This window comes from Hyperoodon ampullatus (assembly GCF_949752795.1).
Source record: "Hyperoodon ampullatus genome assembly, chromosome: 10".
Lineage (NCBI taxonomy): Eukaryota > Metazoa > Chordata > Mammalia > Artiodactyla > Ziphiidae > Hyperoodon > Hyperoodon ampullatus.
Window position 1 is genome coordinate 37,289,853 of NC_136923.1, and position 69,169 is coordinate 37,359,021.

At 50.5% G+C, this 69,169-nt stretch overlaps 5 protein-coding genes across 5 annotated transcripts in view; 3 read left to right on the forward strand and 2 right to left on the reverse strand.

Annotated features, from left to right (window-relative positions):
* Window positions 1-9,675: 9,675 nt before the first annotated feature.
* On the forward strand, window positions 9,676-27,023 carry WDR82 (WD repeat domain 82; the record flags this gene model as incomplete). Its single annotated transcript, XM_079713330.1, has 9 exons — window positions 9,676-9,836; window positions 13,896-13,993; window positions 16,756-16,822; window positions 23,350-23,449; window positions 23,858-23,974; window positions 24,217-24,372; window positions 25,190-25,259; window positions 25,812-25,954; window positions 26,952-27,023. The coding sequence occupies 9 exons, from the start codon at window positions 9,676-9,678 to the stop codon at window positions 26,979-26,981; spliced, it is 942 nt and encodes a 313-aa protein (XP_079569456.1). The 3' UTR covers window positions 26,982-27,023.
* A 4,726-nt stretch (window positions 27,024-31,749) lies between these two features.
* Window positions 31,750-36,508, reverse strand: PPM1M (protein phosphatase, Mg2+/Mn2+ dependent 1M). Its single transcript, XM_079712761.1, has 10 exons — window positions 36,265-36,508; window positions 35,447-35,570; window positions 35,040-35,294; window positions 34,473-34,585; window positions 34,021-34,105; window positions 33,813-33,931; window positions 33,585-33,648; window positions 33,250-33,357; window positions 32,989-33,137; window positions 31,750-32,641 (listed from the first exon to the last, which is right to left on the reverse strand). Exons 1-10 carry the CDS (start codon window positions 36,486-36,488, stop codon window positions 32,497-32,499), a joined length of 1,386 nt encoding a protein of 461 aa, XP_079568887.1. The 5' UTR covers window positions 36,489-36,508; the 3' UTR covers window positions 31,750-32,496.
* A 9,353-nt stretch (window positions 36,509-45,861) lies between these two features.
* On the forward strand, window positions 45,862-55,423 carry TWF2 (twinfilin actin binding protein 2). The gene is made up of 9 exons (XM_079713855.1): window positions 45,862-45,943; window positions 49,656-49,733; window positions 51,992-52,170; window positions 52,586-52,681; window positions 52,915-53,019; window positions 53,168-53,293; window positions 53,985-54,135; window positions 54,252-54,373; window positions 54,816-55,423. The coding sequence occupies exons 1-9, from the start codon at window positions 45,919-45,921 to the stop codon at window positions 54,981-54,983; spliced, it is 1,050 nt and encodes a 349-aa protein (XP_079569981.1). The 5' UTR covers window positions 45,862-45,918; the 3' UTR covers window positions 54,984-55,423.
* A 2,601-nt stretch (window positions 55,424-58,024) lies between these two features.
* TLR9 (toll like receptor 9) lies at window positions 58,025-62,975 on the forward strand (the record flags this gene model as incomplete). The annotated part of the gene is given in 4 exon segments (XM_079712588.1): window positions 58,025-58,057; window positions 58,770-58,892; window positions 58,894-58,908; window positions 59,832-62,975. Coding segments are annotated over 4 exon segments (3,219 nt in total). The 3' UTR covers window positions 62,880-62,975.
* A 5,528-nt stretch (window positions 62,976-68,503) lies between these two features.
* The window catches only part of ALAS1 (5'-aminolevulinate synthase 1), a 14,043-nt gene continuing 13,377 nt past the window's right edge, over window positions 68,504-69,169 (reverse strand). The window contains exon 10 of the mRNA XM_079712717.1: window positions 68,504-68,805. Coding sequence (XP_079568843.1) covers window positions 68,645-68,805 — 161 coding nt within the window. The 3' untranslated portion in view covers window positions 68,504-68,644. The remainder of the gene's footprint in view (window positions 68,806-69,169) is intronic.

Here is a 69,169-nt window from a genome sequence, read left to right on the forward strand (position 1 = left end):
GTCCGTGCGCAGCAATGAAGACCTAACACAGCCAAAAATAAGTTAATTAATAAATTATTTTTTTAATTAAAAAAATTTAATCCTTATAAGCATATATTAATTCCATCATCAGAAGGAAAAAAACAGAAACCAAAAAAGCCAAGAAACCAATAAAAAATAGAAAATATGGGCTTCCCTGGTGGCACAGTGGTTGAGAGTCCGCCTGCCGATGCAGGAGACACGGGTTCGTGCCCCGGTCCGGGAGGATCCCACATGCCGCGGAGCGGCTGGGCCTGTGAGCCATGGCCGCTGAGCCTGCGCGTCCGGAGCCTGTGCTCTGCAACGGGAGAGGCCACAACAGTGAAAGGCCCGTGAACTGCCAAAAAAATATATATATAGAAAATATGTTTCAATAAATAAAAACTTGCTGAGGATGCCTATAACTCCACAGAAGAGGTTTTTGTAATTTCCGTTTGATGTAAAATGTTACCTCTGCTCATGGCCACCGTTTATTTCCTCTTGGTGGTAAGTGAAATGAAGCATTCATTTAGCAAGTCAAGCAATTTGTGAGGTAAGAAGTGGTTACATGTGAACTGGCAATTGAAACATGCTATGCAAAATTACCAAGGATTGGGATTGTGTTCCAACATTCTGTTTTCCCACTTCGGCAATTAAGCTCACACACACACAGCCTTCCCAAAGAAGAGAGACTCACCTGACTCTGGTTACTGTGAGGGCTTGTGTAAAAAGTTGAGGGGGTAGCAGAAAACCACCCCAAAATGTGCTACTTTCACATGTGGATTGTTTTGAGTTGAAGGCAATTAAGACCCAGCAGACTGAAGAAAAGCTTTTTACCTCTCTCTTAACTGCCTAAGAGAATTTAGATAGGGAACCTGTACCAGAAAGAGAGAGAGAATTTTTTATATCAGAAAGACTTACCTGTGTGACATGACAAGCTTTTGTTTACCAGACATTTGCTCTTCTCATCTTCCTGTGAATTGTCTTCCTCCCCTTTGAAGCCCCACACCACTTCCCCCTTCTCCTTAGCTCAGGATGGTATATATTATGCCTCAATTACCTGACTGCCTTTGAGTCTGTCTTTGTGGGGCTGCTGTACATACTTACGTAATTGAATGTGATACTTACTCTGTCTTATGTCAATGTAATTAGACCAGTCGATGAACCTAGAAGGGAGGAAGGGAACATTTTTCCTCCCAAACAAACTTATTCAAGCTCCAGGGAAGCCCCACTGGGCATTCTAACTCAGAAATTTATCTCAAAGAATTGGAATTTGTATGGAGTCCTCAGTTTTGGAAAGAAAATATATTGTTTAGGTCACTTTAAACTGCAGCATGAAATGTAGAAATTTAACAAATGGTTCAATCTCGATTCTATTATGGTAATCATTTCACATTTTTGTATAAGTGTATCACATCATCCTGTTGTACATCTTAAACTTGACACAATGTTATGTCAATTATCTCAATAAAGCTGGAAAAAAAAGAAAACAAAAACCCTATCCAACTAGCTTAAACAATAAGGAAAAATTGTTATTTCAATAACAAGTGATCTCAAGGTAGAATGGCTGTACAGTTAGCTGTATAGATCACAAGGACCCTGTGTTAGTTTCCTAGGGCTGTCATAACAAAGTCACACAAACTGGGTGGCTTAAAACAATGGAATTGGGGGCTTCCCTGGTGGCGTGGTGGTTGAGAATCTGCCTGCCGATGCAGAGGACACAGGTTCGTGCCCCGGGCCGGGAGGATACCACATGCCGTGGAGTGGCTGGGCCCGTGAGCCATGGCCGCTGAGCCTGCGCGTCCAGAACCTGTGCTCCGCAACGGGAGAGGCCACAACAGTGAGAGGCCCGCGTACTGCCAAAAAAAAAAAAAAAAAACAATGGAATTTTATTGTCTCACAGTTCTGGAGGCTAGTAGCCCAAAATCAAGTTGTCAGCAGGGCCATACTCCCTCTGAAACCTGTAGGATAGACTCCAATCTCTGCTTCCATTGTTACATGGCCATCTTCTTTGTGTCTCTCATCCTACAAGAACACCAGTCATACTGGATTTAGGAACCACACTACTCCAGTATGACCTTAACTGATTATATCTGCAACAACCCTATTTTCAAATATGGTCACATTCTGGGGTACTGGGGGTAAGGACTTCAATATATCTTTTAGGGGGGACACAATTCAACTCATAACGTTCTCTGTCCATCTTTCTGCTCTGCCATTCTCAACCTGTTGCTACCTTTAGGCTGCTCTCTCCATGGTCCAGCCTGGCTATAGCACTCCCAGGCATCACAACCAGCACAACAGTGTCTTTCAGATGAAGAGGGAGCATCTTTTCCTATTACCTCTTTTAGAAGCAAAGAAATCTTTCCAAGACCCCTCCCCCAGCAGACTTGCTCTCATGTCTCATTAGCAAAAATTTCATCATATGTGCATGCCTGACACCATCACTGGGAAGAGGAACAAGACCACTCATCGTGATTGACTTGGACCAGCAGTTCTCAAATTTGAACCTGTATCAGCATCACCTGGAGAGCTTGTTATAACACATTGCTGGGCCCTATCCCCAGAGCTTCTGCGTCAGTAGGTCTAGCGTGAGGTCTGAGAATCTGAATTTTTTAAACATTTTATTGAATTATAGTTGATTTACAATGTTGTGTTAATTTCTGTTGTACAGCAAAGTGATTCAGATATGTGTGTGTGCGTATAAACTACTTTTTAATATTCTTTTCCATTATGGTTTATCACAGGATATTGAATATCGAGAATTTGAATTTTTGATGATTGGAACTCTTCAGGTGAGACTGATGCTGCTGGTCCTGGGACCACAATTTGAGAACCAGTGGTTTAGACTAATCAGGTTTTATCTCAGAGGTCTGGGCTTAACTCTTGGGAAAAGCATTGCCACTCAGAGAAGGGAGGATATCTTGGACAAAATCAGGATTCATCAGAAAGGAACAAGAGAAGAAAACTGTTGGTTAGGCAACCAGTAGTGTCTGCCATACAGTGGCCAAAGAACAGGCAGAAAGAGAGTAGGAGTGTGTCTAGACAGGCGGGAAGAAAGTCAGAATGGAATGATATCAAGGGAAGCATGGAGAAAAGATTCAGGGAGAGAATGATCAAGACTGTTAATGACATAGATAGGGTCAGGAAGGAAAGCACTGAAAAGTGACCACTGTATTGGACAACCAGAAGATCTTTATTGATCTTAGCAAGGGCAATTTTATTTTTTTAGATGGCACATGAGAACAATTATACAAAATACGAAGTTATTTATATATCATTATCTGCCACTGATGCCAAGTGCTAGAGCTAATTCCTAGCATTAGGATTGGTTTTCCTGGAATCCAGGTAGCTAGGTGACTGTTAAGAGGAGGCAATGGGGTTTTGATTTATTGCTGAACAGTAAAGTTTACTGAGACAGAACCCAGTGTTCTGAGCTCAAGTTCAAACACAGCCACATCCTGAGACCTAAGTTACAGACAGACAAGAGGTCATGATTATGGGACAAATGTTTGCATATCCTCATCTATTTGCTGGTCCACACGTCTCCACATATGTTCAGATATGGATATACTTACCCAATCAATTCCCACCTCTTCCTCTCTATCTCGGCACATTTACTGTCTAGCTTTGTAAGCAACTGTCTGCAGGAAGCAACTCTGTGCAGGAAGCAGCTCTTTGCAGGAGCCTTTTTGTCTTGTCACTTTAGCAAAACTATATTTTAACTAACCTTTACACCAGGTGCCCCCCATGCTTAACTAGCCTCCAGCCCAACCACACCTTTTAAGTCTTTTGATCACACAATGCCTTGCCTAATCTATTGACTCTTTTCTTAGATTAAAGAAGTAGAAATGGGGCTTCCCTGGTGGCGCAGTGGTTGAGAACCTGCCTGCCAATGCAGGGGACACGGGTTCGAGCCCTGGTCTGGGAAGATCCCACATGCCGTGGAGCAACTAGGCCCATAAGCCACAACTACTGAGCCTGTGCGTCTGGAGCCTGTGGTCCCAAGAAGAAAGGCCGCGATAGTGAGAGGCCTGCGCACCGCGATGAAGAGTGGACCCTGCTTGCCGCAACTAGAGAAAGCCCTTGCACAGAAACGAAGACCCAACACAGCCAAAAATAAATAAATAAAAATTTTTTAAAAATAGAAAAAAGAAGTAGAAATGAAGAATAATGAACAGATAACTAGATCTTTTCCCCAGCCTTCCCTTCAGTAATCCTGCAAGCAAACTACATGAACAAGGTAGCATCTAAAAGGGGACTTCCCTGGCAGTCCAGTGGTTAAGACTCCACACTTCCACTTCAGGGGGCACGGGTTTGATCCCCGGTCTGGGATTTAAGACCTCTGGTCAGGAAACTAAGATCCCACATCCACATGGCACAGCCAAAAAAAAAAAAAAAAAAAACAAAGATAGCATCTAAAGGAAGATCATGGGGAGTCTGCACACAGTGGAAAGTGACAAAGAATCTGACCCCCTACCTTAATGATGAACTGAGATTATTTCCCATTTTTCTCTTTAAAAACTTTCATGGCCTAGGGACTTCCCTGGTGGCGCAGTGGTTAAGAATCTGCCTGCCAATCCAGGGGACATGGGTTCGAGCCCTGGTCCAGGAAGATCCCACATGCCTTGGAGCAACTAAGCCCATGCGCCACAACTACTGAGCCTACGCTCTAGAGCCCGCGAGCCACAGCTACTGAGTCCGTGTGCCACAACTACTGAAGCCCGCGTGCCTAGAGCCCATGCTCTGCAACAAGAGAAGCCACCACAATGAGAAGCCCGAGCACTGCAACCAAGAGCAGACTCCGCTTGCCACAGCTAGAGAAAGCCCGTGCGCAGCAATGAGGACCCAATGCAGCCAAATAAATAAATAAATAATAAATTTAAAAAAAAAAGAAAACCTTTATAAAAAAAAGAAGAACTTTCATGGCTTAGCAGAATCTTTGGAGTTGGTTCTGGGACACAGGTCCACCTTCTCCCCAGGTTGCCAGCCTCCTGAATAAAGCAACATTTCCCTTTCCAACCAACTCTAGTCTCTCGAGTACTGGCTTTTGAGCAGTGAGCAGCCAAACCTGAGTTTGGTAACAGCTTCACATATATACATAATTATCTATAGACAAGTCCAGGTTCTGCCACTTGCTGCTGGAATACCTCTCTTGGTCTCCATTTTTGCCTCTCATAGAGTCGTTATGAGGCTCAAGTGAGATCATGTGTATAAATAAAAATGTGTATGTATATAAGATAATTGTTATTACAGCTAGACATCCTTTACTTTCTCCACACATAATGTTGCCAGGTAGCGATTGATTCCCAAGTGTTCGGATGAGTACAATTTTTAAGATATATTTACACTGCATGATTCCAACTAGATGACATTCTGGAAAAGGCAAAACTATGGAGACAGTAAAAAGATCAGTGTTTGCCAGGGTTTGGGAGTGGGGGAGGGATGAACAGGCAGAGCACAGAGGTTCTTTAGGGATGTGAAACTACTCTGTTTACCATGATAATGGATACATGTCATTATACATTTATCCAAACCCATAAAACCAATAGTGAACCATAATGCAAACTATGGATTTAAGGTGATTATGATGCGTCAGTGTAGGTTCAGCCATTGTAACAAATGTACCACTCTGGTGAGGAATGCTGATAATAGATGAGGCTGTGCATGTGTGGGGGCAGTGGGTATACAGAAATCTCTGTACCTTCCTTTTCATTTCACTGTGAACCTACAACTGCTCTAAAAACACTGTCTTTTTTAAAAAGAGAGAGAGAGAAAATGGAAAAAAAATAAATGGGCCAATTAAATACCTTGAATCCTTTGGCTAAATTCATTTGTTCAATTAACAGTATATATTGAGTCAGACCTTGGCTGGGCTCTGGATAAAATGGGAAGCAAAATTACTTTCTGAACACATAATGGAATAGTAGATAGCCATTCAAAATGATTGTGTAGTTCTGTATTTATTGATCTGGAAGATGTTCATTGTATTCTATGACAAGGGTAGGTTATAAATAATATATTATGAACCCAATAAAAATATATTTCAGGGGAAAAAGTCTGAAAAGTTCTACATCAAAACAAATGTAACAGTAGCTACACCTGCACGCTATGTTTTTTAAATTATTTGTATTTTTTAGTTTTCTGCAATGGATGTGTATTTGCTTATGTGGGAAACTATGTATAGAAGTAAATGAAATAATGATTAAAAGGAAAGGAAATAGGGCTTCCCTGGTGGCACAGTGGTTAAGAATCTGCCTGCCAATGCAGGGGACACGGGTTCGAGCCCTGGTCCGGGAAGATCCCACATGCTGCGGAGCAACTAAGCCCGTGCACCACAACGACTGAGCCTGTGCTCTAGGGCCCGCGAGCCACAACTACTGAAGCCCGTGCACCTAAAGGCTGTGCTCCGCAACAACAGATGCCACCGCAATAAGCCTGTGCACCGCACTGAAGAGTAGGCCCTGCTGGCCGCCCACGCGCAGCAACAAAGACACGATGCGGCCAAAAATAAATAAAATAAATAAATTTTTTTAAAAAAGGAAAGGAAATATAAAAAATTAAGGCTGATGCTCTTTTAGGCAATCTGATTCACTTCTGACTGCAGTTGTCCCCTCTGTCCACCCCCCACTGGAGCCAGGCTTTCTGGGTCACTATTTATTTATTTGGCTGCGTCGGGTCTTAGTTGTGGCACGCAGGATCTTCGTTGCAGCATGTAGGATCTCTCGTTGTGGCATGCGTGCTTCTCTCTAGTTGTGGCATGCGGAATCCACAGCGTGCAGGCTCAGTAGCCCCGTGGCATGTGGGATCTTAGTTCACTGACCAGGGATCAAACCCGCGTCCCCTGCATTGGAAGGCGGATTCTTAACCACTGGACCACCAAGGAAGTCCCTCTGGGTCACTTTTTAAAGTCCAGCCTGTAAGGCACTGTTGGATTGGAAGCCAGGAGAGCCCCACTGTAACAGGCAGTGAGCCAGGCTAGGAATGTGAAACAGTGAGAATGTGAAACAGGCTGAGCCATTTCAGGGTGCTCTTAAAATATGAAAAAATGACTTTTTCCATTCCAAAAATAATTCAGGAAGTCAAGTCTTGGGAGGAAGCTTCAGTCTAACAGTGAAATCTGGGAAAGGTACAGGAAGTACACAACTTGAAAGATCTATTGCAAAGATTCCTTTTGCCTTACAACATTCAGCGACTATGGCTGTTTCTGTGATTATTTTTATAGATTAAGAGGGCCCAAAAAATAGTATCTCACTGGGTACATTCATCTTCCCAACCATTCTAAGACATGGCACCAGATCTGCCTTTGTTGCCATCGAACCATTCAAAGCAGACTCTACATTAGCCTTTCTAGCCTGTGAAATAAAAAAAGCAGGAATTGCAGGGAAGTTTGTGCTCTGGGGGGCACAGAGGACTTTTCTTCCACTGCTTTGCAATTTGGAAAGTTGCCATGCATTCGGGTTCCACTCAAACAAGCTTTTTCCAGACCCCAGAACAAATTGTAGCCAGAAGCTCTGCTCTTTGTCAGGAGGCAATTGCAGCCCAGACTTAGCCAGGATCTTGCCCTCTACTCTCGGAGAACAGGTTCACTTTATGTGTAGGGATCCTGGTTCTTCTTTTACCTGGGGACGGGACATAGCCCCTGGTTCTTTCCAGAAAGCCCCCAACTGTCCTGAGGTTTCTGGTTTTTTTGTTTGTTTGTTTTGTTTTGTTTCTTAATAAATTTATTTTATTTATTTATTTTTGTCTGCATTTGGTCTTCGTTGCTGCGCGTGGGCTTTCTCTAGCTGCGGCGAGTGGGGAGCTACTCTTCGTTGTGGTGCGCGGGCTTCTCACTGCAGTGGCTTCTCTTGTTGCAGAGCACAGGCTCTAGGCACATGGGCTTCAGTTGTTGTGGTGTGTGGGCTCAGTAGTTGTGGCACACGGGCTCAGTAGTTGTGGCACATGGGCTTAGTTGCTCCGAGGCATGTAGGATCTTCCCGGACCAGGGCTCAAACCCATGTCCCCTGCATTGGCAGGAGGATTCTTAACCACTGTGCCACCAGGGAAGCCCGAGGTTTCTGTTTTGCTTTCACCATTGTCCAGGTTATATCTGATCTCTGGATATCACTTCTTCCTAGTATCAGTGATTGAAATGTTTCAGTCTTTCCTCTTCCCCTTTCCTTCTCTTTAGCCACTGTAGTTTAGTGAAGCAAAATAAATAGGCCTCTGTCTCCATTGTTGGAGACCCAGGCAATTAAACTTTTGAGGGGCTGCACACAAGTTAGAGATCTATGAACCCTCATAGGAAGTTAAAGCCAAGGCGCATGGTACCTATTTTGTGATCAGATATTGTTTTCCTTTGTTAGAGATCAACTTTCCTTCCTTTTAAGGCAAAGAATTCCTTATGGGAACCATCACAACAATCCCGATGACTACAAAGATGATAATGCAACTGTTCTATATCTTGAATGTGGTGGTTCCACAACTGTATGGGGATTTTAAAACTCATAAAACTATCTCTGAAAAAGGCCGATTTTTACTGTGCATAAATTATACCTCAATGGAGAACACCAACAACAATCTGGTTTAAGTAACATGCAAAAATGTGTAGGATACAATGCTAAAGCAGCATCTACAGCTTATGTTGATATATGAATAAGGAGGAGGATATCAAGGAGAATTTAAAACTGTGCTTTGTTGAATAAGGAGATAATTTTCCCTTTCAAAAATTTACTTGTAATTGATGTTATGAGTTTTTTGAGCTGTAAATACGTTTTAAAACTTAAAGATGAGTGTTTATAAAATGTGTGGAGCTGAACACTTAAAATTAGTTCATTTTATGCACTTTATATAACAATTACAAAGTTTTTAAAGAAGGCTTAAAGAAAAGTTGCGGGTGGTGGTCACAAGAGTGTACATCCAAATGAAAAAAAATTCATCCTCTTAAAATTTATGCTGTCTACCGTATAGTACACCTTAATTTAAAAAATACATAAATTTAAGTCTTCTGGCGATGTGGTGGACACGCGGTCAAAGCCCGACGGCGATGACTCATACCCAGAACAGGCCTCCTGGAGCGCAGCCCACCCCCGCAGTACCTGCTCTCGCTCTGCCTGCGGCCGGGGCGCCTGCAGGGGGCGCCCGCGTCTCTCGGGGGAGTTGCGACCCCGTACAAAGACCCGCGGCTCCCGGGAACCCGGGGCCTTGGGGCCCAAGGCGGGGAAGGACGTGGGAGTCCCCGCCCCTCCCGCCCCGCACCGGGCCGGGGAATAGCCGCCTCTGGCCACCCAGCCACACCACTCCCCGCCGGCCGCGCTGACGTCACCGCCCCGCCTCCCCGCCTCGCTCCGCCGTTCCCGCCCCGCCCCCTTTCCCGGCTGGCGCCGCGCTGAGGCTCCTCGCCCTCAGCTTCTGCCTGTCGCCCCAAGATGGCGGACACAATGAACCGGTGCCGCGCCGGTTGGCCCTGAGGCGACCGTGAGGAGGACCGGTCTGCGAGACCCCATAGTCCCGGCAGAAGAGTGTTGCACAAGCAGGAAGAGGAAGAGGAGGAGGCGGCCCGACTGTCGGCCGCTCTCCAGCCCGCCGCCGGCGCGGCGCCGCGCCCGCCCCGCCCGGGTCGGCCCCTCGGCAGCCCGCCCGTTCGCCGGGCTCCGCCCCGGCTCTGCGCCGCCGCCGCCTCCAGCAGCCGCCGCCATGAAGCTGACCGACAGCGTGCTGCGGAGCTTCCGCGTCGCCAAGGTGTTCCGCGAGAACTCGGACAAGATTAACTGCTTCGACTTCAGCCCCAACGGCGAGACGGTCATCTCGAGCAGCGACGACGACTCCATCGTGCTCTATGACTGCCAGGAGGGCAAGTGAGTGCACCGGTGGCCTTGGTCCCGGGTCTGAGTCCCTCCCGCCCTCCCCGTCGTGGCCCTGCGCTCCCCCCGCGGCCCGCCCTCTACCCCGGTCTGGCCCGCGGCCTGTATTGCACACACTCCTGCCAGGGCCGCGTCCCCTCCGAAGCCGTCCGGGAGACCTTTTTTTTTTTTCCTCTTAAAATAACGATAGCAATAACAGTAATCATATTTTTGTTTCGTCTGCCTTCGGTCTCCTCACAGAGAGCCTTAGCATCTCTGGCCAAACCACACCTTGACCTTGACCTTTAAATGCAGGGTCCGCCCTCCGCTGCCCCAGCTGGTAGCTTTTCCGCTCCTCTGACTCCGTCGAAGGTGCCTGTGGCCCCCGCGCAGAACCGCAGAGGCTGCTCTGCTGCTTCGTTCAGCAGCGGCAGCTCGCTCTCTCTGCCCTCTGCTCGGTGACCTCGATTCAGCCCTGGCACTTCACCCGTCCCCTGCCCCTCAGCTTCCCGCCGCCTTTTTGCCGGAAGGCCGCGTGGGTTGCAGTTGTTAACTGTCAGGATTTATTTGTTGCCTCTTTGGGCCCCCTGACATTTCCTTTCTGGTCCAAATCATTCTCTTGCTCCCTCAGTCCCGATGCCCACGTTTATAGTTAACTTTTTACCTGCATCCGAAACTTTTCCTTTTTGCCAGACACACCTGGCTGTCGCATCCCAACCTGAATGTGAACCTCCTAGTAGAACAAAGAAAGCATCGTCTAACAACTTCGTGTTTCTTCTTATACTTTTTAAAAAAATTATACGTTATGGTCCGCTTGGACTTATCATAATTCCGAGTCTGATCATGACATTTCTAGGTTGTCCCAAGTCCTCTGGAGACTCACCACACCTGTATCTCTGCAAAATCTTAAAAGCACAGCTTTTTGCCTTTTTCCCTGGGGACCTGTCAGCTTCCCCTCACCCCCGCCCCAGACTTGCTTTCTCCAAACCTTGCTAAATTGTGATCTCCTTTTTGAATCCTTGGGTTTTTCTTTATCTTCTCCAGCTGTTCCTTTTGTCTGTTTTGTTTAAACCAATGTCTTCTATAAACTTTCTTTTGGAACTTGTCTCTTCGTTTGTGAATTTGGTTATCTAAAGTAGTGCTATATTGTTCTGCCCAATTTTTTCCCATTTGGGCTTTGGAAAAAGTATTATGTAACTGGCTCTGGATCTGCTTGCGGTATGTGGAAGAGTGACCTATAGTGGTGGTCCTGAGGGAAGAGAGAATTGTTAGCTGGACTGATGCTGAGAGATGTGAGTCAATGTTATTCATTTCATAGATGGGTTTTCGTCCAGGTCCGGCCACTTGCATTAGCCTGGAATAGAGAGTAACGTATAAAGCTAGGGTGGAGATTGGGGTTGTGGGGTCTTGGAGCTAGAAGTAAATTGAAGCTGACTTGCTTGAAATGTTTAGTGCTTGTGCACAGATTAGAAACTCTCCCTGGATGAATTTGAGGATGGAGATGTATATCCTCATTCAAAGAAAATGAAGGTTGTGGCAGCATTTCTTCACAGTTTGTCTTCAAATACTGCATAATTTCTGCGGTTAGTAGGAATGACATTGACTTGAAGGCTGTCTTGTTAAAAGTAAAATGTTAATTTTATAACATAATGCAGTTTATTCATTCATGTAGCATTTTTACATAATTACAAACTTGCAGAAAAGTTACATCATCGTTTCAAAGAACTCCCAGGAATAATTGGTTACATTTTGCTCTGTTTGCTTTGTCATTCTCTGTAGATACATACACACACACAGATATGTTTTTTCTTTCCCTGAACCATTAGAGAGTAATTTGGAGGTATCAAGCCCCTTTATCCTAAACACTTCAGCATGGATTTCCTAAGCACAAGGACGTTTTCTTAGGTAACCAGAGTACAGTTATCCATATTAGGGAATTTAACATTGATACAATAGTATACAGCATGCTCTTTAAAATATTCGTATGGATTAATTGTGACCTTGTTTCATTGTGACCTGTGGTCAGAGAGCGACCTGATAGGAGACCTGGGTTCTAGTTTGGCCTTGTGACCAGGTATATGTGACATTGGTCAGATCACTTCTCTGGCCTCTAGGAATCCGTGATCCTAAGTGGTAATGTGAAGAAAAAATTTGCCACTAGTGTAGGTCAAACCAACATTGGAAGAAAAGTAACATTTTCTTGGAAGGCACAGTATCTTTATTAGATGGTACTAATGTTGGGAGTTTGAAAATGGCTAAAACAAGATTCTTTACGCTTAATATTTTCCATGTGTACTGTTCACTTAAACTTTCTTTGTAATAGAGTTCATCCACTGAGTGATTTAAAAAATTTTTTTTAATTTTAATTTTTTGGCTGCACTGCATAGCATGTGGGATCTTAGTTCCCCAACCAGGGATCGAACCTGCAGTCCCTGCATTGGAAGCACAGAGTCTTAACCACTGGGCCTCCAGGGAAGTCCCAAGTGTTTTTTTGTTTTGTTTTGTTTTTTTTAATTTGAAAGTATACAAAGGATATTATCTGTGGTAGGTGATGTGAATTATTCAGAGAGAAGGATTTAATATTATTTGTTTGTACCTGATAACCAGAATCATAGTTTGTGCAGAGAAGCTTACCACAATATTCGTGAAAGAATGTTATGCATAAGCTCTGTAAGATCCTCTGAAATGGATGCATTAGGATCTTGCTTTCAAACTAGGAAATGATATGAGGTAAAAGATTTATGTTACTAAGAACAAAATCTCAGGTTAATATTATGGATATATTTGGATATGGATATATTTGAGACAAATAGGCCGTATATAAGTGGAACTGAAAATTTTCCTTTAACATTGGTTCTCCAGGCTCTGTCTTCATTATTATAGGGTAAATACTGAGATAAGTAAGCTTCTGTTTCCATTGGTAGGAGCAAAGTCAACTATCTTTTGAGAGCAAGCACACATTCACACTCACGTTCACTCACTCAGTGGTTACCACACAGTAACTACATGGCAGAACCCAGGGTGGTGGACTTGACAAGGTAGCATTTGAGCTGCTCTTTTTGTTTATTTGATCTTTCAGTAAAGGTAAAAATGTGGAAAATTAAGTGCATTTGGAGTGAGAAGTCTTGTTTGTAAATAGGTTTAATGTAGGGAAACCCTTGACGTCACAAAAATTGAAAGTGCAAATGATTAAAAGTTCCCTGAGTCATCTGATTGTTTAGCATCTAGGTTTCAAGAGGCTTTTACATTGAGAGGGTGAACTTCTTTTTCATAAATTAAATTCTTGATAAACATTAATATAGGATTTATGAAGTTCTCCTATACCTAGATGTAGAATATTATGAAGTTTTTGGTTAAATATTTTGCTGAGATCAGTTTCAGCTTGATTTTCAAGGTGTTATAGAAGAAGATAACATTTAAGGAACTTTAACAAATGGACTGATAACCTCTAGCTTAGAAATATGTGATTTTATATTTAAGTGAAGAGAAAAGAATCAATGACTAGTTTTGTTAGGGAGAGTGAGGTTTGTCTTGTAAAAGGCTCAGTAAGTGCTTTGGACCTGTAAGATAGAGAGGATGGAAATACTAGGTTATATTAGGAAAGGCAGTTTTGCATCTGGTTTCAGTTTTGATAAATCATTTCTTCTTAAAGAAAGAGCTTCTTTCCAAGTGTATGGCTTAAGTTCTGGCCTCTTTGGTCTGGCGTGTTCCCATTTTCCTCTTTCTTGTAAGTTATGACTTGTTTTGTGTGTCTTTCTTCCCAAATAGATGTACTTTTCCTCAAAGCTTACTTTTGAACGTTGTAGTTCATTGAACAGGCTGATTTGAGACATCAGATTTACTTCCACTTCCTAACTTTGGCATTTGGTATTCAGAGGTGAAAGGCTGTTGCACTTGATTGATTCTGTTTGTTTCCACCCTTTTGGAAGAAATTCTGTTTCTTTTCAGTGTTAGAGCTTACCAAGAATCTTCACCCTTTCCACATCATTCAAGTGCTTCTCTTTATATGAAGATCCTAGATTTTGGTGATGGAGGATTTTGATGGTTTTCTTTCTCTGTCCATTTCCTCATCAGACCAAAGAGAACCCTGTACAGTAAGAAATATGGCGTGGACCTCATCAGATACACTCATGCAGCAAACACAGTCGTTTACAGCTCTAACAAAATAGACGGTAAGCAAGTCTTCTTTTTAGGAAGTTATGGTCATGGTTTCCTTTGTTAAATTGTTCACGGAATCTTTGTGAGTACTTCTGTTTGGTTATAGTTACTTTAAATTTTCCTATGATGTTAGCTGTGCTAACATTGTTATGACTGAAGGGATGCTGGAAGCGAGCAAGCCATTAGTACTTTTGAAGGACTTAACTGAGTATGAAAGGTCTCCAGTTTAGAGTGGAGAGTGGAAATAGGAAGCCACGAATTGTATTTACGGTTTGAACTTCTTGAAACTTGAATGCGTTTAGAAGAAATAAAAGGAAAGAATACTTGACAGCAAGTGGTAAACAATGCTACCTTCCCGTTCAAAATATATACATTTGAGAAAAGTTTTACAGATCCTTGAGTTATGGTAGTTTAGCAGACCTTAGAAGAGTTTTTGGTGTGTGCCCAACCATTTATGGTCTGTGTCACAAAGGACAGTATGCTGACCTTAGTTATCTTTGATTCCAGGGACACTTTTTGATTTGAATTTTATCCCTTTTTCCTTTTATTTATTTATCTTATTTTTTTGGCCGCACTGCACACGTGTGAGATCTTAGTTCCCCAACCAGGGATCAAACCCGCAGCCCCTGCATTGGCAGCACGGAGTCTTAGCCACTGGACCACTAGGGAAGTCTCTTCTTTTTTCCTTTTAAATAAAGTTTATGTCTCTGAAGAATAAAGACTTATTTTTAGAAATTAAACTTGTGAATTTCTTTCTCTAATAAAGGATCTCTGCCTTTACCTGCTTTTCCCCTGGGATAAGTCATTCTCAGTTGACAGATTGTCTTGGAATTGAGCTATAACACTTTCATGTTAGGACTCTTTTTTTTTTTTTTTAACTTATCTCACTGATTTATTGATTGTTTCATTTTTAGCAGTACGATTTTTCTAATGTCATTCAACAAAGATTGCTTAGACCGCTATTTTGGTTATGCCTATCTCAGAGCAGATGGGTAGAAGTTTTTTTTTTTTTTTTTTTTTAATGAGACTTTTCTGCCTGTACTTGATTTTTAGTAAGTATATCGTTTATACTTTTCATGCCTCTATTTCAGAAGTGGTTTTCTAAGTAAGCAGTGCAATTGATGCTTTTGGACGAGAATATAAAACAGGATCTTGAGGAAATATATCTCTGTGATCATCTGAATGAATGGTATATTTCTTCTATTGGGGTATATTTCTTTTGTTGGGGTGTTTTTCTGGGTGATTAAATGAGGATTCTCCAAATATGGTGCAAGATGAGGCAAATGTGTGGCACTTGCAGCTTTGCTGCCAGGCCTCTGCTGTGAGGATGTTGCCTTTCCTGTCTCGAGTGCATCCATCCTGAAGAGTTCCTCCAACGCTCCGTATCATTTTGCCTGATTCCAGGCTGAGGTAGTAGTTTGTACAGTTTGAGGGTCTATGATACCACCCGGTACAGGAGATAACTGTACAGGCCACTGCCTTGCCAGGAACAGCGCGCCAGCTACCGAGTGGGGCGGAGAGGATGGCGACGCCCTGCTCATCTCTGGGAAAACCAGGTAATGGGGAGGAAGTCTTTTTCTGCTTAGGGCAGGTGAGTAGTTCCTAGCAATAGAACAACCAGGAATACTTTATAGTTGTCATTCGAGAACTTTGAACATGTTTTCAAGGAAAACCATGTTTAGTTTTGGAACATACAAAGAGTGCCTTTTTTTCTCTACCAGGTTAAATGCCCTCTTATTAGTACCCCTGTGAACCACTGGGATGACTTGGTGCTTTCAGCCTCTTTGTTCCTGTGTTGTGTTTGCCTCCAGAATGTTCTTTCTATGCTTTCCTTTCTGTATTTTGGCCCCATTTCCTATTACCTTTTTCTCAACAATTGTTTCTTATTCCTAGTCTTTTCAGGGGCATTGTACTTTCCAGTTCTGTTCTTTATGGCACTTCATTCCCTACCCACCACCATTATTTTTTGTTTTGCTTTTTCAGAGGAATCATTTGGTTTTTAAGAGTATTTGTCTTATTTTCCCCAAGCACAAATCTCTGGGATTATTTCTTTCTTGGATATTGTCAAATTCTCACTGCTATGACTTGGTATAGTTCATGACTTTGATTTTTAAATGTCTTGCGATCTTTTTAACCTAAATTTTCTCATTTCTTCTTTTGGCCACTTTATAATTCACTTGTCTGCATAAGGGACCATTGGATAGTTGGTTAATTAGAAAAGAAGTAGTAGAACATTACTTCTCTTTCCATTTTATTTAGTTTTAATGTAAATTGTGTATCCAGTTTACATTAAGATGAGGTGAGGGTTGGGTTGACATGCTGTTCAAAAACGCTGGACAAAAGTATCTTATGCCAGAGTCCAGCCTGATCCTCAACTCAGCATGGCTGTTTAATTCTTTGAGTCTGTGTCCTCAGTAGCCATATGTTTTTCTTTAAGGTTTGCCATTCTGTGGGCATTAAAACTGTGGGTTTTTTTGCGGGGTGGGGGGCGCATGTTTGCAGGACAAGTTTCATTGTAACTATGCAGAAGCCAAAGATTGGCAGCAATAGTGATTTTAAACATTGCTTTATATGCTGTCAACTTGAGAACTCTGCTTTTGAATTACGTGAAATCTCTAGTCCCGTGAAAAGTAGTTATTCACTATTATTTATTCATACCTTGCTTGGGTTATGGAAAACAATGAATTCTTTGACCTTGTCTTTTCAAGATGAAAATGCAAAGTAAATTCCTTTAAAAATAGTAGGATATCATCATGCCTTATTTATCTTCTTACAGATACTATCCGTTACCTGTCCTTGCATGACAACAAATACATCAGATACTTTCCTGGACATAGCAAAAGGTAAGACGCACGTGTTACAGAAGTAGATAGTTCTTTTATCCCTGAGGTTATCCAGAGAATGAAAGAGTGGAGAGATTTTATTAGTGAACTGAAGCTAGTTTCTCACCACTGTTTGGCATACCTCTTAATCTTCTCTTGTTAACCTTCCCTAAACAGTCAACTCATGATTAATCGAGGTTGTAGAGGCCAGGGGTAGGACTTCATAGATAAACCGAAACCTCAGTTAAAACATTAATAGGAAGAATGTGGATTAAAGATACTCAGTGGAGGGGCTTCCCTGGTGGCGCAGTGGTTGAGAGTCCGCCTGCCAATGCGGGGGACACAGGTTCGTGCCCCGGTCTGGGAGGATCCCACATGCCGCAGAGTGGCTGGGCCCGTGAGCCATGGCCGCTGAGCCTGCGCGTCTGGAGCCTGTGCTCCGCAACGGGAGAGGCCACAGCAGTGAGAGGCCCACGTATCGCAAAAAAAAAAAAAAAAAAAGATATTCAGTGGAAACCTATATAGTAAAAATAACATTTGGCATTTAGGGATCCCAAATATCAGACATCCCTTAATGAAAGTACATTTACATGTTTGAGACCTTCCAGTATAGGTGGTCCCCATTTCAGCATGCCCCTGCTCTACATAAACGTGTTCCACGTGAAGAGCTTAATGAGCATGTTAAAAAAATTAATAAAATTGTTGGCTTCCCTGGTGGCGCAGTGGTTAAGAATCCGCCTGCCAATTCAGGGGGCACGGGTTCGAGCCTTGGTCTGGGAAGATCCCACATGCCGTGGAGCGGCTAAGGCCGTGCGCCACAACCACTGAGCTTGCACTCTATAGCCTGTGAGTCACAACTAGTGAGCCTGCGTGCCACAACTACTGAAACCCATGTGCCTAGAGCCCATGCTCTGCAAAACAGAAGTCACCGCAGTGAGAAGTCCGCACACCGCAACAAAGAGTAGCTCCCGCTCACCGCAGCTAAAGAAAGCCCGCGTGCAGCAACAAAGACCCAACGCAGCCAAAAATAAATAAATAAATTTATTTAAAAAAGATTGTCCTTTCATACTTTTTGAAAGTCAAGAAACTTGTTTCCTTATTTTTTTTTTAAGGTATATATATATTTATTTATTTTTTTTTTGGCTGCGTTGGGTCTTTGCTGCGCGCGGGCTTTCTCTAGTTGCGGTGCTGGGGGCTACTCTTCCTTGCGGTGCGCAGGTTTCTCATTGTGGTGGCTTCTTTTGTTGTGGAGCACGGGGTCTAGGTGCATGGGCTTCAGTAGTTGTGGTGCATGGGCTCTAAGGCATGAGGGCTTCAGTATTTGTGGCATGCAATCTCAGTAGTTGTGGCTTGCGGGCTCTAGAGTGCAGGCTCTGTAGTTGTGGCACATGGGCTTAGTTGCTCCATGGTATGTTGGATCTTCTCAGACCAAGGATCGAGCCCATGTCCCCTGCATTGGCAGGCAGATTCTTAACCACTGAGCCACCAGGGAAGTCGCCCTTATTTTGTTCTGTAATGCAGGTTGCTTCTCTCTGTCTCTTATCCCAATTCCCCTGGTATTTTTCCTCCAGTTTTTCAAGTTTGGGCTGAATGTTAAACACATTTTCCCTTGGATGATATATTAATCATTGGTGCTTTCCTTTGCAAATGTACAGTAACCGTGTATGGCTTGGAGTGGTTCAGAGCCCTGACAGGAGGTAGACCGAGAGCACTGTTTTCAGCTGCACTTCTGATTGGGCAAGGGTATTTCTGTGTTGCTGAAGTTAAGAGGTGGCAGCTGTTGGTTACTGTGTAGTTCAAAGAATGGCTCGTGACAAGTAGATGTTTTTGCTTGTTTATAGTCAAATTAATGTTCACAAATATACTGTCTGTAGTTAAGAGTTGATTGCAGGGCTTCCCTGGTGGCGCAGTGGTTGAGAGTCCGCCTGCCAATGCAGGGGACACGGGTTCGTGCCCCGGTCCGGGAAGATCCCACATGCCGCGGAGCGGCTGGGCCCGTGAGCCATGGCCGCTGAGCCTATGCGTCCAGAGCCTGTGCTCCACAACAGTGAGAGGCCCACGTACCGCAAAGTTGATTGCAGTTGTTTGAAATTCTTTCCAGTCTTCCCAGTTGCCCAATCTCTTGACCTCCTGATTCTTTTTTTTTTTGCGGTAGGCGGGCCTCTCACCGTTGTGGCCTCTCCCCTTGCGGAGCACAGGCTCCGGAGCACAGGCTCAGCGGCCATGGCCCACGGGCCCAGCCGCTCCGCGGCACGTGGGATCCTCCCAGACCGGGGCACGAACCCGTGTCCCCTGCATCGGCAGGCGGACTCCCAACCACTGCGCCACCAGGGAAGCCCTTGACCTCCTGATTCTTAATAGATGACTTTGTCCCTCCTTTTTTGAGAAAATCAAGGCCATCCAAAATGAGTTCAGCTCCTATCTCTTTCACCTAAACTCCTCTCTTCCTTAGAACACTTTCCCTGAGAAAGAAGTAGCGTTTTCTTCTTTGAGAAAACCAACCCCTCTGTTTTTACTTCCGTCTCCTTACTGGACTTTGCTGCCCACAAACTTAATCGGTCTTCTAAATTTATTTATTTTTATTTATTTTATTTTTGGCTGCATTGCATCTTCGTTGCTGCATGTGGGCTTTCTCTGGTTGTAGTGAGTGGGAGTTACTCTTCACTGTAGTGCGCAGGCTTCTTATTGTGATGGCTTCTCTTGTTGTGGAGCATGGGCTCTAGGTGCGTGGGCATCAGTAGTTGTGGCACTCTGGGCTCAGTAGTTGTGGCTCACGGGCTCTAGAGCGCAGGCTCAGTAATTGGCGGTGCTGGGCTTAGTTGCTCCATGGCATGTGGGATCTTCCCCGGGCCGGGGCTTGAACCCGGCAGGCGGATTCTTAACCACTGCGCCACCAGGGAAGCCCTACTCACCAGGGGAGCCCTACTCGGTCTTCTTTATCTTCCTTATCTTAAATTTATTTCTTGAGCATGTCACCCACTTCTTTTCACCGTCAAACATAAAAGAATAATCTGCATATTCCCTTCACCTCCTCATACTCATTCACTGTTTAACTCACTCATCCAAGCCAAGCTGTTTACTCCCCTTTCCCTGCTGCCTCCAGGTAAAATCCACTGCCTGGGGCTTTTTTTGGTGCTTAACCTCTCAGTAAAACTTTTTTTCCTTTGGCTTCTCATCTTGGTTCTGTTTTTGCTACTTTTTGCTTCTCTTTCTCTTTTTGACTCTAAACAAGGTTCTACCCTAGCTTTTTTCTCCTCCTCTTGGTATTTGGTCCATCACTGATTTCATTCACCTCAGATAACTTCCCAAATCAGTATTTTCAGCCCATGATTTCCAGACTCAACTTCTACCTACAGGTCCAATACTCCATCCATCGTTAAATTCCTTGGGCCAGCTCCTCTGTCTGCCTCATGTTTCTTCACCTCTGTCCCTTCCAATTCTCCTGACTCAAAGGCTCTGTTACCTGTTCACTACTTTTTCCTGCCTTCACATCCAGTGAGTTGTTAAATCCCGTTCATTCTACTTAGGTTTAACCTCATGTGTCATTCTGCTCCATACTCCTTTGCTTCTGTCCTAGCTCAGGTAAATTATTGTCAACTCCTAATCTCCCCGTCCCTCAGCATCCTGCTTCTGCTCCCTGCTTTTACAGCTCTGACCACAGCCTCCCTCAAGAAACCTTGGAGTCAGATTCTTTTCCCTCTGCCTGACCCATTTTCCCAGTGTTATCTCCCACCACTCCAGTTGAAGTGAACTCTGGGCTGCTTCCTGAACTGCCTCATGCCTTCCTATATGGCAACTTCCATTGAAACCCTGTTCACCACAGGTGCTGCTTCTTCCTGAAAGCCTTCTCTGACCCTCTCTTGGAGTTGTCTGGACTAGACAGTTAAGCTTCCTTAGAGTTGAAGTCTTGTTTCTCCTTGTATTCCCTCTACTTCTTATCGTAGAGCCTTGTGCCAAGATAGACTTCCTCTGAACTTCTGACCTGAATACTGTGATGTAAAATTACACGTTCATATGCATTCTGCTCACTCCGTTTTATTACCACCTCAGCATTCCCAGGAAATTTTGGCTTACAGTATCTTTTAAATTTTTAAGTTGATGATCTAGTGCAAATGTTAATTTAGTTATATTGGAAGAATTGTTTTTTTTGGTCAAAAACTTTATTTTTAAGAAAAAATACATTTTTCCATTTTTTACTCATGGCATACATTTTAATTCTTTCTAGTGGAACCAAAACTTCCTGAACCCATTTCACAGTCATCCAAAATTTGAACTTCCTCTATTTCTACATTTAAAAAACCCATTCACAAATGAGCTGTACAATTTGATCCGCTTTTTTTACTCCAATTTTTTTCGTCAAAATGAGACAGTATAGGGCTTCCCTGGTGGCGCAGTGGTTGAGAGTCCGCCTGCCGATGCAGGGGACGCGGGTTCGTGCCCTGATCCAGGAGGATCCCACATGCCACGGAGTGGCTGGGCCCGTGAGCCGTGGCCACTGGGCCTGCGCGTCTGGAGCCTGTGCTCCGCAACGGGAGAGGCCACAACAGTGAGAGGCCCGCGTACAGCAAAAAAACAAAAACAAAAAAGAGACAGTATAGCACCAACATTTCCTCTGTAATCTTCACCTGTGACACCAGCTCCTATGTCTGTGAAGCATTTTTTAGCCAAGGCAGAATGTGGAACTACTCTTCCATAACACCCAGAAGGAAGAGCCATCTGAGTGTCCATTTTCACAAGGGCTTCCTCTATAGGTGGTACTACAGACTCATAGGCACTGTACAGGTCATAGCCCACGGACCTCAAGGATCCCTCTGGTTAGGGCCGTGGCATGCTCCAAGAGGCAAGTAAAGTGGAGTCACATGCCATCCTTCTCCACAGGCTGGGCCCAAATGCTGGGGAGATGATGGGTATCTTCAATGCAGAGCATGGCAGAGCAAGAACATGAGCAGAGGGGATGAGAGAGCTCAGGATGAGGCCTTGGAAGAAGTGTTTTTCAGTGAGTGAATGGTGTAACCATAAGAGGGGACCCATATCAGAAATATAGCGTAGGCTATTAGCATAGGGCTGTGGCTCTCTAAGTGTGGGGCCCAAACCACCAGTCTCACCATCACTGAGGAGCTTGTTAGAAACACAGATTCTCAGACCTCACCTCAGACCTACTGGATTAGAAATTCTGGCAGTGGATCCCAGCAATCTATTTTAACCCACCCTCCAGGTGATGCTGGTGCCACTCAGGTTTGAGAACATCAGTATAGTCCACAAACCTCTAGTTAAGGAATCATGCTTTTTTTTTTTTAAATTGAGATATAGTTCAGTACCATAAATTCACCCTTTTAAAGTGTACAATTCAGTGGTTTTTAGTATATTCACAGAGTTGGGCAACCATCACCACTATCTAATTCCAGAACATATTCATCACCCCAGATAGAAACCCTGCACCCATTAACACTCCCCATTTCCCCTCTTCCCAGCCCCTGGCAACCACTAATCTACTTTCTGTTTCTATAACTTTGCCTATTCTGGATATTTTGTATAAATGGAACCAGGTCATATGCAGCCTGTTGTGTCTGACTTCTTTCACTTCATACATGTTGTAATATGAATCAGTACTTCATTTCTTTCTTTTTTATTTATTTATTTTTGGCTGTGTTGGGTCTTTGTTGCTGCGCATGGCTTTCTCTAGTTGCGGTGAGTGGGGGCTACTCTTTGTTGTGTTGCGCAGGTTTCGCATTGCGGTGGCTTCTCGTTGCGGAGCACGGGCTCTAGGCTCGCAGGCTCAGTAGTTGTGGCTCGCGGGCTCTAGAGCGCAGGCTCAGTAGTTGTGGCCCACGGGCTTAGTTGCTCTGCAGCATGTGGGATCTTCCCAGACCAGGGCTCGAACCCGTGTCCCCTGCATTGGCAGGCGGATTCTTAACCACTGCGCCACCAGGGAAGCCCCAGTACTTCATTTCTTTTTATTGCCGAATAATATTCTTGTATGACAACAACACGTTTTCTTTATCCATTCATTAGGTGATAGACATTTGGGTTGTTTCCACTTTTTAGCAATTATGAATAATGCTGTTGTGAACATACATGTACGGGGGAATTTTTGGACATATGTTTTCATTTTTCTTGGGTATATACCTAAGAGTGGAATGTTTGGATCATATAGTAACTCTAACTTTTTGAGGAAGTATAAAACTTATTCAAAGCAACTGTACCATTTTACATTCCTACCAGCAGTGTATGAGGGTTCCACTTTCTCCACATCCTCACCAACAGTTGTTATCTCTCTTTTTGATTATAGCTTTGCTACTGGGTATGAAGTGGTATTTCATTATGATTTGATTTGCATTGGAATCATATATTTTTATGCTGTAGCTTTAAGTTGCTTTTTTAGTTATACTAATTGCCTTTGATTGATCCAGATTGCTTGCGTATGTTTCTTAAAATGGAGTTTTTAGGAGAACACATATATATAGGTAGGCAGGTAAAGTGGTTTAGAGTTCATATCCAATTTTTGTTAATATTTAGCTTCAACTCCTATTTATCTTGATGCATTACAGGGTGGTGGCCTTGTCCATGTCACCTGTGGATGACACTTTCATTTCTGGGTCTCTTGATAAGACCATTCGGCTCTGGGATCTCCGGTCTCCTAACTGCCAGGTAATGTTACCTCACAGTTACACTTCAAGCGTTTTCACCTCTCCCTCTCAAGGAAGGGGGAAAGCAGTGATTCTTCTCTGGGATCCCATGGTCTTTAAATTTTGGAGAAGATCTTTTCCTGGTAGGTAGCTGGTAATTAAGCTAATACCTTAATGCAATGCATACTTATTATGATCTGTGACTTAGTGCTTTAAAAGCAGTTTTCCTGGAGCCTTTGAACTATAGATTTTAGACTCCAGGGATTTGTTTTTATTTGAATTCAGTGTCTATAAAATTATACAGTTAGGGTTGATCTGAAATCAATTGTATGGAGACCTGGTTTTTTTTAACTTCATTTTAGTTAGTTTTGTGTTTGCTTTTGGTAGGATCCTGGGTTCATTAACTTTTTTAAAATTTCTTTTTTCTCAGGGCCTCATGCATTTACAGGGCAAGCCAGTTTGTTCTTTTGATCCAGAAGGATTAATTTTTGCTGCAGGTGTCAATTCTGAAATGGTCAAACTTTATGATCTTCGCTCTTTTGATAAGGTAAATCTTTGAATCTTTGAACTGTCTTGATATTATGGAAGTTTTGAAGGGTGAGATGGACATTTAAGAGCCTTTTTCTACAGTAGAGGAGGTATGTGGTAGAAATTAGAAAGTGTCAGCAGTACTTCATCTTCTGCTTTCCCTAGTCAAAAAGGAATCTAAAGGGATAGAATGAGATTTGGCTCTGGCAGAAGGAATTATTGATGTGCCTTGGGCCTAGGGCTGCTGTCTGTCTTTTGCAGGGGCCATTTGCAACATTTAAGATGCAGTATGATCGGACTTGTGAGTGGACAGGACTTAAGTTCAGCAATGATGGCAAACTCATCCTCATCTCCACCAATGGCAGCTTCATCCGTCTGATCGATGCATTCAAGGGAGTGGTGATGCATACGTTTGGGGTGAGCTGACAACTTTTAACCATGTTTTTTTTCCCATACTCTACCTTTTTTCCATGCTCATCCTTTCTGAGAATTGTGTTAGCTAGTTGGTGGAGAACGGCAGTTGTCCTTGGCTCACTCGTCGAGGCATGGACTTGCATTTTCTTCCTGCACGTGGCATTATTTCTTTTGGATTCTAAGACATTCACTTCTCACCCAGTGACTCAAGTTTGGTGTTTAGATAATATAATAAATTTCTGACCATAAACATTTTCTTGCCCCCTTGAATATGGAGTTGGGGATAAGGGGGTGAATTGTAAAGGGTGGTAGCTGAGTTTGAAACCTTGGTAGCACTGTGCGTGAGGAAGAAAGGGTTTCACAGAAAGGAAGGTGATGTATGTACTACAACATGGATGAACCTTGAAAACATTATGCTAAGTGAAATAAGCCAGACACAAAAGGACAACTGTTGTACGATTCCACTTATATTAGTTTCCTAGAATAGAGATAGATAGTAGAACAGAGATTGCCAGGGAGCAGGAGAAGAGGGAAATGGGGAGTTACTATTAAAGATTATGAAGTTTCTGTTCGGAATGATGAAGAGGTTTTGGAGGCAGAAGATGGTAATGGTTGCATAGCATTTTAAATATACTTAGTGCCACTGAACTGTACACTTAAAAATACTTAAAATAGTAAATTGCTATCTATATTTTACAGGTAAAATTTTTTTTTAATCAAAAAAAAGAAGAAGAAGAAGATGTATGTGCTGGGGTCAGTGTTTGTAGGCCATTATTTTTTGTTAATGGTACTGTAATAAGAATTGTTCTGCTTGTTTTAGGGTTATGCCAACAGCAAAGCCGTCACACTGGAGGCCTCGTTTACTCCAGACTCGCAGTTTATTATGATTGGTAAGCTTCCTTTATCCCCCCCACCTTGGGTGTTACTAATCTGGTACTGTGCATTATGTTATTTCTGTTAGTTTTAACTAATTTAAGATATTATTTATTATTCTTTTGAGATAGAGTTTCTCAGATTTCTGGGTAGCACGTTATGTCAAAGGTATAGTGTCTTTAAACTGTCCTGACTTTGCTTTCTTTTCTGGGAATGGGCGTTAATGTTGGTCTTCCCTGGACCATCATAGAGTTAAACTCTATAAGCACTGGTGTAACCCTTCATTCAGTCACCTTAGTGTAGATGTTCATAGGGTGATCGTATTCAGCCCCCTTTTTAAATGAGAAAACTGAAGTTAGAGGGGAAGTGACTTGCCTAGGAACAAATAACTAGGGTCTAGATCAGTTCCCAAAGTGTCTTTTCTTCACTGCCATTACTCCCTCTCCGTTTCTCCTGGTGGCTGGGTCCTGAAGCTTGGCCTCTCTCCAGATGTCAATCCATGTCTCTTTGCCACTTGTCTTTGTATTGTGCCTTGAGCTGTCGTTATATTCCTTGATCATTCTCTTCAGGTTCAGAGGATGGCAAGATCCATGTCTGGAATGGAGAGAGTGGTATAAAAGTAGCTGTGTTGGATGGCAAACACACAGGCCCCATTACCTGTTTGCAGTTCAACCCCAAGTTCATGACCTTTGCCAGTGCTTGTTCCAACATGGTATGTGAACAACGGGAGATGTCCTCCATCTGGGGGCCCTTTCCAGTTGGGGTGGTGGGTCCTTCAATGAGCACAGTGAGCTGTGTTCTAAATAGGTACAATTACAAGCACCCAAGTTCATGTTTCTCAGCTGGTGGCTTCCCTATTTCACCTCTATTATCTGATCTTTGTTGGGCTGGTCTTTCACTTTTGCTCTTCTTTCCATTACCTGGAATCGCGAGCTCCCAGGAGATCTTAGGCCAGTTTTTGCTCTGGCTCCTGGTTTTATGCCCAAACTACCTGGGGCTATGCCTCACAGCTTTTTGGCTTCTTAAAATACTTTGAACCAGCCTTTTGTGGCTGTAACCTTTCAGTTTTCCATTCCTCTCAGGTTATGCTGAGTTCATCAGAAATTCTTATAGTTGATCACAACTCACCACTTAGAGTTTTCTCCAGGCCCCTGTCTCTTCCTAGACAACACTAGCAGAACAAAGCATCAGTGAGTCTCAGCCTCCAGTTTCCTCTTGGCATCTCCTAAACCTACCTGGGTATTTGGGTATGAGGCATTTCATTACTAGCCTACCCAGAACATATTGCTCCATTTCTTTTTTTTTTTTTTTTTTTTAAACAAAGAAAACAGTGTCAGAAAAAATTGCAGCAAAACCATCCAATCCAGTCCCTCACATTTTTTACAGCTCATGAATGAGAGGGTCTGTCTGAGGTCACCTGGTAGATTAGCTGTGAGGCCAAACACCCACCTCCCCAGACAGCACTTCTTCTTTTCTTTACCACTGGACCACTATGGTGGAAGTTAGACAATGTTTACTTTCACATAGATGGGGGAGTGTTTGTCCACAGATTGCCAGAGTCAATTGGTCAGGAGGGAAGGCCACCAGCCATAACTCCTCCAACTTTGGGGTTGGGTGCCTTGATGGTCGGGGAGGGGTAAGAAAAACCCTCAGAAATGAGGAGAGGGGCTTGGCTTTTTAAAGTTGACTTATGTTCTCCTTCCATCCAGGCCTTCTGGTTGCCCACCATTGATGACTGACCTGCATAGTGCTTGGCTGTTTTCTGTACAGCGAGGGTGGCCAGTAGGAAAAAACTCAGAGGGAACTAAGATAATAGTGAGATTGGATCATTTGACTGGGCTGGAGAGCATCCTTCCACATGGCCTTCCCAAGGATGTGCTGTACATTTGCTCAAAAGAAAAAAATTACTTTGCCAAGCTTCTTCAAAAGGACTCTTGGTGCGGCAGATTCATCGGGACTCAGATTTTCCAGCTGTCACTGCACTGAGCTCCTCCAGAGGAGTGACCAGACTCGTGACTAGGGTATAGTGGGGCCCTCAAGACACCTTCAGTTTTGAATGTATTTGCTGCTGAGGAGTCGGTGAAGTTGTTAATTCTGCACATCCCTTTGCCCACCCCCATAAATGCGTGGGAAGCCACAGTTCTGGTTTTGAGATGCTAGGGCAGCTCAGTGCCCCTTGCCCTCACCCTGCATGTCTTGTTACTGGTTCTCCCTGTGTCATTGTGGCATTACCCACAACCATCATGTTACTTAGGTGCCAAATATTTACAGAAATAAGTCTCCATATATCTTAGGGTCAGAAAGGGACAGATACAGAAGGACCTTGCTTGCCAGGAAGCCTTGCAAGTTAGTCATGTGAGGGTGGATGATCTGGGTGTGCCTCAGGCTCTGGGTGAGGGAGGAGGGGTAGCAGATGAGTTCCTAGGGCTGGGAGGTTTAGCAGCAGCTTGGTGTGGTGCCCTGTCATCAAAACTAACTCACAGTCCTTCTGGGTGCCTGCCAAGTTTGGTTGTATACAGAAGCAAGGTGGGCGTCTATTTTTGTACATGAGATACATCACGCTTTTCTGTGGGCCAGTATTGTGGAGTGAGTCTGAGTTGTTTACACTGATGCCTTCCCTGCCCACCACAAGTTGTGTACATAGTCTCCAGATGATACCACCCCTTCCCCAGCTCCCAACCAGGAGCTGGCTCTAGGCTTGTGTTATATTTAGCCTTTTTATATATGACTTGGGATTTCTGTTGTTTGTATTTTAGCACAGTGTGTGTACACCTTCATTTAAATATATCATGTCTGTGCATACATATATGTATGTATGTATGCGCGTGTGTGTGTGTGTGTGTGTGAGTGAGTGAGTGAGTGAGTGAGTGAAGGAGATAGAGTCCTCTGCCCCAGGAGAAAGACTGCATTCTTGCTAATAGTGTTTGTCACAAGTGTTAGTCTTCCCTATTACCTTTTTCCCTTCGGGAGACTGAACAAAAGCAAAGCTTTTGAGTGTTTGCTGTCCCCATGGCAGCTAAGTGAGGGTCTTGGAATGACTCCCTTGTGTTCCTCAAGCCGCACTTTGGGGCCTTCTCTGCAGTATTAGCCCCCTTTTTGCCCAGTGATGCTCTGTCTGCGCCTGTATGTATGTGACAGTCACTTTTGCATGCCTTTTGTGTCTGGCTCCCAGCATTTGGGGACAGGATGCTGGAACCAGAGCATTTTCAGCTTGTCTGAGGCTTCTTTGCCAATTATAGGCCACTCCTGTTTACCTGGTATGTCTGCTTTCTTAACTTCTTTTCCTTGCCTTCTCCTGGGAGAGGGAGGATTCCTAATCGGGGTTGAGGTGAGCTGCAGGTAGCTCATTGCCTTTTCCCCTGCATGGCCTTCTTAGAGCAGGACAAGTGGCATATTATTTTACTAAGTTCCCAAACATCTAAGCAAGTAACACATTCCCTGCAGATCCAGAAACAGGCTCAACAAGGTTATGTTTGACTTGCCCAAGAGTACCTAGCTGCTAGTGGGGAAAGCAAGCCATTACTGCCTCTGTTCAGCAGCAGGAATAGGCTGTGAATTGCTAGCAATTACTGTTTTGTTTTGCTTTTTTAGCAGTTACTTTTTGGCTTGTTCCTTAACCTTAAAAGCAAGGGGCATATGTCTTTCCCAGACATGGGCTGGAATCTGCAGCTTCTGAGGTGCCACACACCGTATAGCTCTGCATTCTCAGAGTGGAGGGACTTTTAGAAACCAAGTGATCTGAGCTGTTACTGCCCACCCCTGGCTTTCCAGGGTAGAAAATTCATGGTAGGACTAACCGTTCAGAGGAAGTACTTGGAACTACAGGTTAATAAGAAAGCCTGCATAATTAACATATCTGTACCCAGAGCAGCCACCACGCATGACTTGTCTATCAGCAGGAAAATGATTTGTATTGAGTTCCTGTGTGTCCAAAGCTGAGGCACCATGTCCTTTGAAAATATGCACTGCACTGCTTCTATTTATGGGGACCTGTGGCTGCAGAGCTGGCTCCTGAGGTGGGAAGGAGAGGGAAAGATGCAGCTGGAAGTGACCGAAGATGATGTGGTAGTGGGAAAAGGCAGAATTAAGGGAGAAAAGAGTCTGTGGGTCAGAGAGGCTGAGGAGCATCAGGGCTGCAAGGACACCCTCAGTAGGAGCCAGAGGTGCTTAAGCTCTCCTGCGGGTGGGGGGCGCACCACGCTCTCAAGAATCAGGGCCAAAGCCTCTGATTTATATGCGACAGTGACACTGCACTGCTCAACCACCAGCCAGTGGGGTATTTTTTTTTTTTTTAAGAAAACCGTTGTGATCATAATTAATGCTTATTAAGAAAAATCTGGGAATTTTAAAAAGAATCAATTTGCCACCCAAATGTTACCACTGCTAATCTTTTGGTGTTTAGTGTTCCTCTAGACATTTCTGTGCATAGATTTCTGGTGTGTTTACATAGTTGTTATTCTATTGTATATACAATTTTATGTCCTTTTTGTACTTAACATATAAACGTTTTTTCCATGTTATCTGTCTTAAACAGAATTTTATGGCTGCAGCCTCTTCCATTGGGTTTTCATAGCATTGTTTGCCTGGTTCCTAGAATTGGAGGGAGGGGGTGGGTTGTCTCCTGTTAGTCCTCCTAGCTCACACTGGGACTCACTGTAATGCTGTGTGGTTGGGTTGTTGGGCTCCCTGGGACTGCCCCTGGTGACTAAGGCCTGTGGGCTGGTGGGAGAAACCCCTAGATCCAGCTCTCAATGCATAGCAGTCTGGGTCTCCTCAACTCCAGGTTCTAATAAGCAGCCATAGGGCCAGAAATGAGTGACCAGGAAAAGGCCGGCCTGAGCCAACCTTGAGATCCTCAAAGACTGCATCTGGCATGTACCTCAGGCTGCCTTTCATCCCCCACTGTTACCTCAACCCTTGATCAAATTGGCAGCCTCTAGGTGGAATAAGGTTCATCCTTCTAGGCCCTGGTTTGTGGGGGACAAGGATAGTGGGGTGTCTTTGAGGCTCCTGTAACCAGTTCTGGCAGGCCTGGCCACTTGCTTGTGAACCCATTGCCTGGCTGGTGAGTTGGTAACTCACTAGTAGCATCCTCAGCTGCAACACCTTGGGCCTGCCACTTTGCACATGGTCATTAGAGGTTGGCCAAGGACTCTGGAGGGCAGCAGAGGGAGCGTCCCAGCTTGTGAGTGGTAGGCCATGCATAGGCTCTCAACACGACTGCTCAAGCAGGAAGAGTCCTCCCTCACGGCCTGGTGGGAAGGCTACTGCAGTGTTTGGCTCTGCTGAGAGACATGAACACGGAAGTCAGTGGCTGCCCCTGCAGTGGTCACTCCTGTCAGTTTGGTTTGTTTGCAGTTGAGAGACCCACTGTTGCCCACTCCCTGGGCTTCAGCCTGGTGGTGTGAGGAGCAAGACCAGGCAGCGGGCCGGGTCAGAAGCAAAGTAAAGCAGACTTGGGGCAAGCAGGCTCAGTAGTTGATGTGGGTGATTGGTTGGCAGGCACAGGATACTGCCTACGCTTTGCTGGGTGGGGGGAAGGAAGGTGAGTGGTGGGGGTGGGGACTGCTGAGGAAAGAGGAAGTAAAACTGCAGGCTGGTAGGGCACACTCTTGTTCTTGCCAGCTGCCTAATTAGAGTCCTGGAGAGGCTGCCCAGAGCTTCTGGGGCCAACCACATTTTCTCAGGACCCAGCTGCGGACAGATGTAGGCCCAGAAGTGCTGGGCTATGGAATATGACTAGGTAAAAAATGAGTAGTTTTGTAGTTTTTCCTATCTCTTCCCTAGAGAACATGCAGGAAGTAGAGTCTAAAATGAGTCAATGGGCAGGAAAGGAGGTCTGAAAGCCTCCCCATTGTGTTAAATAAACAAGTTTAACCATCAGTTTTGTGGCCTACTGGCCCTTGTCCTTTCTGGCTGCAGTTTAGGGCTGTGAGTTGCCTGGTAAGAATTAATCGTAGACCAAAGTAGGAGTAGATCAGGGAAGAGTTAGGAAAGGCTGAGGTCATGAAATTCAACAAATAATTCAACAAACACTTACTGAGCATTTGAGCCTTGGCAAGTGCTGGATGATAAAAACAGTCTTGTGAGGAACATGAAGAACTAAGCTACTCGTCAAACAGCAAGCTCTGGAGCTCCAACTGACTTGTTGTCTCCAGTTGGTAAATTTAGCTTTATTATAAATTTACTATAAACTTTATACTAAAATCACTATAATTTGCCTTAAAAAAAACAAGGCATCCCTTCTGATACCTCAAGCCCAGAGCCCACAGATGGTGGTGGTGGTGGAGACCTCCTTTCTGTTCCTTGGGCAGCAGTTCTCTCACTGGGGCTCACCCCAAGCTGCGAACTGGGGAGGCCACAGAGAAAACACAATGCTGACTATAGGCAAACTTGTAAGATGGAGCTAAGGCTAAGAGTGATTTTTTTTAGAAGGGAACAAGAAAAAGCAAAAGGTATACTGTAATGTCAAGCTATACAGCAATTCACGATTCACAAGGGTTCTTCTGCACGCAAACATTTAATAGGAAGGTGATGGGGAACAACAAAACGGTGTTGTTGAGGCATCAGCCTAGGGCAGGGCTGGAGCCAGAGAGGAGCAATCAGGAGACTGGGCTAGAGACAGCAGCAGTAATCGGGGCATTCACTACTCAGTCAACTCTGGGGCTCCTTCTTGGCCCTTAGTTCTCCCCCAACTTTAGCCCCGGGCCTGTGCTTCTCCTTCAGCACGGAGGGGAGCAGGATAGGACCTGAACTGGTCGGTCTCCAAGGGCTGCTTCAAGATGGCTGTTTAGCAGATATGAGGCTTCCCATAAGGCACTCTGCATGGGCTTTGGGGGTTGTTGAGTAGACAATCTGACATTTATGCATTAGAGACCCGGATCCAAACACAGGCTGTCTGCCCTTCCTGGCATCCTTGGCCAATGCCCTTAGTCCAGCTATCCTCATCTGGGGATAATATAGTGGGCTGTTAAGGATCCTATCTGAGGAGGCTTACATGGATTCCTAAGTTGTAAAGTGACTCTGCCAGACATTATTGACATTAGTGCTCTTTCCCTGCCCGCCAAAGGGGGACCTGGGGAGCTGGACTCGCTGCGTTCTCCCAGTTCTGACTGCCTTGTAGAAATGCTCCCCTTGAAATGGTGGGGTCAGGGCTGGGTCTGGGGGTGGGGCAGGCAGACCTGCTGTTGACCATGGTGGACGCTCACAATGCACCTGGCCCGTAAGTGGTTCTGGGATGCGATGTTTGAATCCTCAGTGGCTACTGCGCCCTTGGCCCTGGTTGTGCAAGGGAATCACGAACACAGAGACGTCGTCGTAGGACACCTGCCCTTCCTGTGTGGGACTGTCGTCCTTCCCCTGTGTGCTGTGTATCAGCATTTGGGCCAGCTCCGAGAACCTGTGGGGACCATCCTGCAGATGTACTTCGGGGTCCGAGCAAAGAGGCAAGGCCAGCCCTCAGGGAGAACTTGCACAGTGCTGGACACTGAGGACCCAAGCAATGCAGTCGAACTGTGGGGCCAAACAAGCCACAAGCCTGGAAGGCCACAGGTTGGACCATGGGTGTCTGGACCCAGAGATTTTTGGGACCCACAGTCACCCCCAGGAAGCTTGAGATAGCTCTAGTCCTGGCCAGCTGTTCTCAGTCGGACTCATCTGCAGTGTTGTCTTCTCAGCCATGACTACTACTTGGTGTTTCTGCTGGCACCAACTCAGGCCCAGGCAGATCCCCAGCAGCTATAGTACCTGTGTGGGTCCTCTCGGTTGCCAGTGAGGAAGCTCCGCACCAGCCGTGCCACCTGCTCATTGGACAGGACATCCCAGAGCCCATCAGTCGCCATGACAACTACATCCTCTTCCTGCGGCTCCAGCTGGTCCATATCCAGCACAGTCACCTGCAAGTTAAGCCTAAGGTTTCCTCACTGGCTCCCTTCCCAGCTCCTGCCAACCTTGCGTAGTCTGCCTTTCTGGGCAGATAGAAGCTGGTGTAGGCTATTGCCCCCTCACCTGTGGGACAGAGAGCAAGAAGGGCTTGAGCTGAATATTTGTGTCCAGGACTTTGAGCTGATGGTCTCCTAGGCCCCGGGAGACGGCCAGTGTTCCCAGTAACCGAGCCTGGAGACAAGGGAGGTATGAGGTGACAGCAAACAGCCCCAGCAAATGTACAAGTAAAGCACACAGAGGTGGACTGTGGCCCTGGGCACCTGGGCTGAGGGAGAAACATCCTCTGACCTTGGAGCAGTCCCTAGGACCCCAGCCAAAGCTCCCCACAAGGGACAAAGGAGCTCCCACCTCTACAGGGGGCAATTTAAGAGAGATTCTTGGAGGCGCCATTCACTGACCTGCCTACCCTGTCCATGAATCAGTGGGTACTTGAGATCCGACTGCTCCACGCACTTGTAGCTCCTACCAGGAGCAAACCCAGCATCAACCCAGGCCCTACTTACCACCTCACCACCCCCAACACAGGGCCCACCCTGTGCAGGTAGAAGGGGACTGCCCCAGGCCACACAGCTGAGCCTGGACCCCAGGGCTCTCCCCACTGTGTCCCCCAACCCCACCTTGCTCACCAGCCACTCATGTGGTGATCCCTGAACAAAACCTTCTGCCCCAAGTCATCCCCCTTCAGTCGCCGAGGGAACTCCAGTCTGGTGAACTCGCCAGCCAGCAGCTCAGGGTAGAGAAAGGCCTGGAATAGGGAGGCCATGCTTAGATCAGGCTCCCTCTGGTGGCCCAGGAGTTGGGGCTCCACAGCCTCCCTCTGCCAAGGGCACCTACCAGCTGCTGGATCCGCTGCCGCTCAGTCTCCGGGGTGAACTCAGAGCTCAGGGGCCGTACCTCATCCCTCCGCACCAAGATGGCCCTGGATGAGGTTTTAGAGGAGAGGGAAAAGTCTGTGGGGCAGCCTCCATCCTTACCCATAGCCTCCCTCCTGCCGGCCCCTTCTCCAACCACCAGGGGCCAGTTCTGCCCATACCAATCCCTTGCTCAAAGGCCCCCATGACTGCCTAAGGCCTGCAGGGTAAAGCCTCAGCCATCTGGCCTGGTCCCTGAGGTCTCTGACCTCCCTGGCATCTGCTGTCCGCCCTCACACTCGACACATGCTAAGTACACAATTCAGCCAATCTTCCCCAATTCTGTCTCTCGACTTCCAGCCCCCTTTCACTGTCCCCACTGCCTCTGCTGCCTGTCTGCCCACCCCACCCTGCCCACCCTCCGGGCTCACTCACCTGCTATCCCCAGCATTGGCCACATACAGCTTTCCTTGCAGGGTCACAGCCACCAGGGCTGTGCAGCCACCCACCTGGCCTGAGGCCTCCAGCTCTCGCCCGATCACCTCATCCTGGAGCAAACCAAGGCTACTTTAGCTGCTGCTTGTACTGCCAGCATACCACTGTCCCCAACCCTCACCCTACAGTTTACTTCCCCACTAGCAAGCATGGCAGTCCCAGCGCAAAGTCTAGCTATGACTCCAGGATCCCTATAGTCAGGAGATCTAGACGTATCCCTTTGGAGGTAGGGAAGTCCTATTCAAAACAGTGAGGAAGGGAAACCAAGGACCAACAGGGTGTGCAACAAGATGATACAGGAAAAGTACCTAGCATATAGTAGGCACTGGATAAATGGGTGGGGTTATGATAACTGTTTAGTAACAAACCAACCAACCCAATCTTGTCCTCCCAATCCAAAGATCCAGGGTGATCACCATCATGTGCAGGGACACCCCACAACCCAGAGTCCCTCAGGTCCCTGAGGGTAAAACCTTCCCTCCTTTCCCAGCCAAAGGTCACACTCACACACTCCTGGAAGGCACTCTCCAGAGCCCCGACCACCAAGTCTTCTGCCCTAATGCCCTTTTCTTCCACAAACTGGGGGTCACTAGGGCAGATGCAGTGGCCGCTGAGGTGCATGGGGGGCTGAGTGGCCACCATGCCCTCTACCACGGCTTCCAGCTGCCGGCGTAGGCAGGAGTGCAGGGTGTTGGCAGCCAGGATAGCTGCAGCTGGACCACCGTGACCATCAAACAGTGCCCAGTAATGACCTGTCAGGAACTGCACAGGAAGGCTTGGCGTCAGGCTCTGCCTGGCCTCCCCAGTTGTCCCCTGGCTGAATGTAGGGCACTAGGGCAAGAACCTCAGTCTACAGTCCTAGCCCCAATGTTGGCCTCAGCCTGTAAAAGGGGCTCAGGCCCAGTTGCACTCACCTCCTCTGGGCACAAGGTCAGCCATTCCTGGTCCTCTTCAACCCCAAACTCAAATCTCCGGATGCACAGCTTCCCACAGGCCGCCTGATCCTCATTGAATTCAGATTTCTCTGCATTGATGATCCTGAGGCCAGGAAGTGATCAGTGACCCTTTAGGGACACACCTATGCCCCCATGGGCACAGAGAACAGATTTGGAACACAGAGAGGAACCCTCCCTCTGGAGTAACAGCCCCCATGCTGTCCCTGACACACACCTGGACAAACAAATGCTGTAAATTTGCTAACTGTTCAGTAACCTCACAGCTAAAGCAAAACTCAGGGCCCAGCCCATCTGGAGCTTACCTGCTGACCTGGGCTGGGAGGTAAGGGCAAGTCTGCCTGCGGAGGTGTGGGGCTTCCTTGCCTATCCCCTGTCCCATCTCAGCCAGAATCCCTGTCCAATGCTGCACAGGCCATAACCCAGGGTGAGATGTGTGTGTGTGTGTGTGTGTGTGTGAGGGATGGGGGGGAGTCTCCAAAGCCCAGAACGCTGGAATTCTACCCAGTGTCCCTACCTCTTTTGAAAGCCCCAGGGGGGCAGGTCCTTCCCGACCTACGGTGGAATAGGGGAGGTTGTCAAGAGTGCGGAAGTGCCGACAAGAGGGAGTTATCCACAAGGTTGGGGAGGCGGGATTCCTCACTCAGCTTGGCCTGTTTTCTCGGTCAGCACGGGACCCCAGGCAGGATCACAGGGTGGGGGTCGGGGCCTCAGGACTGAGAGTCGCAGGGAGCGGGGAGTGTCGGGGGCGGGGGCGCCGCTCGGGGCCGGGCACTCACTCGGCGTAGCCTGCGTTCCAGGGCAGCGCGCGGCCCCGCACCGGGCTGCGCACTGGCCGGGCGTCCGGGCGGCACGAGGCGTCGGCGGTGCCGGGGCTGGAGCCCGAGCCGCGCAGGAAGCGGGGCCGCCGGTAGGGCACGGGGCTGGCGCGGGGCCGGGGCGGCCGCGGCGCGGGGAGCGGACCCCCAGGCAGGAAGCGGCGCCGGAACCAGTTGGCGGACATGGCGCAGCGGCCCGGGGCTGCCCGCGGGGCGCCGGGCAGGAGGCTGGGCCGACGGCACCGCCCGCCCGACCCGGGAGGAGGAAGCGGGGCGGGGCCGGCTGGGCGGTGACGCCCCCAAACCCCAACCTCCCGCCGCCCCGGAGTCTGTGAGCGGCCTGGGTGCCATCCGACTCCTCAAGCCTCCTAATCAGCCAACGCTGTTATCAACCCCACTTTACAGGCAAGAACACTGAGGCCTAGATAGACGAAGACGCTGGCCCGGCTCACACAGGAGCCTGAGCAGGCTGACGTTCACCCACACATAAGGGGCACGAGTCTTTGAGAGGGAAAAGTCCCTTCTCCCCACCCAGGGAGGCTGTAGGGGTCGATGAGAGCACACCTGGGCCTCCGGGCTGGATCAGTGTCCATGGCAGAGCCTCAGGCCTCTTCTTGCTGGGCCCGGACCTTACGCAAGGGCAAGATGGGAACAAGATGTCCTTGGAGGTGTCAGACTGACACATTGAGTAAGAGTCTCAGAGCACAGTGTTCCCTCAGGAGACCTCCATGCCTCACCCACTCGGCCTGGCACCCTCCACTCCCAGATGGGGCTTGGTGGTCACCCTGGCCTTCCTTATCCTGAGAAGCAGCTCCCACCCTCAAGGCCAGGTCTCCTAAACAGCTGCCCCTCCAATCAAGATGTCCTATCTAGACAGACAGCAGGGGCCTCATTAGAGTGCAAGTGACTGATGGACAAAAGGAATCCATGGTCCCCAAAAGACTCCCAACTGGTCAGAGTTCAGACTTGCGCCTAAGGGAAGTGAAAGACTTTCATCTGGGTTGGAGGCAAGATGTTGCAGCCTCTTAACTCCTGGTTACCTATCACCACTGGGTCAGCGGGGTCAGCAGCATGTTAACAGAGTGCTTTGTCACCCTCTGTCACTGAAGCCCAACTCCCTATGCAGGGCTGTTATTTCCATCTCATAACGAGGGGGACTCTGAGGCCCACAGAAGGGAAGTGTCCTGACACCCAGGGCTGTGCTGTTTCCATTATGACAGTGCAGCTGACTCAGAACCCCCAGAGGGGATTTCTCTTCCCCTTCCCTCCTCCAGGAAGGCAGGCTTGACAACTCAAAGCCCCTGAGGCCCCACAGCCCAGGGCCCAGGGAGGGCTGCAGGATGAGTCCTTACCTTCTCCTCCACACCCAAGCCCAGCATATGCTCACTAGGCTTTACTTCCTCCAGGAGGCCAGCCTTGCCCCATTGGGAGTTCCCTCCACCCAAGGAAGAAGGTTCCTGGGGCAGGGAGCTGTGCCCAACAGCCCCTCCCTCAAATGACTCAGTTCCAGGGTAGCCTGGGAGCTAATTTACTGACCCCACCATGTGTGTCAGGCCCCAAGCACTGGGCACAGGAGTACAGTACTAATGGAAATGAGCTCCCCTGCAGTGATGGTGGAAGTCCTGGTGGATGGTGCTTGATCCAGCTGGCAAGGGGGAGGGGGAGAAGTCAGAGAAAGCTTTCCAAAGGACACCTGAGCTACAACCTGTCATCAGGACAGAAATGGACCAGAGACCCAGAGTGGGGCAAACCCAATTCTATCAGTGGGGTAAGCTACTCATCCCACCAGCCAATGGCTCAGAAGCTGTTAAAGTCTAAAACTAGAGGAAACAATGCAAACACAGTTTATTCCCCAAACTCACCATCTTGGACTCCCCTGGGTAGATGAAGATCCTGTCCTCTAGGTGTATTCAGAGAAGCTCCTGGCAGCCAGGTGTCACAGGTGGTCTGTTGCCCAGCTTAACTATTTTAAGTTTTCAGAGCCATGCGGAGCCCTATGGCAATCCCATCCTCCCTGTTCCAAGCTGACCTAAGTGTTCCTCCGTGCTACCAAGGCTCCTCTGGCTCCCTAGGCTCCTGGGAGCCTCTGCTCTTGCCTGGATCCCAAGCCTGACTTTCTTGGTTTACTCCGTCATTTTGCTGAAGCACATCCTCTAACAACTTTCCAAGAAAGTATGACTGGGTCCTGGTAATTTTCTGGGTCCCTGCAATTCTGAAAGTGTTTGTATTCTGCCTTTGCTTTTCTTTTTTTTTTGCGGTACGCGGGCCTCTCACTGTTGTGGCCTCTCCCATTGCGGAGCACAAGCTCCAGATGCGCAGGCTCAGCGGCCATGGCTCACTGGCCTAGCCGCTCCACGGCATGTGGGATCTTCCCGGACCGGGCACAAACCCGTGTCCCCTGCATCGGCAGGCGGACTCTCAACCACTGCGCCACCAGGGAAGCCCTGCCTTTGCTTTTGACTGATATTTTGGCTCAGAACTCTTTCTGACTGTTCTGTTCATTGTTTTTTGGCTGTAGCTGCTGCTGAAATCCAGTGCCCCTGTCATTCCCAGGCCTCTGGATTGGCCTCTGTTTGCCTTTTTTTCTCTCCAGAAGCCTCCAGGCTCTTCTGTTTCCTGTGTCTGAAGTTGTAGGTGAGGTTCCTTGGGGTGGGTCTGTCTTCATTTCTGGGTAGAGTCCTCCCTGGAGGCCATGCAACTCCTCACTCTCCAGTTATACCCTTATCCTGACACCCTTCTCCCAACTGCTCGAAGGAACCCAAGCCTGCCCCCTCCTGGCCGGAGACCTTGCCTAAGCTAACTCAGTCAGCATGTGAGGGATGGAGGCGGGGGAAGGAGCAAGCTTAGAAAAAGGAAAAAGATTTTTATGCTATGTTTTTTTCATTCACCATGAAAAGAGCTTTTGTTGAGTCCCATATCTGTTCTTTTTTTTTTTTTTTTTGTGGTACGCGAGCCTCTCACTGTTGTGGCCTCTCCCGTTGTGGAGCACAGGCTCCGGACGCGCAGGCTCAGCGGCCATGGCTCACGGGCCCAGCCGCTTCGCGGCATGTGGAATCTTCCCGGACCGGGGCACGAACCCGTGTCCCCTGCATCGGCAGGCGGACTCTCAACAACTGCGCCACCAGGGAAGCCCCCATATCTGTTCTTAACAAGATTTATTTTATATTTAATTCAAAAAACTTAATACATTTCACTATGGCTCAAACAGTTCCCCTCTCTGAAGACAACCAATATTACTAGTTTCTTGTGGATCCTTCCAGAGATGTCGGGGTATTCTGTGCAAGTTCAAGCAAAAAAACAAAAACGAAAACATGTAAGACCAGAAGTAACAAGTGCTGGCAAAAGAATGTGGAGAAAAGGGAACTGTTGTGTATTGTTGCCGGGATGTAAGCTGGTGTAGCCACTATGGAAAACAGTATGGAGGTTCCTCAAAAAATTAAAAATAAAACTACTATATGATCCAGCAATTCTACTTCTTGATATTTATCTGAAGATTTATCTGAAGAAAACAAAATCACTACCTCAGAAAGATATCTGCCTCCACCATGTTCACTGCAGCATTATTTACAATAGCCAAGACATGGAAACAACCTGTGTCCATCAATGAATAAATGGGTAAAGAAAGTTTATATATATATATAAAATATAGATTCTATATTTTATATATATATATATAAAATATAGAATCTATATTATATAGAATCTATATATTATACAGAATATATTTATTATATATTCTATATACTATATAGAATACATGTTTAATTTATTATATATATTCTATATATTTTATATTTTCAGCCATAAAAAAAGAAATTCTGCCATTTGTAACAATGTGGATGGACCTTGAGGGCATTATGCCTAGTGAAATAAGTAGACAAAGAAAGACAAATACTGCTTGATCTCTCTTATACGTGGAATCTACGAAACAAAAAACAAAACCCAAACTCATAGATACAGAGAATAGATTAGTGGTTGCCAGAGGTGGCGGGACAGGAGGTGGTGGGAGATGGAGGCAAAATGAATGAAGGGTGTCAAAAGGTACAAACTTCCAGTTATAAGATACATAAGTCCTGGAGATGTACTGTACAGCATGATGACTATAGTTAACAATACTGTATTGTAGGGCTTCCCTGGTGGTGCAGTGGTTAGGAATCCACCTGCCAACGCAGGGGACATGGGTTCGAGCCCTGGTCCAGGAAGATCCCACATGCTGTGGAGCAACTAAGCCCGTGCACCACAGCTACTGAGCCTGTGCTCTAGAGCCCGCAAGCCACAACTACTGAGCTCATGCTCCACAAGAGAAGCCACTGCAATGAGAAGCCTGCGCACTGCAACAAAGAGTAGCCCCTGCTCGCCACAACCAGAGAAAAGCCCGCACGCAGCAACAAAGACCCAATGCAGCCAAAAAAAACAAAAAACAAAAAAAAACTGCATTGTATATTTGAAAGCTGCTAAGAGAATAGATCTTAAAAGTTCTCATCACAAGGAAAAAAACTTGTAACTCTGTGGTGATGGATATTAACTAAACTTATTGTGGTAATCCTTTCACAATATATACATATATCAAATCATGTTGTACACCTTGGACTAATACAATGTTATATGTCAGTTATATCTCACTTTAAATAAATGGATAAATAAAAATTATATAGATATATATGTTAAATCTTTGCTCTTCCCCTACTTTTCTTTACCCAAATGATAGCATACTCTACACTGTATCCTGCACCTGAAGTTTTCACATAAGATACCTCTATCTTTTTGTATCAGTCCTTGAAGAGCTGCCTTGTTCCTTGTGAGGGCTGCAGAGCAGTCTCTGCAAATATGCAGACTTTATGTAGCTAGCCCCCCAATGATGAACATTTAGATTCAATTTTTTGCTTTATAATTTTTTGTGTGGGCATATTGGTAGGATCAGCCTAGTAACGGAACTGTTGTGTCAAAGGCATTCATTGTTCATAGCAACACTATTCATAATAGTCAAAAGATGGAAACAGGGGCTTCCCTGGTGGCGCAGTGGTTGAGTCTGCCTGCCGATGCAGGGGACACGGGTTTGTGCCCCGGTCTGGGAAGATCCCACATGCCGCGGAGTGGCTGGGCCCGTGAGCCATGGCCGCTGAGCGTGCCCGTCCGGAGCCTGTGCTCCACAACGGGAGAGGCCACAACAGTGAGAGGCCTGAGTACCGCAAAGAAAAAAAAAAAAAGATGGAAACAACCCAAATATCCATCAACTGGATGAATGGATAAACAAATTGTAGCATATACGCACAATGGAATACTATTCAGCCATAAAAAGGAACGAAATGCTGATACATGCTACAAGGTAGATGAACCTCCAAAACGTTACATTAAGAAGTCATATAGGGCTTCCCTGGTGGCGCAGTGGTTGAGAGTCCGCCTGCCGATGCAGGGGACATGGGTTCGTGCCCCGGTCTGGGAGGATCCCACATGCCGCGGAGCGGCTGGGCCCGTGAGCCATGGCCGCTGGGCCTGCGCGTCCGGAGCCTGTGCTCCGCAACGGGAGAGGCCACAGCAGTGAGAGGCCCGCGTACCGCAAAAAAAAAAAAAAAAAAAAAAAAAAAAAAAAAAAAAAAGAAGTCATATATAGGACTCCCCGGGTGGTCCAGTGGCTAAGACTCCATGCTGCAAATGCAGGGAGCGCAGGTTCGATCCCTGGTCAGGGAACTAGATTCCAGATGCTGCAACTGAGAGTTCACGTGCCACAACTAAGATCTGGTGCAGCCAAATAAATATTTAAAGAAGCCATACACAAAAGGTTGCATATTTTATGCTTCCATTCATATTAAATATCCAAAATAAGTAAATCCATAGAAAAAGAAGAGTAGCCCCCACCCGCCTCAACTAGAGAAAGCCCACGTGCAGCAACAAAGACCCAATTCAGCCAAAAATAAATAAATAAATAAATTTATTTTAAAAAAAGAATGTTTTGGAACTAGACAGAGGTGGTGGTTGTACAACTTAGTGAATGTGCTGAATTGTTCACTTTAAAATGGTTAATTTTATATTATGTGAATTTCACCTAAATTTAAAGGGGGGGAGGGAATATACAATAATTTTGTAGATATTGTCCTACATGAAGGTTGCACCAGTCTATTTCCCCATCCTTTGACCATGGCAATTTTTTATTAAAGCTTTTAATCTTTACCTATAAGTAAAAAATATGCAAGTCTAGTTTGATTTCCATTTATCTTTTTTAAATTAATTAATTAATTTTTATTTATTTATTTATTTTTGGCTGCATTGGGTCTTCGTTGCTGTGCGTGGGCTTTCTCTAGTTGAGGCGAGCGGGGGCTACTCTTCGTTGCCACACACAGGCTTCTCATTGCAGTAGCCTCTCCTGTTGTGGAGCACAGGCTCTAGGCGGGTGGGCCTCAGCAGCTGTGGCATGTGGGCCCAGCAGCTGTGGCTCGCGGGCTCTAGAGCACAGGCTCAGCAGTTGTGGCTCATGGGCTTAGTTGCTCTGAGGCATGTAGGATCTTCCCGGACCAGGGTTCGAACCCATGTCCCCTGCATTGTCAGGTGGATTCTTAACCACTGTGCCACCATGGAAGTCTCTGATTTCCATTTATCTTAATAGGAGAGGATAACCAACTTCTCACAGGCTTGAGAGACACTATTTGTAGTTCCTTTTCTGTAGATGGTCTTTTTGTATCTTGTGCCCAGTTTTCTACTGGGCCATTGGTCTTTTTCTTATTGATTATGAGAGCTCTTTATATATTAGGGAAATCAGCTTTTTATTTTGAAATGACTTGCCAGTACATTGTAGCCAGTTACAGTTTTATGTTTGTTTTGGTTTTTTTTTTTTTTTTTTTTTTTCGGTACGCGGGCCTCTCACTGTTGTGGCCTCTCCCGTTGCAGAGCACAGGCTCCGGATGCGCAGGCTCAGCGGCCATGGCTCACAGGCCCAGCCGCTCCGCGGCATGTGGGATCTTCCCAGACCAGGGCACGGACCCGTGTCCCCTGCATCAACAGGCGGACTCTCAACCACTGTGCCACCAGGGAAGCCCTGTGTTTTGGTTTTGATGGTGGGTTTTTCCACCTAGACTTTTTATTTTTAATGTAAATAAATGTTTTTTTTTCTTATGGTTTCTGGGTTTGGTGACATACTCAGAAGGACTTCTCTACTCTAAGATTTTACAATCTTCTCCCTTTGTTTCTTCAGTATTTTTATAGTTCACTTTAAAAAAAACATTTAAATCTTTGATCCACCTGAAAAATATATGTTCCAATAATTTCAATGGCTGACTCTTTGTTGAGAAACATCAGCAAGAAAGGAGCAACCAACCTGCTCCTGGACACTCTGATCATCCCTAGACTCATTTGAGGAGCTGTGTGCAGCTTTCTCATCTTTCTGCCTGAAACCAGATCTCAGCCAGAGATGGAGTCTGTTTGGATATTCCACTGGTCCTTAGGCTCCTCGCTTGCATCCTAGGCTCTGAAACTGCGCAGGACTGGGCTCCAATCCCAGTCTCCCAGGAAGTTCCTTTCTCTGGTTAAACCCTCATCGCTCAGGTGTGAGACAGTGATGGAGGTGATGAGGGCCACTGCCCAGCAGGATTTCTCATCCCTTGTTCCAATTTGAGTAAAGGAAACTAAGGTTCTTGGGGACACTCACTACCTTATGACTTTGATCAAATCACTTTCTCTCTCCAAGCCTCAGATTCTTCATCTGTAAGGAGACAGTAACACCTACCCTGTAGGGCTGTCATGAGGATTAAGTAAATGTGCCCAGTCATAGTTAGTGTGCAACACAAAGACTCATAGTTCATTCAGACACTTTTTTTATTTGGCAAATATTATCGAGCACCTACTAATCCTGGGCACTGTTCTAGGTGTTGGGGATAGAGCAGGGGCAAAAATTTAATGACTGGTGGGGGGAAGACAATAAACAAATAAGCAAGTAAATATATGAATCAGGTAGTGATAAAAACAAAGAGAATGATGCAGGGTGGGGCCAACCAGGTATCAGGGGAGACCTTGATGTTAAGGTCTTGATGTTAAGGCCATGTAGTTCACCCAGTGATGGACATTTTAATAGGGAACATAACCTTACTATTTTTCATCAATCTGTTTTCTTGGTTAAGTCCTTTTTCCAAGAGGTCAAGGTTTTTATGGTTCTGTGGAATTGCCAAGTGTTCTTGTGGAGGTGGCCAGGTCTGAGTTGATGTAACCAGTGGCTCTGTGTTGCTGGCCTCATCAGGGCTGTGACAGATCTCAGAGTTGGGGGCACTTGCCTACGAACTGTTCTCCCAAGGGCTGGCTGCAGGGCCGCACATGGTTTTTATGTTCCACTGTGAGTGCTAGGGTGGCCATGGTGAGCCTACTACACAGGCCCAGTCCTCAGGGCGTGCACAGGAAGATGAACAAGAAAACCTTTCAATTTTGTGTGAGTTGGACTCTCAGGAGACAAGAAACCCAGGGTCTGGGGCACACAGAGGAGGGCTCAATTCTGCCTAGTTAGGGTGGGGTAGAGGGAAAGGGAGCAGGGAGCTCAAGCTGGGGCTAGATAACAGGCAGGCCACATCATCCATCATCAACTCTCAGCAACCCCAGCCCCCAAAGCCCGCCTCCTTTCTAATCTTCCCATCCAAAGTCCCAGGACAGGTTCTGATTGGACAGACTGGCGTCATGTGCTCATCCTGACTCAATCACAGTGGCCTAGAAGATACATTATGGTGGTAAACAGCAGGGAGGGGCTGATGCCAGAGAAGGCAAGTCCGCTGTGTATGGAGCCAGAAGTTGATTAGGAGTTGGGAATTTTCTCAGACTCATCAAGCTCTGACCCTCCTTCAACCTCTGGGCCTTTGCACACGCAATTCCCTCTTCTCAGAAAACTTTTCCCTCGCTCTACCAGGCTTTCCTCCAGGTCTCCGCTCAAATATCACCTCCTCCTAGTGGTCTCTTACTCTGCACAGGGCGCTCGCAGCCACAGACACAGCTCATCTGCTGACTGCCTAGTAGAATGTCGGTCTGGGCTCCCACTGCTAGGGCAGGGCCTGCGGGCCGGGACGCCTCGAGGAGCCCAGGCCCCCCAGGAGGCGCTCAAGAAACGTTTCCGAGGAAAGGGATGCCACTCAAACACACGCGCGCCCATGCACACACAGACCACACCCGCCCCCCGCCCGCTTTAAGGCCACAAGATGGGGTACGCGTGGATCCCACCCACCTACAAACCCACCTGGCCGGAACTCACGGACACACCCCAGCCACAGACCACTCGGATCACGGTGCACATGCTCAAACACGCGTGCGCCCACACACGCTCGGTCACACGCAGGCCCTGTTCTCGGCTACAAACAGGGCACGCGCAAGCGCGCGGACAAGGCGATCAACTCTGTCGTGGGCCCACCCGAAACCAGGCGCCCACTACGCGCACGCGCGGCCCCGAGTCCCCGCCCCCTCCGGGTCTCGCCCGTCAGGGGCGGGGCGCTCTGGGGGCGGGTCTGCGGCACCGCCCGGGAAGCTGCGCGAGGCTGGGCGGCCGCCACCACATCTTCCTACTTCTTTTCCTCCTCCGAGTCCAAGCGAGCCGAGCCGGGCCGGGGCCAAGCCGAGGGCTCCGAGGGCGCGGGCGGAGCGGGGCACAGAGTCATGGCGCACCAGACCGGCATCCACGGTGAGGGCGGATGGCTGACGGGCAGGGGGCCGAGGGTCAATGCTCGCGGCTGCGCCCCCTTGCTGGCTCTCGGCCCCTGTTTCCTCCCCGGCACCAGCCTGGGGAAGCTTCCTGTTCTCTTTTGCAGCCGCGGGTCGCCTGGGGTGGGCACATCTTGGTGGGATGCGCACTTACTGTGCATAGTTGAGGGTGGGCGTACATGTACGCACACAGCTGGGGTGGAAGTATCGGTGTTCGCATCTGGGGGTGGATGTGCCTGTGTGTGCCCATCTATGTATTTTTGTTCTTTTCTGGGGGTGGGTGTACCCGGATGTGCACATCTGAGGGAGTGTGCACGCATGTGCGTTTGTCTCGCGTGTACAGTCCTGTGTGTGCACATCTGGATCTGACTGCTTGTGTACATCCAGTGCACATGCACTAATGGCTGATTGGACACTGTCGCATGGAATCATCTTTAGACATCAGTGTTTCGTGACTGTGTGCACATGTCTGTGGGTGTCTGTGTGCGTGTGCACAAGTTGGGTGCATTTCAGTGTTCATTTGTTACCATGGATGCATGTATGGCTCGTATTGGTTTGTCTGTGTGAGGAGGGGGCCCTGACCTTGGGCTCCTCCTGGGACCCTCACAAACTAGGCTGCGAAAAACCTGGGACAGGTTTTTTTCTAAGTGGGATGTGGAGAGTTGCCAATCTGACCTTGACCTCTGATCTCCCTGCCATTTTCCACTCTGATCTCCTGAGTCTGCCCCAGCCAGTGCTGGAAGGCTTCTGCTCCAAGCTGGAGGCAGGGAAGAGGGTCCTGACCCTAGAGATTCTAGGCTAGCTCCCCCCACCCCAAGCTTCTCCAGCCCAGAGCATCACCCTCCTCCCGCAAGGGGCCGGTTTCCTCTTTATACAGGATGGGGAAGAAGCAGTGGCCAGGAGCCAGGTGTCCTGACCCTACCTGGGCCTCAGTGTCCTCCTGTGTCACTGGCCTGGGAGGGCTGCCTGGCCTGTGGGGAAGGCCCAGATAGCCCAGTGGTTTGGCTGTCAGCCACTCCTCCCACCACATCAGGATCCCCTGCCCTGGGCCATCACCATCAACCAGCCTGACCGCCTGGATCTCTGCTTGTGGTTGTGGCCGCTTGGTGGCTGGCCCTGAGAGGGTTTCCCTGGCCACACCCCACAGGACCAGAAAAGGCAGGGGCCTGGGTCTGGGCCAGCCATTCTCCAAGAAGAGCTGGAGGGGTGGCTTCATGACTCAGCCCCACAGAAGGGAACAGCCCCTCACCCGACCTGCCCCTTCCTTCCCCTTTGTCTGATCATTGCTGCTGCCTCCAACTGAGAGGGGATCAGAAGTTAGGGCTCCTCCTCCCCACTGTAGGCTGACCAGTCCTGTGGCCTGGGCCCTTCCTCACTCCCTCATTTCCCATATGCTGCGATGGGCCTGCCTAGGGGAATCTGAGGGCCGAGCCCCGCTCCCAGCCCTCCTTCTGCCTGGGAGCAGCCCACTCCTTCCCATTTCTGTCCTGAGGAGGCCGCAGGAGAGATCACCCTGGATGCCCAGGTGCCAGCCCTGACCTGGCCATAGGTGTGGATCTGCTGCCTCAGAGTTGGGCAGGGGAGGGACCTGTAACCTGAGGCTTACTGGGAGGGGGGTGGGAGGTAAGGCAGTGGGGGGTGGGGGTGGGGGACATGAATCTTTGATGATAGAAGCTCAGGTGTCCCAGGCCTGGCCTCTGGATTATTGATGGTGGCTGAGGAGGCATGGAGGGGGATGTCTCTTCCACTACTGGGGTGTCACTTTGTCCTGGTAACACTAGAAGGGGCGTGTCAGCCTCTCCCTTGGGAGAGGTCTGAGCAGGTGGAAGTGACAGCTCAGCACGGCCTGTCCCGCCGTCATTACAGTAATAATAATTAATAATTTCTGGGACTTCCCTGACAGTCCAGTGGTTAAGACTTCACCTTCTGCTGCAGAGGGTGCAAGTTCATTCCCTGGTCGGGGAGCTAAGATCCCACATGCCTCAGGGCCAAAAAACCAAAACATAAAACAGAAACAATATTGTAACAAACTCAATAAATACTTTTAAAAAATGGTCCACATCAGAAAAAAATCTTTAAAAAATATTAGTAATTGTTATTAGGAGAGGCTCTAACCATGTGAGGGGTATTAGCTCCATGTTATAGATGAGTTTGAGGTTCAGTGAGGTCAGAGGTCACAGATAGCTATGGGAAAGGTGGAGCCCCCGAGGTCAAGCTCTTCATCAGGGACCTGCTTGGGGTCCGCTGAGGGGCAGCTCTGTCCTGGCCCAGTGGGGCTGTGTCTCCATGCCATGCTGCTCTCAGCCCCAAGGGCCTGCCGGGCTTAGCTGGGACCCTGCCCACCCAGTGGCCTTGGAGGGTGGTACACAGCGTGAGGTCTCAGGCTCAGGGTCACCCTGCATGATGGGCACCTGAGGACATGACCAGAGTTTGTTTTCCTAAAGGCCCCCCCCACCCCGCCCTCGAGCTGCCGGGTCTGGGCCCTATAAATATTCTCTGACCTCAGCCGTCCAGCTGTGTTCCTGCAAAATTCTCCTGACCCCCGGGCAGCCCCAAGGTCATGCTGGCCTGGCCCTGTGCACCCAGAGACCCAAGTAGGTCCTTCCCAACTTGGACCTTGGTTTCCCTCTCTGAACCACCAGTGGATCTGTGACTTCCATGGTTCCCTAGCTCTGACCATGATCCTCACTTCTGCACTTGGGTCCTTGGTCACTGGCTGTCACCTTTCAGGTCTGTGGCTCAGGGACCAAGACAGGGTCTGTTTTGGGGAGACCCTGAGAGTCACTCCTCTTTCCAGCTGCCTGGGGGTGGAAGCTTATCGCCCCCTGGCAGGGCTGTGCCAGAGCTGGCCTGGCTCCCCAGGGCCTCTCAGGGTTAGGCAGCGTGGCTGGTGGGCTGGGGCTGGGTGTGCATGCATGTGTGTCAGTGTGTACCTCTATTTCTGTGTATACTTTGTACAGCCACTTGCCTGTACAAACATGTTAGCCATGCTCTGCATTTGCCTGTGTGTGAATTTATTAGCACCCTGGGGACCTTATCTGTGTGTGTCTGTGTGTTTGCACGTTTAAATGTGTGTGTCCATTTATGTTTGACCAGCTGAGTGGTGTGTTCATGTATGAGGGCGTTTGCATTTCTGTTCCTCTCTCTGTCACATAGTGTTTATGTGTTTCGTTCACACATGCTGGACTGAGTATGTACCCATTGGCACGTGCAACATGCAATGCATGCGTGTGTCTATGCGCGTACACGTGTGAGTAGACGTAGTGGGCAGTGCGCATTGGGAGCAGTTGTTCTTGTATTTCTGTCTGTGGACGTGACGGTGCTGGGAGTGTCCCAGGCCAGCTCTGTGCTGGGCCTTCTTGGGGGGCAGGGGACAGGAGGGGGCTGTTCACTCTGGCTGGTTTGGCCTGTCCCAGAGCCCGCCCCATTCTCGGGTGGGCTGTCCCATCCCCGTGTGCCCTGTCAACAGAGCCATCCCAGCCAGCAGGCCGCCCGCCTGCCACCTCTGCTGGCTAAATTTGGGAGCTTGTGTTCAGCGGCTGTCTCAGGTTCCCAGTCACATGGGGGGCCGTATTTAACCCGGCTCCCAGCTCCGCCACCAGACCCCCAGGACAGAGCGGGCCCTGAGTGTGTTCCTGCCCACCGTGCTCCCTCTGTCTGCTCATCCTCCACCATGTTTCTTGTTCTGGTAGCTACCGAGGAGCTGAAGGAGTTCTTTGCCAAGGCGCGGGCTGGTTCTGTGCGGCTCATCAAAGTCGTCATTGAGGACGGTGAGTGCTTCCTGCAGGCGAGGGTACAGGCTGGTGGCTGGACCCCGCTGCTTCTCTGGGAGGTGGGGGACATTGGCCTCCAGCCCCCTCAGGACCTCAGTTTCCCATCTGGAAATGGGAGGTGTCTTGTAGGAGAGCGTTGGAGGTGGGCATGGTCATTCTGCCTGTTACACTGAGCAGGAAGCTGAAGCTGGGGGGATATCAAGGAGAGCCCTCCCCGGGGGGTCCCGCCCAGCCTCCCCAGAGGCTCTGTAGTTGGCTGTTGGCCTAGTCAGGGGGCTGGGCTGGGTTAGGGGGTGGCAGGGGATGAGTAAGGCCAGGCACTGCCCCGTGTGGCTAGTGCCACTCACCTCCCTGTGTGATCGGCAAGCCTGGCCTCGCTTGGCCACTGGCTGGGGGAGATTCCTAAGGAGAAGCCAGGGCCCTGCCCTTGGGAAGTGCCCTCACAATGGGGAGAAGGGACTCGTGTCAGCCTCTTTGAGAGCAGGACTAGGGGAATCCGGGCTTGGCTAGGCCTTGACCTGGACCTGGGATTCCTGGGGCTTCCACAAGGGGAGGTGCTGGGGATATAGGGGTTGGGGGGCAGGTGAGCTTGAGCTGAGGCCTGAAGTGGGGAGGGGCTTTGAGGAGGTAGAGGATTAGACTGAGGCTTGGGGGGACCTGGGGTAGAGGACAGCTGAGGGGCTGGCCCTGGAAGTAAGGGGTACAGACTCCAGGACTGGGGGTGGGCCGGGCCGCCACGAATCCTTCCAGCCCTTCTTGGTAGCCATGCAGTAGTGGGCCCTGCTGGGGGCTCCCCGAATGGGCTTGGTGCCCAGCTGACTTTTCACACATTGAATTGGGTCAAAGCAGGGTCTGCCCAGACCCAGAATTCACCCCAGGCTTTAGGGCCAGAGTTGTGCTGGGCTTTGTCCAGGGTCCCCAAATTCAGATGCCCTCAGAGGCTGGGTCAGGGTCATTGGGGTAGGTCAGCCCCCTGGACCCCTCCAAAGAAGTAGACTCATGGACCCCAGTCCTCAGCCTTCCCTGTTGCCTCCCAGACAGGTCGTCCCTGTAGATGTTTACCAGGAGGAGTCTCTAGGTGAGCCCTTACCTGCATTCAGCATTACAGCTGTTGGGGCACCTGGGAGTGCCCAGGAGGGTCCAGGCCTCCTGACAGGCAGCCATTGCCCAGCTCCCACTGAGTGTGGCTTGATCTCCTGATTTTTCTAGAGAAGCCATGAATTCCACTTCTTATGTGAAACTTCCCAGTTTGAAAAATGTTGGCAACACATTAAACAACTTGGGCAGTGCTGTTGGGGTCCAGTCGGCCCGTGACTGCTGGTTTTCAGCCTTGATCCCATCTGAGCTCTGGGAGGATAGGTGAGGAGGCCAAGGCCAGAGGGAGGTGGCCTGGCTTGTTGGGACTCCTGGACAGCCAGGCCCCTTGCCCCCATCAGGAGGGGCTGGTGGTCAGGTGCCGGTACCCCCTGGCCAGGCAGTGATTGTCCCTTTGCCCCAGTTCTTCCTCTAGCCTGGGCCTGTGCACATCTGGGCTGGTGTTCGGTGCCACACTGAGGCCCTGTGGGCTGATAGGTCAAATGTATGTCCAGCCTCGATACCCCATTCAGCCACTTGGCCCCAGGCATTTAGAGGTTGGCTGCTTTTGATTTGTTACTTTTGGGGAAGCTGCATCTGGTGGGGGGCAGCAGGGTAGCTGTTTATACAGTGTCTGGTAAGAGCCCCTGTCTCCCTCTTGCCCATGTGCCTTTGCGCCTGCAGATCCCTGTGGCCTGAGGCTGTGATCCCACTTCCCATAGCACATTTGTTCTGAGGAGGGTGTTCTGGGGGGTCTGCTGGAGCCCCAGGCTGAGGGAGGAGGGGGCAGGAGGTAGCCCAGTGGGGCTGTGTGCTGAGGAGCTGTGCAGTGGGTCTGAGTGTGTGGGTGTCTGTGAGGGGTCGCGTTGTCGATGGCTGTGGGCATGTGGCTGTGTGTCTTGGTGCGGTTGCCTGTGCTGGGTCAGCTGTGGGCATGTTCTCGAGACCATTTCTGTGTGTGTGAGTGTGTGTGTGTAGAGGGAGCGACCTTGGGCTGGCGGCTGTGTGTCCTCATTCACTCATGACTGAGTCACACAGACAGCCTTCAGGGATGTGGTGGCTCCAGGGGAAGGTGGGGTGGGTGGTCAGTGGGTCTGAGTCACCGCCAGAGGCCGAGGCCCACGGTCACAGGTGGGTGTGGGACATGGCTACTCCTTGGCTCACCTGGCCTCTGCCCCCAGAGCAGCTCGTGCTGGGTGCCTCGAGGGAGCTGGTGGGCTGCTGGGACCAGGACTATGATGGGGCCGTGCTGCCGCTGCTGGATGCCCAGCAGCCTTGCTACCTGCTCTACCGCTTGGACACGCAGAACGCCCAGGGCTTCGAGTGGCTCTTCCTCGCCTGGTCACCTGATAATTCCCCTGTGAGTCTTAGGGACCCCTGCCCAGCCCCCAGATTGGAGGAGGAGGGAAGCTGGGTCTGACTGAGATAACACGGCCCTGCCCCCAAGGAGTCTGAACGGGGGAGACATCAGATCCTGCTCTAGAGGGTACAAGAGCCAAGGGATGAGGTCCTGCGCTTGGGGCCTCGGGTCTCTGAGAGCCTCCCAGCCAGATCAGCCTGGCTCTGGGAGGCAGAGGTTGGGCTGGACAGCGGCTCCCCCTGCTGTCTGAGCCGCCCTACTGCAGCCTCGCCCCCTCTGCTGGGTGCTCTGCTGCGCCCTCTGCTGGGTGTGTGGACACAATGAGGTGACCAGGTCCCCACCCAGAGGCTCCTGCCTGCTCCTGGACGGGCAGCCCTGCCTGGAGGGGTCTCATGGCTTGGCCCCCACCCTTCAGGTGCGGCTGAAGATGCTGTATGCAGCCACACGGGCCACAGTGAAGAAGGAGTTTGGGGGCGGCCACATCAAGGATGAGCTCTTCGGGACTGTGAAGGTAGGCCCCCTCCCCTGGGCGCCCCTCGCCCCTTCAAGGCCAGGATCACTAGGTTGCGGTCATGGACCCACAGAGGGTGAGGTGTTATACAGGGTCACAGAGTAAGTGGGTGCCAGGCTTGGGGATGAGTAGGGAGGGCTGCGAGGGTCCAAGGTCTGCAAGCTGGGGTGCTTAGTGGGCTTCTGCCAGCCCACCCCAAGGTGCTCATTTGTGCCTCTACATCCACCGGCCAGGATGACCTCTCCTTTGCTGGGTACCAGAAGCACCTGTCATCCTGTGCGGCGCCCGCCCCGCTGACCTCAGCCGAGAGAGAACTTCAGCAGATCCGTATTAACGAGGTGGGTGCGCTGGACAGGGTGGGCAGAAGTCCTGGCCCGAGGCCCTCGAGGTCACGTCAGGCTCTGCTGGCCAAGCCTGTGCTACCCAGGTGGGCTAAACCCTGGTTTGTGCAGGTGAGGGCCTCACTCAATGTTCATGTGTCCCCAGGTGAAGACAGAGATCAGTGTGGAGAGCAAACACCAGACCCTGCAGGGCCTGGCCTTCCCTCTGCAGCCTCAGGCCCAGCGGGCACTTCAGCAGCTCAGGCAGAAGACAATCAACTACATCCAGCTGGTGGGTGCCCGTTCCCTGTCCCAGGCACACACTCAGGGTGTGCTGCACCTCCACCCTGCTCCTGTGCACACGCATGAGCTCACTTCAGCTCACCCACGTACTGGTGGGAACACGCTGCCCTCTATCCCTGCCTGTTCCCTACGGTCGCCACGTGTGGTGGCTGCACTCTGTTCCCCTGCCCTGCCCGGCTCACCCACAGGGACTCCTGTGAGACACTGTCCCTCAATCCGCCCTCCACGCTGCGTACACACATCACCCCTGGGTCCACCCCTCAGCCCTGAGCCCCTTCCTGTCCTGGACTCCCTCTGCAGCCCCCTGACCACCCCCTTTCCCCAGCCAGGGTCCCTCTGCCCCAGTGGTCCAGCCTGCCCCCTTTCAAGCAGAATGGGTCCTCGGCTCTGAGGATAGGCTGGCCCAAGGGTGATGCCTCCTTGAGGTGAAGGCCCTCGCCACTGTCCTGTCCGTTGTCCTTGCTGGGACTTGCTCCTCTAGCAGAGTGTTCAAAGGGGCAGAGTTGGGGCAGCACCCAGGAGTGGCCTCTTCATAGGGACCCGCATGGCAGGACGGGGGAGGGGAGCCCCGGGAGAGGGAGATGACAGCAGGTTCCCACCTCAGGGAATTCTTGTTGGCGAGGGTGGGCCTGGGCCCTCCCCCGCGCGGTGCCCTCACGTCTCCCGCTGCCCCTCGGCAGAAGCTGGACCTGGAGCGGGAGACCATCGAACTGGTGCACACAGAGCCAACGGACGTGGCCCAGCTGCCATCACGGGTGCCCCGAGATGCCGCCCGCTACCACTTCTTCCTCTACAAGCACACCCATGAGGGTGACCCCCTGGAGTCTGTGGGTGAGTGGCCACAGCAGGGCTCCCGCGCTGGCCCACAGCTGGGTGGGCCGCCTGCAGGGGCCATGGGACAGCAGGAGTCCCAGGCCCCCTGCGGCTCACCTCCCTGTTCTCCGCAGTGTTCATCTACTCGATGCCCGGCTACAAGTGCAGCATCAAGGAGCGCATGCTCTACTCCAGCTGCAAGAGCCGCCTCCTCGATTCCGTGGAGCAGGACTTCCAGCTGGAGATCGCCAAGAAGGTGGGCACCCATTCCCTAGGGCCTCGCCTCCCAGGGCCCTGTCGCCCCACCCTCCACGTGGGGCATCAGGGTCCCGTGACAATGGCAGAGCAGGGGCATTGTTGCCCTGTTGGTTGGATGGGGAGACTGAGGCCCAGGGGATAGTGTGCATAGCCCAGGCCGCCCAGGTAACTGATGTCTTGGAGAAGCCCCAGCTGTGACACCCATGTCTCTCCTTTTCCTGGGTCTGAAAGGCAGGTAGGGGGTGACAAGGCCTGCAGGGCAGCAGGCCCTAGGCTCTGTGCTCCTGGAGGTGCGTTTCCGGTGGGGATCTGAGAGGACACCCCAGGGCTAGAGTGAGAGAGATCAGGGGGGTGCCCCAGGAGTGGGGGGTGACCCAAGGGTGGTGTGTGTTAGGGCCCTCCACCCTTGGAGTGACCGACCACTGCCTTGCCCTGCACAGATTGAGATTGGCGACGGGGCGGAGCTGACGGCCAGCTTCCTCTATGACGAGGTGCACCCCAAGCAGCACGCCTTCAAGCAGGCCTTCGCCAAGCCCAAGGGCCCCGGGGGCAAGCGGGGCCACAAGCGCCTCATCCGTGGCCCTGGCGAGAATGGGGACGACAGCTAGGTGGCGGGACCCGAGCCCTGCTGGCATGTGGAACTGTGGGGCTGCCCCTACCCCACCCCGACCCCATCCCCGCGGCCACCTCCCTCCTTCCCAGCCTGGGCTCTGGGGTGACCTCCTGTGGGCAGGAGGGCTGGTGAGTGAACATTCTTGCAGCTTCCGAGGACCACTGGGCTGGCATTTTGCGACCCTCCCCCCCTGCTGTTCCTGCCTCTCTTCCATGTGCCCAGGGCATCTGGGGACCCTGCCCAGCTGGTTCAAGGGGCTGGGTGGGGGGCCTGGCATGAACCTGGCCCCCAGGGGAACTGAGACTAGGGTCCCAGCATGGCCCAGAAGCCTTTGGCCACAAGGGGTGCGGTCATTCGGGGCTGGGGCAGGGGGTCATTGCAGGACGAGATGGTTGAATGCTGTATTTTTTAAAGAATAAAATATTTTTAAATCAACAGCTGAGTCTGGCCCTGAGGGGCCATCTCTGGCACCGGGAATGGGGAAGCCCTGAGCATAGAACTGTCCCCTCCCAATGCAGAAGGGGCCTGTTGGCCTGCTAGGTGGAGCCCCAGCCCTCCCGGCTGCAGATGTGTGGGAGAACCTGTGTTCCTGTGTATGAGGGCACAGCGTGAAGAGGCTGGCGTGTCGATGGGAGCTCCATCCAAGAGGCAGGCACACCTCTGCTGTGATATAGGGGATCTGGGTGGATTCGTCTTCTGTGGCTGCTGTAACAAAGTACCACAAACTTAGTGGCTTAAAACCACACATTTATTCTCTCACGGTTCTTAAGTCTGAAATGAGTCTTACAGGGCTAACGTCACAGTTTTAGCAGGGCTGTTTCCTTCTGGAGGCCTCAGGGGAATCCATTTCCTCACCTTTTCCACCTTCTAGAGGCCGGTTGCATTCCTTGGCTTGTGGCCCCTCCATCTTCAAAGCCAGCGGCATAGCATCTTCTCTCTGATTCTGCTTCCCTCTGCTTCCGTGGTCATATGGCCATCAGTAGTCAAATCCCCTCTGCCTCTGTCTTACAAGGACACTGTGATTGTATTCAGATAATCCAGAATACTCTGCCCATCTCAAGATCCTTAGCTTAATCCCACCTGCAAAGTCTCTATCACGTAAGGGAACATATTCACAGGTTCCGGGAATTAGGACATGGACCTCCTTGGGGGCCTGCCACACTGAGTAAGATCTGTCCACTAGGTTTCCCGGCTGCTGTGGGGCTGAGGCATGGTGGCTGTTTCCGTGGACCTCTGGATCTTGGTGTCTCCAGCCCGTGTGTGCATGTGCAGACTTCACTGTCAGCTCATTCACCCTCTCTTGGGTACCTGCGTTCTGCCCCGAAGGGCCTGGGTTTCTGGTCCCAGGGAGTCTGGGAGAATCTCCCTCAGGCTTGGGATTCAGCAGGAACCAGAACTTCATTCTCTGCCCCTGAGAAGTGGGTGGAAGACCCCTCCCATCCTGGGTGGGAGTTGTGCAGGGGTGGGGACATGTGGGGCTGATGATGGATTCAGCTGCTGGATGGGCACCGTCCTTTTTCTTGAGAGTGCATCTTGGGCTGGGACTCAGGGCAGTCCCCATCCCTGGGGCCTCTCTCAGCCCCTACTAAAGCCCTTATTTATTTATTTTTTAAATTAATTAATTTATTTATTTTTGGCTGCATTGGGTTTTCGTTGCTGCGCGCAGGCTTTCTCTTGTTGCGGCGGGCAGGGGCTACTCTTCGTTGCGGTGCATGGGCTTCTCACTGCAGTGGCTACTCTTCGTTGTGGTGCATGGGCTTCTCACTGCAGTGGCTTCTCTTGTTGCACGGGCTTAGTTGCTCCAAGGCATATGGGATCTTCCTGGACCAGGGCTCAAACCCATGTCCCCTGCATTGGCAGGTGGATTCTTAACCACTGCACCACCAGGGAAGTCCTAAAGCCCTTAGAATTGTAGGGAGGAGAGCTGGAACCCTAGCCAGAACCCAGAGAAGGAGACCTGTCCTTTCTCACCCCGAACACTGGTTCTCAGGTGAGCAGGAAGACAATGCCATCGCCCTCAGACTGCTAAACCACCTGGGCCTGTGCACCAGCTGGACGCCTGGCAGCTTGGTGCCTGCCTGCCATGACACCCATCCAGACGTGGGCACAGAGAAGCACAGAGAAGCTTCCCCCTCCCAGCAGAAGCCCTATTTGTTCTGTCATTCACTCATTCATTTAACCATCACTCAGAAACACTCTCTGTGCCTGTCCAGGGCTGAGTGCTGGAGACCCATGGATTCAGCAAATATTGAGCACCTACTCTGTGCCGGGTAGGGCTCTGGGGACACAGACAAAGAGATCCTTGCCCTCAAGTAGCTGACATTCCAGCAGAGGAATAAGAGAATATACAAGAAACCATGAAGAATCAGTATTATGGTGTGTTAGCAGGTAAAAACTGTTAAGGACAAATTACGTAAAAGAGCTCAGGAATACCCAATCTGGGGTAGGGGGTTTATAAGAATGTCAGAGAAGGCCTCATTGAGATGGTGATGTGTGAGCAGAGACGTAAAGGTGGTGAGGGAGGGGGCTATGTGAGTATCTGGAAAAAGCTTCAAGACAGAGGGAACGGGGACTCCCTGGTGGACCAGTGGTTAAGACTCCATGCTCCCAATGCAGGGGGCCCAGGATTGATCCCTGGTCAGGGAACTAGATCCCTCATGCTGCAACTAAAAGATCCCACACGCCACAACGAAGATCCTGTGTGCCTCAACTAAGACCCAGCGCAGCTAAATAAACAAACAAATAGCACATTCAAAGGCCCTGGGGCAGGAGAGTACATGGGTGTGTTCAAGCCACAGCTAGAAGGCCAATGGCTGGAGACTGGTCAGGGAGGCAGTGGGAGGGCAGCAGATACCATAGGACCTTGCTGGCTATGATGTAGACTGGCTTTGACCCCAGAAAGGGCCATGGAGGCGTCTGAGCAGAGGAGGGACCTAATGTGACCTAAGGGTCTAATGAGAATAAGCTTTGGGGCTTGAGAGCAGAATCAGGACAACCCTGAGGAGGCGATGACTGCACTGGTCTAGGCAAGAGGTGATGGCGGCTCAGACCAGGCTGGTGGACGTGAAGGTGGGGGGCAACGGGCAGATTCTGAACCTGGAGCCAGCAGGACTTGCTGAGGGTCCCGGGTCACCTTGAGGCTTTGGGCCTGAGTGATCTGTTACGATTACCTGGGTCAGAAGGATCATGTGAGAAGAGCCTCAGGGGAGGATGAGCCAGGAGGTCTCAGCTGGTCCAGCCATGGGGTTTGTTCTCTGATGGTGTGTTGGGAATGCAGAGGAGGCCCTGCTTCTAGAGGAAGTGGCAGCTACAGTGGGGCAGGTGAGCCTGGGCAAGGCCAGTGCTGCCCTCCGACCCTGTATGCCAGGCCCGGCACGGCACACAGCCCTGGGGATGGGGCTGCAGGGCAGGAAAGGGCAGTGTGGGAGCTGCTGGCCTGAGAGTGCTGCCTGGGGGCAGGGGCTGAGCAGGCCCTGGCATGGGTGTCAGCGGCCCACCCAGGTCTGGCACTGCCCCTAATTCCACTCTCTCACTGACCTTAGACTGGGCTCTGGGTGGTTGTTTCTCCCCAGACTTCTCAGAGGACCAGTGTGAGGCCCATGTGGGATGTGGCAGATTCTTAGGACAGGCTGTGGAGAAGAGGGGTGGGGGGGAGAGTGGAAAGAGGAAGAGGTGACGGGGCCGGCTGCCACCTGACTATGCAAATGGCCTCTGACTCATTGCATCCCCCCGCCCCGACACCCCTGCCCTGGGCATGGGGTGGGGGAAGGAAGGGGGCTAGGTTATTGCGAAATTCTCACTTCCTCTGTTCCCCAAGCCGTCACCACGGCAAGGGGCTGTGAGTGCGAAGCATCCTTCCCTGCAGCTGCTGCCTAGTCTGCCAGCCAGACCCTCTGGAGAAGCCCCCATTCCCTGTCATGGTAGGACAGCAGCCCTTAGTCCCCAGGGAAGGGGACAGTGGGAAGTGGTAGGGAGAAAGGTGGGTTTGGTGGCTCCAGTGGTGAAAGGGACAGTCACCCAGGTGGCCCTGGGGAAACTCACTGAACCCTGAATACATCAGAGCAGAAGACCTTCTCTGAGCCATGAGACACAAACCCATTGCTTGGGTGAGGAGGCCGGGGCCTAGGGCTGCGCTCAGTGGTGGTGCTGGGCTGCGAGCAAGGGGAGCACCCAGGCTGGGCCCTGTCTGCCCTTTGCTGCCCAACCTCCCCTCCAATCCGTTCTGACCCACAGCAGGTTGAGTGCTTGGGCTGGGTGAGGTGGGCAGATGGGGAAAGAGCTGGGCAGTGCCCACCCTGGCCAGGGCCCTGGGTGGTAGACAGCCTGAGCCCCAGCAGGAGACCCTCATTCCCACCTCTCGGCCAAACAGAGAGGGAGGGCTGGGGGAAGCCTGGTAGAAAGCAGAGGGAGATTTTAAGGGGGCTGGAGGGAAGGGAAGATGCTCCCTTGCTCAGGAGGAAAGAGAAACCTCTGAGGAACGGAAGGGGAGAGTCGGGGAGAGCCTGGGGGGCCTGTTGACCACCTACCTGGCTCTCCTGTCCAGTTGGGGTTTGGTTGAGTGAAAGCTCTAGATCATGAGTCTGGATTCCAGGTCTCAGAACCAGTTCTGACTCCCCGTTCTGGGTCAAAGGCTGGGCCTCAGACCCGAGTCCAAGTTCCCTTTGGGCCTTGGAGGTGGGATGGGCACTGGGCAGAGAAACAGGAACCTTCCTGGAGGGCTGGGAGCCCTGCAGGAGACCCCGGCGGGGGGGCAGGAGAGGTGGAGCTGGGGCCGTGCCCTCACACGGTGCCCACCCCACAGGGCCCCTGCCGTGCCCGGCACCCCCTTTCTCTCCTGGTGCAGGCAGTGGCACTGGCTGCAGCCCTGGCCCAGGGCACCCTGCCTGCTTTCCTGCCCTGTGAACTCCAGCCCCACGGCCTGGTGAACTGCAACTGGTTGTTCCTGAAGTCCGTGCCACACTTCTCGGCCGCGGCGCCACGGGCCAATGTCACCAGCCTCTCTTTGCTCTCCAACCGCATCCACCACCTGCATGACTCTGACTTCGCCCACCTGTCCAGCCTGCGGATCCTCAACCTCAAGTGGAACTGCCCGCCGGCCGGCCTCAGCCCCATGCACTTCCCCTGCCACATGACCATCGAGCCCAACACCTTCCTGGCCGTGCCCACCCTCGAGGAGCTGCACCTGAGCTACAACGGCATCACGACCGTGCCCGCCCTGCCCGGGTCCCTCGTGTCCCTGTCGCTGAGCCACACTAACATCCTGGTGCTAGACCCCACCCACTTCGCCGGCCTACACGCCCTGCGCTTTCTGTACGTGGACGGCAACTGCTACTACAAGAACCCCTGCCACCGGGCACTGGAGGTGGCCCCGGGCGCCCTCCTTGGCCTGGGCAACCTCACGCACCTGTCGCTCAAGTACAACAACCTCACGGAGGTGCCCCGCCTCCTGCCCCCCAGCCTGGAGACCCTGCTGTTGTCCTATAACCACATTGTCACCCTGGCACCCAAGGACCTGGCCAATCTGACTGCCCTGCGCGTGCTCGACGTGGGTGGGAACTGCCGCCGCTGTGACCATGCCCGCAACCCCTGCATGGAGTGTCCAAAGCACTTCCCCAAGCTGCACCCCGACACCTTCAGCCACCTGAGCCGCCTCGAAGGCCTGGTGTTGAAGGACAGTTCTCTCTACAGACTGGACAACAGATGGTTCCGTGGCCTGGGCAGGCTCCAAGTGCTAGACCTGAGTGAGAACTTCCTCTATGACTGCATCACCAAGACCACGGCCTTCTGGGGCCTGGCCCGGCTGCGCAGACTCAACCTGTCCTTCAATTACCACAAGAAGGTGTCCTTCGCCCACCTGCACCTGGCGCCCTCCTTCAAGGGCCTGCTCTCCCTGAAGGAGCTGGACATGCACGGCATCTTCTTCCGCTCGCTCAGCGAGACCACGCTTCAGCCGCTGACCCACCTGCCCATGCTCCAGATTCTGCGTCTGCAGATGAACTTCATCAACCAGGCCCAGCTCAGCATCTTCGGGGCCTTCCCGGACCTGCTCTATGTGGACCTGTCGGACAACCGCATCAGTGGAGCTGCAAGGCCGGCAGCCACCTTGGGGGAGGCGGACAGTGGGCCGAAGTTCTGGCTGCCGTCCAGGGACCTCGCTCCAGGCCCACTGGACACCCTCAGCTTGGAGGACTTCATGATAAGCTGCAAGAACTTCAGCTTCACCTTGGACCTGTCACGGAACAACCTGGTGACGATCCAGCCAGAGATGTTTGCCCGCCTCTCGCGCCTCCAGTGCCTGCGCCTGAGCCACAACAGCATCTCGCAGGCGGTCAACGGCTCCCAGTTCGTGCCGCTGACCAGCCTGCGGGTGCTGGACCTGTCCCACAACAAGCTGGACCTATACCATGGGAGCTCGTTCACGGAGCTGCCGCGACTGGAGGCGCTGGACCTCAGCTACAACAGCCAGCCTTTCAGCATGCAGGGCGTGGGCCACAATCTCAGCTTCGTGGCCCAGCTGCGTTCCCTGCGCTACCTCAGCCTGGCGCACAACGACATCCATAGCCGTGTGTCCCAGCAGCTCTGCAGCGCCTCACTACAGGCCCTGGATTTCAGTGGCAATGCCCTGAGCCAGATGTGGGCTGAGGGAGACCTCTATCTCCGCTTCTTCCAAGGCCTGAGAAGCCTGGTCCTGCTGGACCTGTCCCAGAACCGCCTGCATACCCTCCTGCCATGCACTCTGGACAACCTCCCCAAGAGCCTGAAGCTGCTGCGTCTCCGTGACAATAACCTGGGCTTCTTCAACTGGAGCAGCCTGGCCCTCCTGCCCCAGCTGGAAACACTGGACCTGGCGGGAAACCAGCTGAAGGCCCTGAGCAACGGCAGCCTGCCGTCTGGTACCCGGCTCCGTAAGCTGGACCTCAGCAGCAACAGCATTGGCTTCGTGACCCCCGGCTTCTTTGTTCTCGCCAAGCGGCTGGAAGAGCTCAACCTCAGTGCCAACGCCCTCAAGACGGTGGAGCCCTCCTGGTTTGGCTCCCTAGCGGGCACCCTGAAAATCCTAGACGTGAGCACCAACCCGTTGCACTGTGCCTGTGGGGCAGCCTTCGTGGATTTCCTGCTGGAGGTGCAGGCTGCCGTGCCCGGGCTGCCCAGCCGAGTCAAGTGTGGCAGTCCGGGCCAGCTCCAGGGCCGCAGCATCTTCGCACAGGACCTGCGCCTCTGCCTGGACGAGGCCCTCTCCTGGGACTGTTTTGGCCTCTCCCTGATGGTGGTGGCCCTGGGCCTGGCTGTGCCCATGCTGCACCACCTCTGCGGCTGGGACCTCTGGTACTGCTTCCACCTGTGCCTGGCCTGGCTGCCCCGGTGGGGGCAGCAGCGGGGCGCAGACGCCCTGTTCTACGATGCCTTCGTGGTCTTTGACAAGGCGCAGAGCGCAGTGGCCGACTGGGTGTACAACGAGCTGCGGGTGCAGCTGGAGGAGCGCCGTGGGCGCTGGGCACTCCGCCTGTGCCTGGAGGAGCGTGACTGGCTACCTGGCAAGACGCTCTTTGAGAACCTGTGGGCCTCGGTCTACAGCAGCCGCAAGACCCTGTTTGTGCTGGCCCACACGGACCGGGTCAGCGGCCTCTTGCGTGCCAGCTTCCTGCTGGCCCAGCAGCGCCTGCTGGAGGACCGCAAGGATGTGGTGGTGCTGGTGATCCTGCGCCCCGACGCCTACCGCTCCCGCTACGTGCGGCTGCGCCAGCGCCTGTGCCGCCAGAGCGTTCTCCTCTGGCCCCACCAGCCCAGTGGCCAGGGCAGCTTCTGGGCCCAGCTGGGCACAGCCCTGACCAGGGACAACCGCCATTTCTACAACCGGAACTTCTGCCGGGGCCCCACGACAGCCGAATAGCACAGAGCAACAGCCCAGCATGCCTCATCCCCCCACCTCTACTTGCCTTTCTGCCTGGGATGCCCCAACCTGCCTTGCTCTGCAAGACCACTGCTCTGCCTCCCTCTCCCCCGCTGGCATATAGCAGGCACTTAATAAATGCTACCGGAGGGCCAGCAGCTAACCCTGAGCTCACTGGAGGTGTGAGTGGGAGGAAAAGGGGACAATGCTCCAGGCCTTCCTAAAATGAAGGGGAGCAAGAGGTGATTTGGGGGTAATTGTCATGGAGAAAGAGGGAGGGCCCACGGGGCATGGGTCCGCAGGGGAGGGAAGATGCTAAGGGCAGTTGTGTTCACTGGCATCTTTTCAGGGGAGTCTGAGGAAGGTCACCGAGTGCGGCCTTGGTCTTTCCCAGAGGCAGGCTGGGTCTTCTGCCCCTGTCAACCCCTCCCCAGATGCCCAGGCCTACCGAGCTCAGCATTCCTCTGGAACTGGTCTCAGGATCTACCTCCCTCACCAGATGGAACTGAAGCTGCCTCAAGGGCAGAGAACCTGCAGGCCCCCTTCATTTCTGACTGGCGCCAGATTCCTTGGAGGCGGCGGCCCTGGGGAATGTTCATTCCTAAGGAGATGGGGAAGGTTGGAGGCAAGTTCAGAGGGGTGATTGCGCCCTCTGGTGGCCATTTCTGTGCTGCACCCAGGAGGCTGGTCCAGGCTGGGGAGAGGAAGGCCTGCGGGTGAATCCTGGCAGCAGTGAGCTGAGAGTCAGGGAAGATTCTAGGGTGAGCTCACAATCCATCCCTTTCTGTTTCCACCTAGAGCACATGCTGAGTCTCTCTGTTCTGACATCAAATGGACACCTAGATGAGCCGCCACCTCTCACAGCTGATTGCACTTAGGTGAGAGTTGCAGCCAGGATGGAGTATGTGTGTGTGTTTCTAGTTTTGATACTAGATTTCAGTGTAGATTTTGGGATACTGCCAGGAGCCTTGATGCCCACATGCCCAGTGTTTGGAGACAACCTGTTCACGGTCTCCACAAGTGTTTGGGGAGTTGTGGGTCCTGTCAGGCCCAGAGTTCTTGTGGTGCTTTGCCCAGGCCAGCTGCCTCACCATCCCCACAAGTAAATCTGCCCTTTGAGGAGCAGCGGAGACACTTGCAGCCTCTCAGTCAGAGCCGGGGCCTGGGGCGGTGGGAGAGTGGAACCAGCCGAGCTGGCCCAGGCCAGTTTGGGGCAGCTCACGGCCTCTGGGCTGGAAGGTTGGAGCTCATGCAGACTTGGCTAATCTTGCAGCCCTGGTGGGGCTGGGAGGCTGCTTTTGCCCTCCCTCCAGGCCACAGCTGGGAGAGAAGTATAGGTTTCCTTCTCCTTTCTGACCTGGGTATAGGGGCTCCTGCAGGGGGCTGGCATCCCCTATTATCTGCCTGCCTGAAAGAAAGACAGAGGAGGATCTCTGACGCACCTATCAGAAGCCCCACAAGGGCCCTGACCCAATCCGGCTTCTGGAAGGGCAGGCTGAAGTTATAGCGTGGCCCCATGAGCTTCCGTGGCCCATGCCTGGGGAGAAGAGAAAACAGGAACCATCCTTCCCCCAGGCTGGAGTCTTGGGGGAGGCCCCTGCTGAGTGGCTCTGAGACAGCTCTGGCAACATCTGGAGCAGGAGGCAGGGCCCTGTCCAGGGCACCACATTTTGCATGTGGGAAGCACAATTTGCCTGTCTCAGACCAACAGAGTCTGCCCTCGGGTAGTTCCCAGCTAGAGCCTCCACATACATGGTCACTCACTCATGCTCCCAGACCTGGTTCTTTTGGGGCTGAGGATTCAGAAGAAGAGCATTTTGGAGATGAAGCATGGGGGCTATGTTAGGAGCACTGTTGGGCTCCGCTTAAGTGAGTCTACCGGTCCATGGTGCTTGGTTCAATCTGCAGGGAAAGGCTCTGCTGCTGTCTATGGCGTCGGGGCCAGAGCCACTAACCCAGGCCCCACAGGGGGCGCTAGGAGCTGGGCGGGAGATACCGTGGTCGGGAAGGGCACTCGTGGCTGGCTCCCAGCCCTCTCCTCCACACTGCTGGACATCCTCGACACTGCCCACGGCGCAGCTCTGCAAGGCTGTGGAAGAGATGAGCCTCAGGTCAGATTACCTGGGGCGATCACCAGCTCTGCCATTTGGGTTATCCTGTGCAGGTGACCTCCCTTGCAGAGCCTGTTTGCTCATCTGAAAATGGGGATGGCCAGAGTTACTCTGCAGGCTGTTACAAGGGTTTGTGGTAATGTGTGTAAAGTCTGGGAAACCTAGCGGGTCCTTGGTGGTCATTATTAGGCAAGGGACTTATGCTGAGGACAACTAGCTGATGTGGCTTCGAGATTTTCTCTCTCCACCCAGAGATGGATCCTCCTGAATCAGGGCCCCTGCCCAGAGCACTGAACGGGGTTTGGAGGCGAATGTGGTTGAATCAGAGGCTCGTGAAGCCGGGAGGAGGACCGAGGTGACTGCGGGCCCTGGTGTTGCCTCCCTGTGCTTCTTTGCTGTTGGGGAGCAGTGTGTGCTAGACAAGTAGAGGGCATGAGACTCAGGACAACTTGACGGGAAGAAGTGTAAATGTAAGGAAATGCTACCTGCTAAGATTCTAAGCTACAGCTCTCCCTTTCCCCTCTAAGACATTTTATTTAACACCCTAGGCTTCTAAATATTCTTGGGAAACTTCCATGACATCATACATTTTCACACTTGGATTCTTATTAGAAGCCAAGCTTCTCCTGTGTAAGCAGTTGATAAATCCATCCACTCCCTCCAGAACATTCCATCATCCTTTGTTCTCATAACCACCAGCAGCAAGAAGTTGAGCTCATGACCTTGTTGACCCAGCTGGCTCTGAGTCTTAATGAGAAGGAAGGTGGGTCTCGTTAAGCGTTCAGGGAGAGACAGGACCCAAGGTAGAGGGGAAACCACACTGGGCGGAAAGGAGGTGGAGGGAGTTCCAGGCGTGGGAACGTGTAGGACAATGGAAAGGCCCTGAAGGCTTTCGTGAGGGAACAGAGCTGGGAAGGCTGAGTGAGGCATGTTTCCTGAGCAGAAAGGAGGCGCGTGGTTTTTCCAAGGGGACGTGACTTCCATCACGCCCAGCGGCCTGCCCAGGTGTGTGGCTTTATCTGATGGGACCAGGACTCAGGGAGCTCTTTCAGTGCCTGGGCTGATTAGGGGCGGGGGGCCACCCCCAGCCGCCCCTGGAGCTGAGAGAGGCCAGCGAGGCCAGGAGGCTCTGTGTCCTCCGGCTGCTTGGTTGATCTTCGGCTCACCTATTCTTTCTGGTAAAGTAGCCTTGGGTGTTCTTACTGGTCCCTATTATGGGCTGAATGTTTGTCCTCCCATGGGTTGAAGCAATAACTCCCAGGTGATGGTGTTTGGAGGTGGGGCCTTTGGAATGTAATTAGATTTAGATTAGGGCAGGAGGTGGGCCCCTTGTGGTGGGGTTAGTGATCTTATAAGAAGAGGAAGAGGGAAAGGTCACGTGCATTTATAGTGCGAAAGCAGCTGCGTGCAGGCCAGGGAGAGGGCTGTCACCAGGAACTGAATCTTCTGGCACCTTGACCGCGACTTCCAGTCTCCAGAACGGTGAGAAACAAATGTTTGTTGTTTAAGCCCCGCAGTCTGTGGTGTTGCATTACAGCTGAGACAGTCCCCTTTTGTTCACTCAACACATTTACTCAATGTCCACTGTGTATGTCAGGTACCGTGCACAGCATTGGGGAGAGAGAAACAAGGAGAATGACAGGGAAACGGTCAGCAGGAGTGGTGACCAAGGCTTTGAAGGGAAGCCCGGGGAGAGGCCAAGTGATGGTGAGAGCACAGGAGGGGCTGTCTTAGTCCGGGGGCTCAGGGAAGGTCTCCTCGCGGACGCTTGTCCTGTGGGAAGAGAGGCATCCACACCATGATCCAGGGAAGAGAAATCCAGGAGAGAAACAATGGCTAACACCACCAAGGTCTGGAAGCTGGTGAGAACGTCCGTGGGTATTTGAGGCCCAGGAGTACGCTTCCACACGTGAGGCAGAGTGAACAGATTGGGGTGGGACGGGAGATGAGGCTGCAGAGCTGGATGGGATCCTGATCCCAGAGAATGTCATCAGTCTGTGTGACAATCTAGAATTTAATGAGTGCAATTCGAAGACCCTGAAAATTTTTCTACAGGGGAGGGACAGGATGTGATATATATATATTTGTTTTTTAGGCTGCACTGCACGGGATCCTAGTTCCCCAAGCAGGGATCAAACCCGGGCTCCGTCAGTGTAAGCGCCGAGTCCTAACCACTGGGCCGCCACGGAACTCCATTTTTTTTAAAAGCTCTCTCAGGCTGCTGTGTGGGGTAGAGGCTGGGGCGGGTGCCAGGATGATGGTGGCACGAGCAGGATGGTAGCAGTGGGAGGTGACAGGAAGTGGCCTGAGGTGTATCTTCGAGGTAAAACGTACACGACTTGCTAACAGTGTCACGCGTGGGCAGGACAGAGTTGTTTTCCACATGAGAGGCAGGAGTAACTGGGTAAATGTGGGAAGATGAGGAGAAGGGCAGGAAGGGGAGGAGAAGGGCAGGAAGGGGAGGAGTGGGCAGACCCAGGGCGCCCTCAGGAGCTGAGTGGTTCAGGTGCTTGTTTGCTGGCCCTCAGTGACGTACAGCTGGAACCGGAAACCCAGGGCTGGGGGAGATCCTGTGCAGGGAGGGGAAGGGTTACATGTAGTTAGAGATGAACCCAGGGGGCGCTCAATGTTCAGAGAAGGACCAGTTCAGGAAGGAGGAGGGCAATCAGGAGAGGTCAGTGGCACGGAAGCTTAGAGTAAGCTGTAAAAAGGCCAAGGACAACCACCTCAGACACCACTGGGAGATCCAATGAAAGGAAAACAGGAGGCCACTGGATTTGGCAAGAAGCAGCAAGACGTGGCAAGAAAAGAGCGGCCTCCACAAGGAACAGGCTGAAGGACCAAGTGGGGAGGGCTAAGCAGAAAAGGGGCAGAACAGAGGCAGCAGCTAGATGGGGGTCAAGACTGAGGGGGAGCCTGTTTTATTTTTAGGATGGGTGAGAGCCTGCTGCAGGCCAATGGGGAGAAGGCAAAAGATAGTTGCAGGAATGCATGAGAAGCCAGGGGACCCAGAACACAAGGGGCACGAGTCAGAGGAAGGAGCACAAACGCCTCCACTTTGAGGGGAGGGGCGCAATCACAGGTGCAGCTGGCACTGGAGGACCTGCTGGTGACAGACAAGCCCGACTGCCCAACTTTCACAGGGAAGTGTGAGGGGGAGGCAGTGGCTGGGAAGGGAAAGTGGGAAGGGAGAAGCCACTGCAGCGCGGACTGCGCGTAAGGTGTGGGGAGAGGCTCGGAGTGAAACAGCCGCCGTGTGGTGCCCTGTGGTGACTGCTCTCAGAACTGCTCAGGCTGGGGCGCAGCTGGGCCACCACCTGGCTCGCATTAAAGACATGCTAGCTTCCTGCGGACTGGGAGGTCCTGCCATCCCAGCAGCGTCTGGAGCCACTACCAGAGGACCAGGATGTTTTTATATACTTCATACATCTCAACAGTACAGACCAAGTTTAAAGGGATGAATGATTTTTTGATTCAGGAGCCAATGAAAAGAGGACCCATGATTTAGACAAGAATTTATTTTCAGGACTACACGTTTACTACAGATTAAAATTTAATATAATTTAATTCACATACAAAGACAACTCTGGAGAACTGACTACCTGGATACAATGTGGCCTGGGGTTAGGTGGAGTAATTGAGGGTGTGACACACTCAGGCCTGAGCAGACACCAACTTGCTCATACCAAAGAAGTAGGATTTCTCTCTTTCGCTCATCACTTCAAAATGCAGCGGCCTCCTGCAGAAGTTACACTCAGCTGAGGAATGTGGCTTGAGTTCCAGCCCAACTCGCTTCCATGTGGCCAGCAGATTCTCTGTGAGGAGGAACAGTTTTTAAAAATTAAAGGCAGTACATACCCAAGACAAATGGAAACACATGCCCCTAACAAAAACTTGCACACAAATGTTCACAGCAGAATTATTTTCATAACAGTCAAAAAGTGGAAATAACCCAAACATCCGTCAATTGATGGATAGACAAAATGTGGTATATCTGTACCAAGGAAGATTATTTGGTAATAAAAAGAAATGAAGTGCTGATTCATGCTACAACATGGCTGAACCTTGAAAACGCTGTGCTGTGAAAGAAGCCAGGCATAAAGGGCCATATATTGTACGATTCCACTTACATAAAATATAATGTATAGGCAGAAAGTAGATCAGGGCTGATGGCTGATG

What these genes read in the sequence shown, in the direction of transcription:
- PPM1M (XM_079712761.1), bottom strand. Translation starts at nt 36,488, where the DNA reads ATGTCCGCCAACTGGTTCCGGCGCCGCTTCCTGCCTGGGGGTCCGCTC. An exon ending in TCTTGCTCTCTGTCCCACAG is followed by an intron (nt 33,138 to 33,249) that starts GTGAGGGGGCAA and finishes CTTAACTTGCAG; the next exon opens with GTGACTGTGCTGGATATGGA. An exon ending in AACCGAGAGGACCCACACAG is followed by an intron (nt 32,642 to 32,988) that starts GTACTATAGCTG and finishes TGGTCCCCACAG; the next exon opens with GTTCTCGGAGCTGGCCCAAA.
- TWF2 (XM_079713855.1), top strand. Translation starts at nt 45,919, where the DNA reads ATGGCGCACCAGACCGGCATCCACG. An exon ending in GCACCAGACCGGCATCCACG is followed by an intron (nt 45,944 to 49,655) that starts GTGAGGGCGGAT and finishes TTGTTCTGGTAG; the next exon opens with CTACCGAGGAGCTGAAGGAG. An exon ending in AGCAGATCCGTATTAACGAG is followed by an intron (nt 53,020 to 53,167) that starts GTGGGTGCGCTG and finishes ATGTGTCCCCAG; the next exon opens with GTGAAGACAGAGATCAGTGT.